Below are 72,089 nucleotides of genomic sequence, written 5' to 3' on the forward strand. Positions count from 1 at the left end.
CAAACAAGACAAGTGGTATGCCACTTGGTTTTCACTACCTTTGCGGTCTTGAATCTCTAGATCAAACTCTTGCAAAATAAGCACCCACCGCATTAGTCTTGCTTTAGAATCTTTCTTGCTTATCAAATATCGAAGCACCACATGGTCGGTGTGAACAATCACCTTTGTACCCATCAAGTACGGGCGAAACTTTTCCATAGCAAATACAATAGCAATGAGCTCTTTGTCGGTCATTGTGTAGTTGACTTGGGCATCATTTATTGTCTTACTAGCATAATAGACTGGATGTAAGATTTTGTTGATACGCTGCCCCAAAACTGCTCCGACCGCCATATCACTAGCGTCACACATGAGCTCAAAAGGTAAGCTCCAATCCAGTGTGGTGATAATAGGAATAGTAGTCAACTTGAACTTGAGCAATTCGAATGCCTTCATACAATCCTCGTTGAAATGGAACTTGGCATCCTTCTACAAAAGTTTACACAAGGGGTTCACCACCTTAGAAAAGTCCTTGATGAATCGGCGATAGAACCCCGCATGACCCAAGAAGCTCCTCACTCCCTTTATAGATGTAGGGGGAGGGAGTTTGGAGATCACCTCAATTTTGGCCTTGTCGATCTCAATACCATGCTTTGAAGTTTTGTGGCCGAGGACTATGTCTTCTTCGACCATGAAGTGACATTTCTCCCAATTCAAAACCAAGTTTATCTCCTCACATCTTGCCAAGACCTTATCCAAGTTGTTCAAGCAATCATTGATGGAATTCCCAACCACGGAGAAATCATCCATAAAGACCTCAAGAAAATCCTCCACCATGTCAGTGAAGATAGCCATCATACATCGTTGAAAAGTCATCAGTGCATTGCATAACCCAAATGGCATCTGCGAGAATGTGAAAGTACCATAGGGACAAGTTAAAGTAGTCTTTTCTTGGTCCTCAGGAGAAATGAGAATTTGATTGTAGCCGGAATATCCATCAAAGAAACAATAAAAAGCTAGTCCGGCCAACCTGTCAAGAATTTGATCAAGAAATGGAAGCGAAAAATGATCTTTCCGAGTGACTTTGTTGAGCTTCCGATAGCCCATGCACACTCTCCACCCGGTCACCGTTCTTGTAGGAATCAATTCGTTCTTGTCATTGGTGACCACAGTCTTGCCCCTTTCTTTGGGATACATTGCACCGGAGAGGTCCATAAGTTGTCGGAAATGGGATAAACTACCCCGGCATCCAACCACTTTATGATATCCTTCTTTACCACCTCTTGCATTGCTTAATTTAACCTTCTTTGAGGTTCAATGGAGGGTTTGTCATCCTCCTCCAAAATAATCTTGTGCATGCAAAAGGCAGGGCTTATACCCCAAATATCCGCCAGTGTCCAACCTATAGCTTTCTTCCTCTTTTGAAGCACCGCCAAAGTAGAATCTACCTGCACGTTAGCCAAGCAAGAGGAAAAAATAACAGGTAAAGTAGAACATGGGCTAAGAAACTCATACTTGAGATGTGAAGGCAATGGCTTTAATTCCAAAGTGAGAGGCTCCTCAATTGAGGGCTTTGTTGGAGGAGTCTTCCGGTTCTCAAGGTCTAAGGACAATTTTCGGGGTTCATAAGTATACGACCCCATTTCTTGTAATGCATTTACACATTCCACATAGCCATCCTTCTCACCATCATCATGATTAAGCAATACGGCCTCCAAAGTATCATCAACATTCATCATGGCACTAGCATCATCAACAATCACCTCAGTCACTAAGTCCACAAATGGACAAACTTCATTGCTATTCGGTTGCCTCATAGATTTGCACACATGGAAAACCACCTTTTCATCGCCCACCCGAAAGGTGAGCTCACCGGATTCCACATCAAAAAGATCCTTCCCCGTAGCAAGGAAAGGTCTACCCAAGATAATAGGCACCTCATAGTCAACTTCGCAGTCAAGGATCACAAAGTCCGCCGGGAGGATGAACTTATCAACACAAACCAACACATCATCAATAATACCCAATGGTCTCTTCATAGTACGATCCTCCATTTGTAACCTCACAGATGTGGGTCTTAGTTTACCAATTCCCAAAGTTTTGAACACCGAGTAGGGCATCAAGTTGATACTCACCCCTAGATCATATAGAGCTTTGGCAAAGTCGGCACTTCTAATAGTGCAAGGGATTGTGAAAGCATCGGGATCTTCCAATTTCGAAGCCATTGAGTGCACAATAGCACTCACTTGATGTGTCATCTTGATAGTCTTACAATTCATTGATCTTTTCTTTGTCACCAATTCTTTCATGAACTTTTCATACCCGGGCATTTGTTCCAACGCCTCAACCAATGGCATATTAATGGATAAGCTCTTCATCATGTCAATAAACTTCTTGAATTGGTTCTCACTATTTTTCTTGGTGAGCCTTTGAGGGTATGGAGGAGGAGGCCTTGGCATTGGTGCCTTGGCCTTTGGCACTACTTGTTCCGGTATGTCAATCACGTGTTCCCTAGACGGGTTCACTTCTTCTTGGGTCTCCTCCGCACTCTCATCAATATCAATTTTCACTTAAATAGCTTGAACCACATTGCTTGGAATCTCATCTTCTTGAACCACTACATCATCATCCACAATTCTTCTTTGATTTGAGGTGGTTGCATCTCCACCTCTTCCACTCCTTGTTGTTACGGCCATGGCATGTCCCGTGTTGTTCCCACCTTTCGGGTTCACTACCGTATCACTAGATAGTGCCCCCTTAGGACGAGTGTTTAAAGCTTGCGAGATTTGCCCCAATTGAACTTCCAAATTGTGGATTGAAGTGTTATGAGAGGCTAATTGAGCATCAGAGTCGGCATTTTTCTCCATCATTTGTTTGAACATATTTTCAATCTGTCCCATCTCATTGTTGGAAGAACTAGAACCTTGAGACGGATAAGGAGGTGGGTTCCCTTGGTTACCGTTCCAACCCCCTTGGTTGTTGCCTCCCCAATATCCTTGATTATTGCCACCTCAATTACCGTGGTTGCCTTGATTGTTCCAATTGCCTTGATTATTGTTATTGTTCTAATTACCTTGATTGTTGATACCACCACTCCAATTGCCATGGTGGTTTTGATTGTTCCAATTTTCTTGATTTCCTTGAGATCGCCATTATTGATTCGGTCCTTGAGAGTTGTTCCTTTGCCTTTGGTAATTATTCACATATTGCACTTCTTCCTCTTGCTCATTATATGATTCGTCTTGGTCGAACCCACTATCATCTTGCACAAATTGTTCTACACGGTTTTGCACTTGTTGACCCTTTTGCCTTCACTTGTTCACCATCATATTGACACCTTCCATTGCATTTACTTGCTTAGGACCTTGAATCTGTTGAAGTTGAGCTTTGGCCAATTGATTCATTGTAGTTGTCAACTCGGCAATTGCTTGCCCATGATCGTGCAATTCTTTGTGTAGGTGAATCATATTTGGATCACCTTGAGGAACATTTGCTCTACTTTTCCATGCCGATGAGGTATCCGCCATTTCATCTAAGATTTCGCAAGCTTCGGCATATGGTGTTGTCATGAAATTTCCACCGGCAAGTTGATTGACCACGCATTGATTGGTAGTATTGATCCCCTTGTAGAAGGTTTGTTGAATCATGGCCTCAGCCATGTCATTATTCGGGCACTCTTTCACCATAGTGCGGTACCTCTCCCATATCTCGTGCAACAGCTCATTGGATTCTTGTTTGAATGCTAGAATCTCGTCTCTAAGAGTAGCCATATGCTCGGGAGAAAAGAACTTGGCAATGAATATTTCCGCCAATTCATCCCATGTATGGATAGAATGGTTTGGCAATCTTTCTAACCAATCTAAGGCTTTACCCCGTAGAGAAAAGGGAAATAGTCTAAACCTTAAAGCATCCTCAGAAACGTTGGTCTGTTTACTACCCCAGCAGGTGTCCACAAATCCTTTCAAGTGCTTGTACGCATTTTGATTCGGAGCCCCGGTGAAAAATCTCCGTTGCTCAAGCAATGTAAGCATAACATTTGTGATTTGAAAGTTGCCCGCCCTAATGCTGGGCGGGACTATGGCACTTGCGTACCCTTTATTCGGCAGCACCTGGTGTGGAGCCGCTCTTGGTGGATTCGGGGGAGGAATGGGAATGTTGTCTTGAGGATGTCGGCCTCGTCTATTTGCTTGAGGTTCAAGAGGAACCTATTTAATTGGGTCATCTTCCACGTCCACATCCCCCAAAGGCATGTTTCCGAGAGGATCATTGTTGAGAGCCATTTTTTTGTATCTATATCGATTCACAAAAGGGTTAGTAACCCGGAAAGAAAAGAAGACAAGTCACATATAAAACCTAATATATAGCTAAATCCGTTTTTAGCTCCCCGGCAACGGCTCGCCCAAACTCACACCACTAATTTAGGTAGCGAGTCAGGGTCGATTCCACAGGGATCTTGATGTGGGATTAGGCATATATCTAGTGTGAATGTATGACGTGCCTAAGATTACACTTCCACATTTTCAATTGTTGTTTCTACTTCTACTTTTACGCTAATGCTTGCAATTGTAAATCTAAGAGACAATGTTTTTGGTTTTGGTTATTTTTTCAAGTTATAAAAGATCTAGGGTTGCGACTTCCGCCTAGTCGGTTACCTAACGAATTTATAGCTTTAGGGCATGTTTGGTTGATCGGGATACAATATAGCAATCACACGTAATTACTCACTCCATACCTCTCGGTAGTTTGAGAGATTTTGCCCAATTCGGCTTTCTCAAGTCCAAATGGGTATCTCACGAAACAAGTGATAAATACTCAAGTCGGGTCTTACTATCTCTAGATTATACCCTTTAATTGGGGCTGTCAATTTCTTGAGTATACCCCAATTTCTTATTAGCCAAGTTTTCCTAGACTTCGTCTCACTTCCTCAAGTAGAGACTAAGTCAATTAGGCATGAATTAATATTTGCAACCATCAATTCTCAAAATCAAGCAAGAACTAGGCTAAAATTCATATACCCAATCACAAATAAGCCTTAAATCAATCACCCATTAAGTACCCATACTAGGGTTGGGTCAAAACCCTAGCTAAGGGTTTAGTTACTCATGAAAAATGAAGAAATTAAAGAAGAAACTAAGATAAAATGCATAATAATTGATTAAGGAAAGAAAATCTAATGTTTAAATGCTAAACTAGTACAAAGTTGCCCAATACATTAAATAAAAACCTCTCTCAATGTTCAGGTGCACCAAACTTAACCTAAAAATGATAAAAAGATCTATTTATACCCAACTAAAAATATCTGACAAAGTTGCGCTTGCGAAGGTTGTGCGGCCGCACAATTCCGTGTGCGGTCCGCACTTTGAGACTGATTGGTGGGTATGGCTTTCTGCGGTCGCACACAAGTGAGATGCGGCCGCACTTCCTCTCATTGTGCGGACCGCACATTTCTGAGTACGGCTGCACTCTTGCTCTTGGACTGGATCAGGGTTCCATTCTTCGGACCGTACTGAGAAACAGTCATACTGCCCTGCTGTAGAAGCTCAAATTGCCTGCGGTAATCCTCTCTCATTGTGATAGGGAGGAACTTCTCCAGAAATAACCGTGAGAACTGTTCCCAGGTCAATGCAGGCGATCCAACTGGTCTACCCCATTGGTCTCAACTATACAGCAAAATCTACCCCATTGGTCTCAACTATACCCATATTCCGAAGCACCTCGTGGCAACGATCAAGATAATCCCGTGGGTCCTCAGAAGGTGTACTACTGAAGTGAACTGGAAAGATCTTAGTAAACTTATCTAGTCTCAATAAGGCCTCAAAAGACATGGCGGGCCTATCACCGGCCTGTGCTACAACAACTGGCTGAACTACCCCAACTGGCGGGGCTGCTGGAGCCTGATACTAGGGAGCCATCTGCTCCGGAGCGGGAGTAGTGGGAGTCTGTGCTCCTCCCCCAGCCTGTGAGACGGCTGGTGCCACTAGAATTGTACCATTCTGGGCCACGCCCTCCATAAGATTCACCAAACGGACTAGTGCTTCCTGAAGCACTGGAGTAGCTATGAATCCTTACGGGACCTGAACTAGTCCAACCGGTACAGTCTGGACTGGAACCTCCTCCTGAAGATTCACCTGAGGTTCTACAACAGGTGTTGCTGCTCGAGCTCTAGAGTGAGCTCTAGCTCTGCCTTTGCCTCGGCCTATAGCACGACCTCGGCCTCGACCTCTACACCTGGCCATAGTTGCCATTGGGGGCTCTGTCCCCTGTCCGTCGGTAGATGTATTGCGTGTTCTCGCCATCTGCGAGAGAATAAGAATAGAATGGTTCAATTATCGATGATAGAATAAGATCACATGACAGAATAAGAAAGAAGTGATATTGTTCCTAAACTTTATAGCCTCTGAAAGATAAGTATAGACGTCTCCGTACCGATCCTTCAGACTCTACTAAGTTTGCTCGTGACTCGTGAGACCTATGTAACCTAGTGCTCTGATACCAACTTATCACGACCCGAAATTCCAACCTTCGGGGCTGTGATGGCGCATAATATTTCACTTGTTAGGCAAGCCAACGTAGAATAATATTAGCCATTTTAACAAAATTTTAAATTAAGTAATAACAAAGAAACAAATGCGAAAATAAAGTCTAAAATAAAGTGAATAATCCATAATAAATGTGATATCTAAATACCATCCCAGAACTGGAGTCACAAGTGCATGAACTTCTAGAATAATACAAATAAGGGTCTGAATAAAATAAAGCTGTCTGAAAGAAAACACACAGCTAATAAGGTAGACGGGGACTTCAGAATTGCGGACGCTGTGCAGTTATACCTCAAGTTTCCTCTGGATATTTGAAATCCGAGCAAATCTACAGTACGCCGCTAGGACCAACTCCGGTATCTGCACAACAAGTGCAGAGTATAGTATTTGTACAACCGACCCCATGTACTCTGTAAGTGCCGAGCCTAACCTCGACGAAGTAGTGACGAGGCTAAGGCAGGTCGCTTACATTAACCTGTAACAATAATAATAATAATAACAATAATAATAATAATAATAATAATAATAATAATAATAATAATAATAATAATAATAATAATAATAATAACAACAACAACAACAACAACAACAACAACAGTAAATAATATCAATAATTGAAGTAAATTCAGCAGTCTTAATCCCTCAACTTGTTTCCATTGCGGCGTACAACCCGCTCCAACAATATAAACTTAAAATAAATCTGTTGCGGCATGCAACCCGATCCCCCCAATATAAACTTTAAATAAACGTGTTGCGGCGTGCAACCCGATCCCCCAATATAAACTTTAAATAAATCTGTTGCGGCGTGCAACCCGATCCCCCCCATATATTTTAACAACTCTTAAATGTAACAAAAATACTCCAATAAATACCACATTCAATGAGAAGCTATTAAGCATCAAGGCATACAGTAATTATAATTTATTTATGAAACAAACAATGACAAGTAGCAATTAATTGTGAAAATCGGGGAGAAAATAGGCAGTTTAATATTTAATAGGCTAAATGTCAAGTAGCAATTAAGACACATAAATCAAATGAGCATGTAATAATTATTACAAGAATTCAAGCATTAATATTTGACAAGGAATAGGAGAGAAACGATTATTATAACAATTAATTAGTGTCTTAAAATAATTTAAGATGTTTAAATAATTAAGTAAATAATTAATTTGACAAAGTATAGGCACTCGTCACCTTGCCTATAAATCGTTACACATGAAATTCAAGTAGCAAATAATTCAAGGGTTCTATTCCCTCAAGTCAGGGTTAACCCCGACACTTACCTCGCTTTGCAACCAAGTTCAAGAATCCAATAAACCTTTGCCTCATAAATTCGTGTCCAAAATCCTCAAATCTAGTCATAAACAATTCAATATACTCAATACAAATCGTAGAAATTAATTTCATATGAATTTACTAATTTTTCGGATTAAAATCTAAAATTCATCTCAAAAATTGACAATGGGACCCACATCTGGAATCCCAAAAAACTCATGAAATTCGAACACCCGTTCCGATACGAGTTCAACCATACAAAAATTATCGAATTCCGACATCGGATTGGCTTCCAAAACTTCATTTTATATTTTTGAAAGATTTTATAAAAATCTTATTTTTCTTCCATAAATTCACGGATTCATGATGTAAATGAGTATGGAATCATGAAATATAATCAATATAGGATAAGGAACACTTAAGCCAATGTTTTCCCGTAAAAATCGCCCCAAAATCGCCTTACCCGAGCTCAAAATCTTGACAAAATGAAAAATGGGACAAAATTCCATTTCTAGAACTTAAGTTCTGCTGTCCAGGAATTTCTTCTTCGCGAACACGATAGCACCCTCGCGTTCGCAAAGCACATTTTTGTGCTACCCCATATTTTTTCTTCACGAACGCGAGGGCAGTCTCGCGAACGTGATGCCTTGCCAAACTTGGCCTTCGCGAACGCGAAGCCTTATCGCCTGGTGCCCTGCCAGGCCTCGCCCTTCTACGCGAACGCGAACGCTCCCACGCATTCGCGATGTACACTGCCCTTTACCCCTTCACGAATGCGGTCCCCTCTTCGCGAACGCGAAGAGTAAATTTTGCCTGCCTCCAGTTCCTCTTCGCAAATGCGAGACCCCTATCGCGAACGCGAAGAAGGAAACTAGACAATGCTTCAGAAAAATTCCAGCGAAGTTCCAAGTCCAAAATTCAACCAGTTAACCATCTAAAACTCACCAGAGGCCCCTGAGACCTCAACCAAATACACCACAAAGTCCTAAAATATCATACAAACTTAGTTAAAACCTCAAATCATATCAAACAACGCTAAAATCACAAATCATACCACAATTCAAGCTTAAAGAACTTAAAAAATTTCAACTTGTACATTCGATGCCGAAACCTATCAAATCAAGTCCGATTGACCTCAAATTTTGCACACAAGTCATAAATGACATAACGAACCTATTTTAATTTCTGGAATCAGATTCAGACCCCGATATCAAAAAGTCAATTCCGTGGTCAAACTTGAAAATCTTTAGCCTTTAAATTTTTAGTTTCCGTTAAATGGTCATAACTTGAGTTAGGGACCTCCAAATTAAATTTTGGGCATACGCCCAAGTCCCAAATCACGAGACGGATCTACTGAAACTGTCAAAATACTGATCCAGGTCTGTTTGCTAAAAACGTTGACCAAAGTCAACTTAATTGAGTTTTAAGACTCTATTTTATATTTTAATCTATTTTTTATATAAAAACTTTCCGAAAAATTATACGGACTGCGCACGCAAGTCGAGGAATGATGCATAATACTTTTTGAGGTCTTAGATCACAGAAATTATTATTAAATTTAAAGATGACCTTTTGGGTCATCACAGACTGTGACGAGCGCAAAACACAATACAAAATTATTACTCGCTAGTCAAAGATAGTATAGTTTAATTATCGTTTCCACATGGATTAGATTTAAATAATGTTCGAGTAATTTTTGATTTAATTTCTATTCAGGAGGATCAACACTTGAGTTAAATGATTATGAACTACGTGTAACTACTAAAATAAAGCAATTGACAATTGACGGCAAAGAATTAGAGATTCGTAGAGTTGGTTTCTTATCAATGTGAGGAATAAGGGTCGTGACATGATAGGTGCAAGATAGCTATTTGGTATTTAACTCTAGTTTAATTCACTCTAATGTTCTAATGATTCTCACGAATTCACTCGATAATTAGTTCAAACGTGTAGTCAAGACTCCTCGATTAAATCTTAACTCAACGAGGTGAACTAATATAAGCACTGTGAAAGTATGCAAGCATGCGTTAATGAATTAGTCTTTAGGAAAACGTCTCTCGAATATTCTCCTAACTTGATTTAATCAATAATTCAACAAGCCTATTCGATTACTTAGGAGAATCACTGAATTAAACCAAATAAAATAATGCAAAGATAATCACCAAAATATTTCTCTTTTGATTAAATAAACCGGTGAATAAAGTTGCAACAATTCAAAACTCCATAAACGAATTCAAGCAAGAACTAGAGTTAAAATCCACAAATATTTATCAAAATACCATATCAGTCAAACCTTAAGGTAAACTACTCCATAATCATGGAGGAAGTCATCACAAATATAATTAAAGAATAAGGAAACATCAATCTAACATTACAATCCAAGCTCCCGTATTGAATTGATGGAAAGATGATAAAATCCTGAGTCTTGTAGCCTCCATTGCTCTCCCAAAGCTTCCAAAGTCAAAAGTCCCTTTAAAAATATCTTTTTGGTGTATTTATACCATGTAGGAGTGGACCCGGATGAAACTACCTTTTCTAAGCCGAAACAGTAAAGTACTCTGAGAAAATCAAACGCGTGCCTCCCCTTGCGGGGCATTAGTGGGGAAGTTCAGAGAGCGAGTTTCTGACAGGCAGCAGAATTTTTCACTATCGCACCGCCTCATGCGGCGCGATAGTACAATTTTTACAGAGTATTTTATTTTCTTCGATTTTTGATATCCAGACTCGGTCTTCGAACCACCGAACGCGATCCCGGTTTAATCCCTTAGGCTTTTACTCAGACTTCAAAGCTCCAACTTGTTCGATTTAACTCCTGATTATCTTTTTAACTCGGAATCAGTTCCTGCAAGGTATAAAATACGTAATAAGTGCAATTCATTATCATTTAAGCTCAAACATAAGTAAAAATACAATAATTAGAGTGCAAACTATGACCAAAACATGAGATTCTATCTTACCATCAATATTCCACACTTAAACTATTGCTCGTCCTCGAGCAATCAAACTGCACTTCACATCGAGATGACCTTCTTATCAGACAACTTCCCTAACTTATCATGCCAAGAATATTTAAAATAGACTAAGCATCCTATCATAACGTCCTAGCCTCAAGACTCAACTCAAAAGCACCGCACATGTTTTACAACCTGCTTACTTACTCTAACATAGAGGTCAAAGACTTCACCTCACCTTCGCAAATCATGTGCCCTCACACAAACAATAGAGAATAGTCCCACACACAATAAAATTTAAGAACAAATAGGAACTCGCGATAAAAAGAATTCACTCACTCTCGGAATCAAAATTCATGTGTCACATAAGACGTACCATAGGCTTGTCTGTAGTGTAAAACTCTACTAATTGAGCTCATTCAGTCAAAGATCAAGTAGGACTTTAATTTGGTTGTAATGTAGGTTGCGGGACATGTAGGATAGATTTAGATATAGTGACTACACCTCCCTGAGTACTTTAATACATACAATTTCACAGTTTAAACCCCACACTTGTGTTGAACCAAACTCCGACCTTCACAACATTAAGCCCCCCACATCTTTAAGCACAAACAAGACGAGAACTACCACTAGCAAGGGATCAATTTTTCTCTTCTCTACCACATACACACTTTTTTTTCTTCTTCTTATTTTCAAAGTTTTGATTGATTTTTCTTTCTATTCTTTTTCCAATTCCTTACATGTGGCTCTCATAATTTTTCAAACAATGCACATTTCTCCTTTTTCTAATAGTTCCACTCAAAAACCTGACCATACTTCCACTTAGCTTTTACATGCTCATACAAATTCAAGTGCTTACGAGAGGTAAAAGGTTCAAACAGATAGACAATTCAAACAAAGAGGTCAAGCTTATAGTGTGGTTACCAAAGAAATATGACTGCAGGCTCAACGGGGCTAACTAAGATATACATTAGTTAGGTGGGTAAAAGCATATAACTGGCTCAACAAAGAAAAACCTATATCACTTCCTAGACTGAACAAAACTGCTATTTCGCTTTGCAAACACTCGGGGCAAGTTCTAGACATCAACTGATATGCACAGAATATCAACAAAATCTTACACACACATTGGCACATAACTCACTCTGGAGCGGATTTATCCCGACTCTCTAGTCAAAGGAGTTAAGCAAAGTCACAATCAACCAATTTAAGGCACTTTTCTATGAGTCAAGAACTGAGCCTAGACGTCACAACTAAGGCACTCACTACTCTCAAGGCATAACAAAGTCAAGAAAAGTCATATCCATTTAATACATAGCATAAGACTTCACTATTCATAATAAAAGAAAAACTAACTACACCCGGTTCAAACAAAATCCTTGGAAAAGAACCGCGTCACAAAAAAAAATTAAGAAAAAATTGTTACACTATCTAAGCAAACAAAACAAAATAAATGGCTAAAACAATGTTCTTCGACTTTAATCCCTCAAGAAGACAGTCAAGGAAATCCATCGTCGAGAAAATTCAAAAAAAAAAAATTAATCAAAAGAAACGAAAAACACACATATACATATTTACATCCCCCACCCCACATTTTCCATGTTGAAGATCAGCCTTTCTTCCCCCACTCTGAGCATGAGCTGCCTTTCCTGAATATCCAGGATTGCTCTACTTGTAGCCAAGAAAGGTCTTCCTAAAATCATAGGGACCTCCCTATTCTCCTATATGCTCATCACAATGAAGTCCGCATGAAACACAAACTTGTCCACCCGAACTAGCAAATCTTCCACTATTCCTTCAAGTATGATTGTGGTTTGATCCGCCAGCTGCAATGACAAAGGTATCGACCTGATTTCTCCAATCTCTCCCTCCAATTTCCTAAAATTAGACAAAGGCATAAGATTAATAGAAGCATCTGAACCACACAAAGATTTCTTAAACTTAGTACTTCTTAAAGATCAAGGTATAGTAAAACTCCCTGGATCTTCACATTTTTTAGGAAGCTTATTTTGCAAAATGGCACTATAATGCTATGTGAGTTTGACCACCGATGTCTCTTCCACTTTTCGCTTCTTGGACAATATCTCCTTCAAAAATTTAGCATAAGCTAGCATCTGTGAAAGCACTTCTGTGAAGGGTATATTCACATGCACCTGCTTGAGCACTTCTAGAAAGCCCCCGAATTATTTGTCCAGCTTTTCTCTTCTTTGCTTCTGGGGGAAGGGTAGAGCAGGCATGTATTTACTTTCTTCGATCTCATCATTACTTCTTTGTTTGTCTTTTTTCTTCCTTGTTGAAACTTCAGACTTGTTCTTCTCCTTCAGATCATCCTCTTGCTCTGCCCTCACTTCATTCTGAACTTGATTTCCCGTCAACTCCTTCTTTTCTGCTACCAACAGATCTTGCAATACTTTGCCAGTTCTCAACGACATTGCATTTATTATTTTCTTTGGATTCCTTTCGGTATCCGCAGGGAGGGTTTTGGAGACCTCTCGGACAACAGAGAAGCAATCTTCCCCACTTGCCTCTATAAGTTTCGAATAGCTGTATTATGAGTTTCAAATCTCTCATCTATTTTAATAATGAAGGCTTTCATTAGATCTTTCATGCTAGATTGATTAGAATGTGGAGGCTGGTATTGCTGCCTCTGCTGATTCTGAAATCTTGAAGTTCCTTGTCCATGGGGTCTCAGATTATTCTACTGCCATGAGTTCAAGCTCCTACTCGGTGAACTCCAAGAAAAGCCTGGGTGCCTTTGTCCCATAGAGTTAAAATTATTACCACTATGGTAGTTGCCTCTGTCAAAGCTTCCCATAACATTTACCACTTCATCTGCAGCTGAGGCCTGACACTCATGCATTGGACGACCCATTCCATAGAAATCACATACAAATGATGGTTGTCTCTAGACCTTGGCTAAGGTCAACTTTCTTATCTCTTTGGCCATGACATCTAGATGGGCTTGCACTGATGTGTTGGAATCTACTTGATGAACCCCAGCTTATTTTCTTCTATCATTACTCTCAGCAGGCTACTGGTTAGCATCTTCAGAGAGCTCATCAAGAATTTCCACGATCTCCTCAGGAGTCTTCTTCATTAAAGGACCCCCAACTGCAGTGTTCAGAGTTCGTTGTGAGGGAGGTGTCAGTTCATCCCAAAAGTCCTGGAGTTGCATCCACAATTCAATCCCATTATGCTGACACTTCATCACTATCTCCTTAAATCTTTCCCAAGCCTCGAAAACTATTTCAGTGTCCGTATGATAGAAGATGTGAATTTCCCTTCTGAATTTCATTGTTTTAGCAGCTGAGAAGTATTTTTCAAGAAACTTTTTAGTCATATCTTCCCATGTCCTGATCGACCCCGTTGGTAAGCTACGAAGCCAGTGCTTCGCGTCATCCTTCAGTGAAAAGGGGAATGCCCTTAAGTATACTGCATCTTTTGACACTCCGTTGTACTAGAAGGTGTTCATGATTTCCTCAAAATCCATCATAGGATCTTCATTCATCTTCCCTCTAAAGACACAATTGTTCTGGATAGTTTGAATCAAGCCTTGCTTCAACTCAAAATTATTCGTTGCTACTGGTGGAGGTCTGACAATAGACAGTCCCTGATTGTAGACTGGTTTGGCATAATCACCCAATGCTCGACCAGGTCTGGGTACCGCATTCTCGAACTGGTCTTCAACCAAATATCAATTTAGATTGAATCTTCGACCCCCATCATCTTTGATGGTCTCATCAGCAACTCTACGGGCTGTCTCAACTACTATCCGTGCAGCTTCTTCTCTTTACTGTGTTGCCTCTCTTGTAGCTAAATCTACTTCGTCGTCACCGTTATTAGCCATGTGTTCTGGGGTTGAAGGTTGCCCCAAGAACTTTCTGGTGAGTTATTTCTTTTTCCTCAACTGTCGCAGACTCTTTTCCACTTCTAGATTCTATGGAATCAATTCCTTTTAAGAATATCGAGTCATATACCAGAGAAGTCAATATGTTGCCTGCACACGGAAGAGGAAACCCATGTAGAATAAAATAAACTAAGTTACTAAATTAGCACCAAAAACTAATTTGAACACTATTGATTGCCAATCCCCGGCAACGGCATCAAAATTTGACGAGCGCAAAACATAACACAAAATTATTGCTCTCTAGTCAAAGATAGTATAATTATCGTCTCCACGGGGATTGGATTTAAATAATATTCGAGTAATTTCTGGTTTAATTTCTATTCAGGAGGATCAACACTTGAGTTAAATGATTATGAACTACGTGTAACTACTAAAATAAAGCAATTGACAATTGACGAAAAAGAATTAGAGATTCGCAGAGTTGGTTTCTTATCAATGTGAGGAATAAGGGTTGTGACAGGATAGGTGCAAGATAGCTATTTGGGATTTAACTCTAGTTTAATTCACTCTAATGTTCTAATGATTCTCATGAATTCACTCGATGATTAGTTCAAACGTGTAGTCAAGACTCCTCTCTCGATTAAATCTTAACTCTACGAGGTGAACTAATATAAGCATTGTGAAAGTATGCAAGCATGCGTTAATGAATTAGTCTTTAGGAAAACGTCTCTTGAATATTCTCCTAACCTGATTTAATCAACAATTCAACAAGCTCTTTTGATTACTTAGGAGAATCACTGAATTAAACCAAATAAAATAATGCAAAGATAATCACCAAAATATTCCTCTTTCGATTAAATATACCGGTGAATAAAGTTGCAATAATTCAAAACTCCATAAACGAATTCAAGCAAGAACTAGAGTTAGAATCCACAAATATTTATCAAACACGAATCCACAAATATTTATCAAAATACCATATCCGTCAAACCCTAAGGTAAACTACTCCATACTTATGGAGGAAGTCATCACAAATATAATTAAAGAATAAGGAAGCATCAATCTAACGTTACAATCCAAACTCCCGTATTGAATTGATGGAAAGATGATGAAATCCTAAGTCTTGTAGCCTCTAATGCTCTCCCAAAGCTTCCAAGGTCAAAAGTCCCTTCAAAAACATCTTTTTGGTGTATTTATACCATGTAGGAGTGGGCCCGGATAAAATTACCTTTTTCAAGCCGAAACAGGAAAGTACTCTAAGAAAATCACACAGGCGCGCCGCCCCATGCGGGGCATTAGTGTGGAAGTTCAGAGAGCGAGTTTCTGATAGGCAGCATACTTTTTCACTGCCGCGCCGCCCCATACAGCGCGGCAGTACAATTTTTATAGAGTATTTTTTTTTTCTTCGATTTTTGATATCCAAACTCGGTCCTCGACCCCCCGAACGCGATCCCGGTTTAATCCCTTGGGCTTTTACTCAGATTTCAAAGCTCCAACTTGTTCGATTTAGCTCCCGATTATCTTTTTAACTCAGAATCACTTTCTGCAAGGCATAAAACACATAATAAGTGCAATTCACTATCATTTAAGCTCAAACACAAGTAAAATACAGTAATTAAAATGCAAACTATGACCAAAATAGGGGATTCTAGCCTACCATCAGAATGAAACCTCGCATCACGGTGATATATAGTGAAATTAGATTGTAACCATATAAATTACTAAAAATATTGAAGTTAGCGACGAAATTCGTCGCTAATCTGACGTTAAATTGCTCGTAGCTAACAGAATTTTTTTATAATCTATCACTGAGCAGGATTACGCGATGGAGTATCGACAAATTTTATTGTTTAGATATAAAATTTGTCCATCACTAATTTCTGTTTTTTTAGTAGTGATATAAGTCTAAGGAACATGGGACTTGCTTCACTATTTTAAATTTTTAACAAATATTATAATCAGTTCACCGGTTCTTTCTCCTATGATCAATAATTGATTTACTTTTAGAAGTGCAAATAATGTTATTATAAAAGATTGATTCCACAACACATGCATCACATAATGGTGGAATTGAAGAACAATAAAGTAGAATAAATAAAAAATATTTATAAAAAAGGAATGGAGGGGAAGGAATATAATGAAGTTGGTTGCGGTAGGTTAGATAGCTTTTTATAACATTGAAACGTGAAAAGAAGAAGAAAAGTTGTATTATTAAGAGAAAAAGAAGTGAAAATAGAAAGAGAAATCCAGGTTAAATATGATAGAGTCCTGATCAAACTTTTCTTACTCTATTTTAAGTCGTTAATTTCTACTTGTATCGACAAAAATAATGTCATCTTATCCAATTCAAGGCTGATTCTCAAATGGTAATGCGTATAAGATTTGACTATAGGTTACGGGTAATACTTGATTTTTTTATTTCGCTTCTGCTGTCTCAATTTTTGTGATAATTTTTTTTGGTATAATCATTTGGTACCCAAAATTTGTTAACATGACTAATCTAGATTCGTGCCTCGTAGGGCGCACCGCGCATTTAAGTAAGGAACACTTCATATTAGGAGTTTCTTCCTTCCGAAGGCTTAAAGTCGAGATCTATAGTTAAGAGTAGAGGAATCTCGATCATCCATCCAACCACATGGAGGTTCAGTTATTTATTGTTTTCTTTATCTCTATTAATATAATATGTAATTAAGTTAAATTAATATTTTATAATTTGTGAGTCAAATACTGCTATATCAAACAAGACGTATACACATGGAACTACTTGCTCTATTGAAAGGACTCCAGATGGCTCTAAGCCACAACCTACTCTTTTTGGAAGTCGAAACAGATTCCACAGAGGTAATATAATTTCTTAAAAACGATAACCTTGCTTACTCACATCTGTTAAATGATTGCAGATCCGTCATCCACCAACTACGTAATCCCATGATCAAGCATACATATCGGGAGCAAAATATGGTTGCAGATTGCTTAGCAAAGCAATTTTTTGATACATCACCAGATATCACCGCCAACACATACTATGAGGCGCCCTCTTTTGTCGTAGATCTACTGCATGCAGATACTCATGGCCCGCATTATGTTCGACGTGTACGTCCAGCTTCAATCGAAGACCCTACTGCAGCTCAAACTATTTTGCACTCATCTCGTCAATAGCTGCTCCAACATCCTTTAGTAACATAGCTTCTTTTTTGTCATTGGTTCCCACTTTAGAACCACCCAGGGATGGACATCTTCTCATGTATAATCTTACTGTTGAACCACCATGAATAGCTCCCCTTATGTAATACTATGTTTTTGTTGAATGGAATCTAGTCGTTTATTACCAAAAAAAAATTAAATTTTGCTCTTCTGTTTTCAATCCTATTAATTGTTGGTTGATTCCGCAACACGACTAATGATGGATTTGGACAATAAAGAAAAAAGATGAAAAAGAAAATCGAAATTAAATTCATGAGACACAAATTAATTTTCTTCATAAACAAAACTCTATAACTCTGAAAGTCTACATAGTGGATGTTGTCAATTCAAAAAGAAATCTTAATCTATTTGGATGTATATCTATTGATCGAAATACATTTAAGTTTTTATGTTTCCTATTATATATTCTTCTTCTGTTGTTAAACTTATTGTCATAATTTAGAATTTGCTTTTTTAAATTCCTTATAATATCTAGTTATTTAGATCCTAACCAATTTAACATTTTAAACTATATGTATATTTAACACCGCTATATAATTCTTTAGAGAAGAGAGTTAGCAATCTGTGTTAAGTTTGCTATGGTATGTAATTACTTCACTTGGTAATTAATAAGAAGTTAATTAATTACCATAAAAGCCGCTATATAAACGCAAAGGAATCATTCTTTAGTGAATAGTTTAAATTAGCTCGTTTTCTTCTAATCCTACCAATAATTGGGTTCCTTTGGAAAGTGCAAATAATAAGGTATTAAACATATGGTTGATTCAACAACACATCAAATGATGATGGAATTAGTGGAGATCGAATAATGAAAGTAGAAGAAGAAAATAATATTCCCTCCGTTTCAAAGATAATGAACTGCATTTGATTTGACATAATTTAAGAATGCATAGAAGACTTTTAAAACTTGTAGTTTAAAATAATTTATAGATAATTAAGGGTGATGTTTAAAGTTACATTATTTTACAACAACAAAGACAGTGTAATCCCACATGTAGGGTTTGGGGAGGGTAGTGTGTACACAAACCTTACCTCTACCTTGTGAAGATAGAGAGCATGTTTCCGATAGACCCTCGACTCAAAGAACTGTGAAAATAAAATAAAATTATTTTTAAATTTAAAAAAGAATTATTCTTTTTGCAACAAACTAAATTTTTTTTTTTTTTTTGAAATGGGAGTAATATAGAAGGAATGGAATGAGAGTTAGGTTATTTCTGTTGCTTAAAACTGCCAACCTATATTTAGCAAAACAGAATCATAATCTGACATGTTGTAATACCTAAGCAAATCTGTAAAAAAGGCGCTATATATATGCCCAACAGGCAACAACTCCTACAACTACGTTAGCATATTACTTGTACGGAATGATACAACTTTGCAGTGTTGAGTTTATTTGAATCGAATACTTTCGGTTCAAAACATAAATTTATGCGTAAACTTTATTAAAATTATAAAAATAATAGATACAAATTTATAATTTTAAAAATATAACGACTTCGACAATTAAAATATTAAAAGTTAAATCATAAAGTTTAAATTCTGAATCCGCTCATATATTTTATTACTACGATATTAGGTGAGCTGTGGCGGACTGTCGGGAGAATGGCCAACTCATTGATGGAGACAACGGAACCTTCAATTTTAGGACTCTATTTAATGACATTTGCTGTGACGCCATTTACCACCAATACCTACCCTAACCTTCTTGCATTCATTTTTTTCTTTTTTCTCTTTTCTTATTCCTCTTCAAGGCTAAGAGAAATTTAAAAAAAAACTTAATTAAGTGTTACTCTATGTGTGGAGGATATTATTAAAAAAAAAAGAGAAAAGGCATAAATTGCCCATTAAACTTGTACCGAAAAATTATTTACACACCTAAACTTTACGGATGATCTAACACCCCCATCATTCTACTTTAAAATAAATTTATTTCCTCCCACAAGCTGACTTGGCAAAGAATGTGTTATCAAATTCTTACATGCGCGTGAAAAGAAAGAAAAAAGTTAAAAAATGACTTAAACTATACACGTGTCATCTTTGTGACCGGATATTGTAAACTAATTAGACTTAATTATTTATTCTTAATATCTTTATCATTTTTCATTTCTTATTCTTTACTCTTTTCTTTCTTTTTCTCTTCTCCTTAATCGTCTTCCCATGTTCGTGGTCTTCACTGGCAAACCAAATCATTATTGTCCGATCAAGATTTGGTCGGTGTTGGCCGGAAAATCGTCGTCACCTCTAAAATTCCCATTGTCCCTCACCAGAAAACCCACCTGGAATGACCTTCTTCGTGATCGCTGAATCAAGGACCATGTTACTAAAAATCGATTGGATAAACAAAATTCCTGTTTTGATTCAATTTATTGAACAGCGTAATATCATCATTGGGCTTATAGCAGGGATATCTCTATGCCCGTTGAAATAAACTTAATGAAGCTTCACTATCTTCCATAACTTTCAAGGCTTGCATAATATAAGTCATATTTAGTAGGAATTGGAGCTTATCCAATTGGGTCTTCTTCCGAAAATTTTAATACCTACAAAGAAAGTATCTTTTGCATTTAAATTAATTAACCCAAAACTATTCTGATTTGCACCGTAAAATCAATGAAAATTCGATAAATATGGACTAAGTTCTTGGACCACCCATCTCCAAAAACAAAACCCATACGACTTATAAAATCAATTGCCATAAGAGTTTCTCCCGTATTGTTCCTACTTGCGCTTGTTATCCAAGGGAGAGGATTTCGCAGGAGAGAGGTCGTAGGTCTGTGATGTTTAGTGTAGAAAGGGAGAAAGAGATGACAGAAGGAAGAAGTGAACGAAAAGGATAGAGTGAAATTTTTTTGGTGGGGGAGGGGGGGAGAGGGGGGGTGGAGGTTCTATTGAAATTGAAAAAAGAAGAAAAATGAAAAACAAATGTAAAAAGGCAATCCGCTAGCGTGTGTAAAATACATTTTGGACTGAATCTAGTTGTAATATTTTAGGGGTAAATAAATTCACTTCAAAGTAGAATGATGGGGTTTAATGGGCAAGCTGCCTATAATGCCAACAAACCCAATGTCCCCAGGGCGAATTTACTGCACTTGAGGTTTTAATTGACACGAGCACAACAATAACAAAATAGTTATCTACTAGTCATGTTTTCTTTCTGTGATAATGTCGTAGCGTAAGACTCCATTGCTCGATTTTGCTGCATGCTCTGCTCCCAAAATGCAGAGAGAATAAAAGTGAAGGAGAATAAAAGTGGTCTTAGAATAAGGTTTGATTTTTTTTTTGATGAAAATAGTCATCTAAAAAACTATAAATAAATCTATTAAGATGGTACGATAAGTTTGTAAAGATTTGGTACAGTTTGTAAAAAAGTAGATGAGCAATTATGTTGAGTCATATAATGCATTATAAATCTATGATACATACTTTTGGATTATGGGTTAGTTCTTATAGTTATATAATGGGTAAATTTTGGATGCAAAAGAAAGTATAAGATAGAGAGATTCAAAGCAATGAGGATTGATTATATGTACAGTTTGATTTAAATACATAGTTAACCATAAAAATGGCCTGAGGTTTCTGCTTTAGTCAAGAAATCACGAAAAATCATGTTTTATCTTGAGTCTGATATCAAGCAACACAATCAATAGCAATATTTTAAAAAATTCACATTTTTACATGTAACTCAGTGAAACCTTTCACTTTGGACTTTATTTTGTGCACTCTTTATTTTGTTTAGCCCTTGTATTGAGCTTTCAGGAATTTTTTGCGACATGACTAACTAGCTGCATTTTTCAGAGAATAATGCAATTCAGTTTCCGGTGAGTTTTAGGGTTATTCAAATTTCTTTTATAATGTTAGGCTTGTACATGCTTCGCCCCGTGCAAATGATAAATTCTGAAGTAAAAATATAATATTTGTTTAGGTTGTATGTAATGAGATATACACGATATTGGACTATAGGAAGCTTTTTTTTACAACAAACAAAAGAAAAACCAGTAATGTCGTGTTATATTAATTTAAAAAGGTGAGTTCGTCTATGTTTTATATTTTAACGTGCTAATACATGAGCGCTCTTTGTTGGTTTTTAAGGTGAGATGTTGAAGTTTCTATATTTATGATTATGTTTTATAGTATTTTAGCCAGTTAATACATGAGCATGCATTAAATTCCTCTTCTGATAAGAAAATTTTGTGCTCTGTGACCCGATAAGTATTGTTGTTGCTCAAGGGTAGATAATTGTTGTATTACTTTTTGCGCCTTTACTGAGTTACATGAAAGAAAACTTCATTCAAAGTGCAGATGTATCAAAGATCAAGTTTCTGTAAAACTTCTTTTCTAAATTCCAGTCATTGCATTTATCTTTATTATTTGTTACATTTAAGGTATTTTTCAGACTGAAATTTATGTCAAGAAGTCGATATTGAAAGGCATGTGAATCGATAGAGAAAGAATTCATCATACAGAGTGTGGAGTTTTGTGAACTAGACCGTGACATTTGACAATTTTCATAATGATATTCTTAGAATCGCAATTGAAGAGTATACAACTATATGCCTTTGTCATCCCCTTTTTTATGTTTGTGAGAATTATGTTCAATTTGATTTATTTTTTAATTATTATTTGAAAAATTCAAGCATGCACTGCTTCCTCATCTTTGGTATTATAATAATAATCTAGAGCTATCTTTTGGGTACACTATTTAAGTATTTTTTTCCCCTTATGTTTGAATTTCTCTTCAACGTGTGAAATAGGGGGATCAATCTCTCATTCTTGCTACTTATCCCATTCAGAAGTGAGGAAGATACTAATGGAATTCAAGGCAACAACTCAAAACAAATTAAACATGTTTATTTGCAATTACTTCGTGATTATCCGAAGGTTAATTGGAGATGCTTAATATTTCAAAATATTGTTAAACCTAAAGTCATTTCCACAATGTGTTTACAATATCATAGGAAGATTGTTGACTATTGATAGGCTTTAGAAATGAGGTCTTAATGTGAATTTACTTGTGTGCTCTATCAAGCGCAACTGAATTAAGAGATATCTTTTTGGAGAATGTACATTTGTTAAGGACTCGTGGGTCATGCTACTGAATTGGTTGTAGATACAACTAGTACTTTTACTGGGTCATACAACATGTTAAGGGGAAAGACAAATATAGCAAGACTAATCAAATTAGAGTGTGTATATGCAATTTCAAGGCTGTGGGGATCTGAAATGGCTACTGCAGAAGCTTTATTTCTAATTTGTTTACCTTTTTTTTTGTTCTAAGTTTTAATTTAGGAGCTTAGATAACAGATTTTGTATAAGTAATTTAGCAGTTCGTGACTAATTGCTTTAAGGATTATTTAAATAAGCGGTGATTAAATTATTTTTTTTATTTTTTTTTTTCATCCTTGAAAATTGTATGCCTAAGTAAATTTATAAAGACTATCTCCCAAGTAATTGATATGTTTTCGCGCGATGGTAAATTTACTAGCTAAAGTTTAAACCGTGCGCATGGCTTTCTTGAGTCGTACGGAATTGACAATGCCATACAATTGTCCCGGGGCGTTTAGTGTCTGTCTCAAATTGGGTCCTTATTTTGATATTTTAAAAGCATCGACTACAATTGGAAAATATGCATCATAAATATTATACCATTTATGTTTGCAATAATACTTTATATTAGTGTAACCAGAATTGTTCTAATATACTCAAATTTCGTAAGTCCAACTTTACTCTTTCATCTTATTTGAATACTTATGTAATTCTCCACACAACTTAAATTTAGAGTCTTACATAAAATTCTTATAACAAAGTTGTGATTGGAATTGTTTCCTATGCATCTGAAATTGTCTATGGTGTTGTTTCCTATTGCTGTATCTGAAATTTCTTAGCACGAGAACCAAACAAGATTTAGTCATGGCGAGAAGTTTTGGTTCCGTTTTCCGCCTTAACGACAGAAAACAGGATTTATCAAATTCTATTGAGTCAATCAGTTTCAACAAGTTTGTAAGGAGTCCAAAAGGATCTGTTCATTCAGAAACCGACCTGCAAGAGAAAGGAAACTTTAAAAAAGGAACCAGCTGTAAATCAACTTCATATTTTGAAATGTCTTTACCTATGAATACTATTTTATTCATCTGAATCTCTTCATTTCTCCATCTGCGACTTGGAACAATTTCATATATTTCTCTCACACCCTGCCAGATACAGTAGTCAATATGCTTTTTGTTATCAGGTTACGGTAGTCAGTATGTTAGGAGAAAGAGAACACAACACCATAGACACAATCGATGTCGTACAGCTATTATAGGATGAGATTGTACTGAAATACTATTGCAATATTTTCTTTTAAGTTCCAGAAAACACAAAAATATCCTGCTTTGCTTTTTCTCGTAAAAGAACAAAAGTAACAAAAATGGTTGATAGACATTCTTGGCAACAGAAATTCTTTATATATCAACTTGTGATAGCATGCTGATAATTAGAGGATCAATGAGATATGGTACAATTTGGTCGCAGGTCCACTATAGGCTAATCGAAGAATTGTCTGCTACTCCAAAAAAACACAATGAAGGTGGAGGAGAACCCATAGTTGGCGAGAAAGAAAAAGTGGACTGAAATATAGATTAGTGCCACATCACTCGGAGAAGGTATTATATAAGTGCCAAAAAGGTGACCTAGCTAATAGCTCTGCTGCTTGATAGGAGCCAAAGCTGTAAACTAAAATAAGAAATGTAGCACCTTACTCAAGCTCTAGGGATACAAGTGGAAACAACCCTTTCACTTCTTTTTCTTTTTCGTTTTCAAGAGATTTACATCAAAAGCGACTAAAACAGTTAAATGATCTTTTCTATCTATGACGCTCGCAGATATTTTTGAAAAAGAAAACAGGAAGGGTACAGACGTTTTGGTTCACCTGATAGCTTTAGGAGCTACATGTATTACCACTACAACAGTATATTACAGCATGCAGCTAACTCCATGTAACATATAAAGTTGCAACTTTAAATGTAAATGACACACATCTGCATGGAGATGTCTTTGGAAATAATATTCCACCAAACGTAAGGAAAATTCGAACTTCCAAGTTCCACCGAAAAGAGAACCACCTACGTTCATCAGTGTTGAAGAGTCATTGCTTTTTGCATGAAGTATAGTAGGGAACTAAATTTATAACTGATGAAATATGCCAAGAATTGTATATCAGAATCTATTGCAATCAATGCACAACAGAAAGGTTGAGTTCTTAATTAAATATAAGTACTTTTTACAAGAAAAATAGTAGCCTAGCATGGAACCACAAAGAGGTGCGGTGGGATGGTTAGGATCCCTCAACTCTTAACCAGACGTCTCAAGTTCGAGCCTAGGGAATAGAGAACTTCTTGGTAGGGAGCGCTTTACCCCCCTTAATACCCCTACTCAGTGCAGATCCGTACTAGTCGGGCCAATAGGCTTCGGATACAGGATGGTTAAAGGAAAAGAAGAATAGCAGGGACGTCTGTTTGAGATTTATTTATTAGCTGAAAGTTCCATCACTAGTCAATCTCTAATTATGTGTTTCCCAAAGCATTTCTTTTTCATAAATTGGTAAATCAAAGCATTTGATCATTGTTCTTCTAGTTGTCATTTTATCTTGGCTCACTAGTTCTGGCTTTTAATCTTTTGAAATGATGCAAAATAACCAAAAAAGTGGCCCTAAACAATTTTAGAAGTAAAAGTAGAAGTGCTTCAGATCTTGATATTAGTTTTCTTTATTGTAGGACATGTTACCTGTAAAGTGTGGAGGTGATCCGAGTTTTTGACTCTTAAAATTCCCTTGCAACGATAAACATCCATGCCATACTTTTTATCCCAAAGGAGTTCCTCAAGCCATGTGCGAACCTATTGCCACAAGGTAAGTAAGGACCTTAGTGATCCAAGTGCCAACCTTTGTGCATGACATTATGCTAAAACCACAACAGGAGCATAAAAGCATAGTAATCTGGCTACAAGTACTGGTTCTGAGATTTACAGGTGTACTGATCTTCATAGATTTTTATAGCATGTATGAGACCCCTTAAAGGAAAAAAGGCTTTTAAAGAAAGGACAAGATATCAGCCACAATTAGCAAGCCCTTTTTGCTTTCCAAGGACAGAGAATCAGAGGACTCTGCAGCAGATGGCTTAAGTCACAGCCAAGCAAGCACATAGACCAGCAACCTTTTTAAAAAAAATTACCTTATCCAGGTCAATCTGCTGCGTATCACAGATGCACAATGTTCTGACTTCACTGTCATGAAGGCCTTTAGTAGTTAGAGATTTGTTCTCTTGCAACAATGCTTCCAGATGAGCAGCATGCTAAGAAAATTAAAATAAAGAAGATTAAATAGCTCTCCATCTGCTGTCTAACAATATCTGAATTTAGTGCATTAAGGATCATTGCTTACAGTAGGATCATATGCCTGGCAGTTTAATATCTTTGACAAATCAATTTGGCAACGAACAGAATGAATAATATTGGCAAGGGAATTAATATCACGGATTTCCTTCTCCAGTTCCTGTAGCATTGCTCCTGAGTCGTCTTGAGAAACTAGATCAACCTTGTTAAGAATGATAACATCCTACATCGTTAATAAATAAAAGTCAGACATGATTTCATTTCATGATCCAGACCTAAGTTGTATGGAGCGCAATCCTGGTTAGCACCTATAAGAATGGGATAACTGCTAGAAAGGTAACTTAGATTGAAAGCCTAATTAGAAACCTCAGATGATTGAATGTTGAGACTAACATATCAATTACCGCAAATGCTATTTGTAAGTAAGCTTCAGGAAATGAAGAGGAGTTAGGATTTGGTTTTAGCTGATACCGAAGGTTTTTTGCATCTACAACCTGTTACAGAAGCAAAATCAATTAAAACCTCTGGGAAAATAAAGTGACAAGTTTTTAAGAACCAGAATGCTATTGAGAACAATCAATAGCATATGAAGTTAATCAAATAAGAAGGTACAATAAAAGGATGGACATGAAGTCAATAAGTAATTCCTTAATGCACATCTAACCAGCATGATAAATTTTAGTTGAATATTGCTGATCTAAGAATGAACACATAAAACTACAAAATCTAAACCGCTGCACTTTTCAGAAAATATTCTTTTCTCCATCCACAGAGAAGTGTAGAGAAAAAAAGGAAAATTCTGAAAACTTTATAAATTAAGTTTTAAATCATTGTAACACAGAACTCACAGTAATAATCGAGTCAAGCCTAACATCTGATTCCAGCTGATCATCCAACCAAAGCACGGATGCAAGAGGGGCAGGGTTTGCCAAACCAGTAGTCTCTAGCAATATATGGTCAAGTCTACAAACAAACACAATAGCTCCTTATCATTAGATGAAATATTTTAGCAAAGAACTACAGAACTCTGTCACCTGGCTCCAAACTTAACAAGGAAGGATTATTCAGAGAAAGCACTTGGTGAAAACAGATCCTTCTCATTTCTGTTCTTATTTAAAGATTCTTTTATTCTTATGCATTTCCTTGCCTGTTTTCAGCGCATGGTGTTCAGAGGTTCAAACAACAATACCCCTTAGAGAAGCTAATATTTAAATGCCAATGAGAAAGTAAAGAGAGAGACTGAAAAAGTATGAAATATTTGTTACACATAGGAAATTCCATCAGATTCAAGTAGCAGTCTCTTTAATCCCATTTCCTCAAGTATAGAACCAAGGCTTCATAGCAGAACAAAGTTATGCATAACCCATAATTCCACCAAAGAAACTCAATTCAAACTAACAGTAGCTTGAAGTGCATGTGTACAACCATCAGTGCATCACCTTCCTTGAGCAGCCCACAGCATAAAAAAGATTTCATTTTTAAGTATATATGCATATAAACAGTGAGAAAATAATGGCAAAGGACAGTGTGAAGGCGAAAGCACGATCATATTACCTCTCTTTTCTCTGAACAAGCTGCTCCAATGCTTGAACCAAACTATGCTTCACAGTACAACAAATACATCCATTTGCAAGCTCTACCCATTCTTCCACAAGACCGCCTTCTTCCCCTTCATTTATCATAGCTCTCTCGACTCCTATCTCCTCCCCAAATTCATTCAGTATCACTGCTATTCTCTTCCCATGTTGCTCTTTCAGTATATAATTTATCAACTAACAATAAAAGCAACAACTATAAGTCAACCCCAAACTAGTTAATACTCCCTTCTCTCCGGTTTATGTCACGTTATTTCCTCATTAATTTGTTCCAAAAAGAATGACACATTTCTGTATTTAAAAACACTTAAACTTTAAACCTCCAATATTACCTCATTTCAACCAAATGATTTATAGTCCCACAAATATGTATTGACTTGTTTTAGACCAAAAGTTTCAGAAGTCAATTTTTTCTTCTTAAATTCCTGTCTAGTCGAACTACATCACAAATGGCACGGAGGGAGTATAATTTAATAACTGAATATAAGCAAAAAATTTGTAGCAGTAGAAATTACGGTGGATTTTCCAGAACCAAGATAACCGGTGATGACGGTGACGCCGACCGGAGGAAGCTCGGGGTTTTCCGCCAGTTGACTGGAGTTGACGGCGTCGTTGATTTCGACGGCGAGTGGCGGTTCTTCGTCGGAATCCTCCATGCTCAGCTCCTTCAGTCGATTTTCCATTTTTTTTTCTTTGGAGAAGAGGATAGTGTAAATGGACTCTTTATTATTGGGCCAAATGCAGAGGGCCGTGATGGGCTGTTAATTTGTGGGCAAGTTACATATTTAGCTGGTCGACTCAAAAAAATAGAATTTTCATAAACAACTATTGTTTAGTGACTATTAACTTTCTATAGCTACCATATACATAATTACTTGCTATATCTACTATTCAGTTATTACGGTAATGTATTCACATGTATTCGCGCTGCTGTATTCATGAATACATCAGCAAAAAGCGCCTAAAATCAGGGCAGTCTAGTTGTACGCGCATGTATTCACATGTATACGCGCCATGTATTCATGAATACAATAGTAAAAACCGCCTAAAATCAAGGCAGTCCAGCTGTACGCGCATGTATTCACATGTATTTGCGTTGTTGTATTCATGAATACAGCAGTAAAAACGCCTAAAATCAGGGCAGTCCAGCTGTACGCGCATGTATTCACATATATTCACGCTGCTGTATTCATGAATACATCAATAAAAAGCACCTTAAATCACGGCAGTCCAGTTGTATGTATATGTATTTATATGTGTTCGCGCTGCTGTATTCATGAATACAGTTATATGCGCATGTATTCGCATGTATTCGCGTCGTGTATTCATGAATATAGTAACAATAATCCCTTAAAAATAGGTATGTCCAGCTGCCTAAGAGAGAGGAAAAACATAAATAGCGTATTTCATGCTTCAATGGTAGTATATACCATAAAATATTTATTTTGCTATAAAATACAAAAGGTAACTATAGAAAATAATATTTTAAAATAATTTTGGTTTATAATAAATAGAGTGTATACCTTTGCTATAGGAGGTAAAATTTCTAAAAAAGTACATTCATTAGTTAATTATAACAACAACAACAAACCCAGTGTATTCCCATAAATGAGGTTTAAGGAGGTTAGTATGTACGCAGACCTTACCCCTACCTTATAAAGATAGAGAGGATGTTTCCGACAAACCCTCGGCTCAAGGAACAATGGAGATAAGACACAAGTAGCAAACAATAGTAACAACAATATATTAAGGTAACGGGCGCGAATAACACAACATGTAATAGTAAAGAATCATGAATAAGATAACACAAAAATATTCCTAGTACTACTGGTAAGCCTAGGAGGAACACACTACTATCTGTCAATCTACAACCCTAATCCTCGACCTCCACGCCTTTTTATCGTGAGTCATATCTTCGGTAAGCTGAAGCAATGACATGCGCTGCCTAACTACCTCTCCCCCAATACTTCTTAGGCCTGCCCCTTCCCTTCCTCAAACCCGCAATGGACAACCTCTCATACCTCCTAACCGGAGCATCTATGTCTCACATCTTCATATCCCCTAACCAACTCAGCCTCGACTCCCGCAACTTGTCCTCCACAGATGCCACTCCTACCTTGTCCCTAATAACTTCATTCTTGATCATGTCCTTGCTGGTATGACCACACATCCATCTCAATATCCTCATTTCAGCTACTTTTATCTTCTGGACATGGAATTTCTTGACGGGCCAGCACTCAACCCTATACAACATAATCGATCTAACCACCACTCTGTAGAACTTGCTCTTAAGATATAAAATATATATAAAAAAATATTTTATTGGCTATTAACTTTTTAGAGCGACTATACAATATAGTTTCACTTATTTTGTTGAGAATGAAGTGGCCCATTTCCAAGTGATAAGTTTCTAATTTTCTTTTCACATTGTAGGGAAAATTACTACTTTTCATTTCAATTTATGTGTCATTACTTGACAGTATACGTAATTTAAAATAAAATAAAAAGACTTTAGGAACGTAGGCAAGGCTTACGTTGTATTATGTATATATCATAATAAAACTTGTATTATGAACTTACAATTTATAGGCAAGGCTTTTAGTGAGCTAAATTTCGTGATTTTAAATCTCGTCATTATTTGATTGGCCAGCCTATACATAGCAAATAAAGAATCCTTTCTATGACAGATAATGTTAAAAACAAAAAATGCAAATACGCATATGGATTGTCTTTTCTTTTTTTTCTTTGGTTAAACTATCTGGTGTTCATAATTCATTGATATGACTAATTTAATTGCAAGGAGTTTTAACGTTTCCTATCAAAGAAGATTTCATTCTCAAGACTTGAACTCGAGATCTGATTAAGGATAGAAGAACGTTAAAGTTTTCCAATTTATATCAGTTGTTTCTAATAAATATATTTCATAAATAAGTTTTGTTTCATATAATTATTTTAGATCCTCTGTAGTGGATTACTTATTTGATCCAATTACATTGTAAAACGTATGTTGTGTATGTATCTATTTGGTCTTTGCTCGTAGTTGCTTTATTTGTTTCTTTAACATAATTTCATTCAAATGTTGGAAAGCATATATAGTCACCGGGGCGGGAGCTACAATAGAGGGTAGGGTTCGGGCGAACCCAGTGACTTTTTTCGAGAACTTATATTTGTATTGAAAAATTTACTATTTCTATATAAATATATCATGCCGAACCCAGTAACAAAAGAGGTTTGGGTTCAATGGTAAGAGTTCTGGGTGCGCGGGGAGAACACGTGGGTTTGAATCCCGCTCGAAGTAGTGTGCTATTTTGTTATTTTTTATAAATAAAATATCAGAAAGCACAATTGCTTTTTACAAAAAAAATATCAGAAAGCACAAACTAAGGACAATGTAATTCTCGAACAACTACAAAAAGAATTTCAGAAAGCACAAACTAACTACAATGTAATTCTCAAACAACTCCAAAGGACATTTTTGACTTACTTTAGACTAACATTTATTCTTTTTAATACATAAAACATAAAGCATTTTTTCTTTCTAATAAATAATTCATTTTAAACAAAAACAGCCAACACACCTTCTGTCTTTCTAATTCCCAAATCAAAAAAGCTAGGATTCTCTGCCTCTGTCAGTCTTTTGATCGCTGCTACAACCCTCTGCCGGAGTCGGGTGCCATCAAACTCTCGTTGTGTATGCTCTTATTCTCTTAGAAGTTAGACCCTTCTTCCTTCTTCAATTCTTCTTTCCTGATTTTTTCTTTTCATGTTTTCCTCTTATATTTTATATTTTACAATTTATACAAAATCTGATTTTTAATCTTTGATTCTAGGGTTGTCCCACATTTTGAACTTCATTCTCTTTGTCAATTTGTGCTTTTGTACTTTTCAAAAGTTTAAACTTGGATTCTCCGACAAATCGACACACAAGGTATGTGGGCCTACTTTCTTGTTTTTAGTTTCTTAGTGAGACCAACTTTCGGGTGTAATTTTGTTTTGTAATTTTTAGGGTCTTCTAGCAAAAGTCGATATGATCACGAGTTTTTATAAAGCTCAAGCTTCTGCAGCTTCTTCTAGCTCTCCTTTGTCAAGTTTTCTATGTCTAGTTATTAGTAACAATATTAATCCTTCCCAAGCATCGGATAAAGTGTTGGATTATGAGCCCGATCCAGCTGAAAGAAAACTAATTTCAGCATATCCACCTAATTTACGTGACAGAGTATAGAGAAATTATATACAAAATGGACCTTGTCAACCTCGTGGTTTTGTCTTTCCAAAAAGAAATTTTGGAGGAATAATGCGTCAGTTTAATCCTGAATGATTTAAAACTTCATATTCTCAATGGTTAGAATATAGCATTAAACAAGATGTAGTATTTTGTTTATGTTGTTACTTGTTTAAAAATGAGATTGGAGGATATGAAAAAAAAGTAGGCGATGCTTTCACAACAGATGGCTTTAGAGGTTGGAATAAAGGTTTAGAAAGGCTTAAATCACATGTGGGTGACGTGAATAGTATTCATAATCGATGTTTCAAGATGATGCTAAATTTAATGAATCAAGCATAATCTATTCTAACATCTTTGAACAAGCAATCTGAGAAAATTAAAAGTGAACATTGAGTTCGCTTGAATGCTTCAATTGATGTGATAAAGTATCTTTTGAAAGAAGGAATGCCTTTTCGCGGCCATGATGAGAGTGTAACTTCGACAAGAAGAGGCCATTTTTTAGATCTCTTAAAATGGTATGCGGATAGAAAGGAAGATGTGAAAAATGTGGCATTAGAAAAAGCTCCAAAAAATAACACCATGACTTCTCCTGATATTCAAAAAGATATTGTGAATTCTTGTGCAGAAGAAATAACGAAATCAATTATTGAAGACTTGAATAGGGATTGTTTTGGGATATTAGTTGATGAGTCTAAAGATGTCTCTCATAAGGAACAAATGGCTATTATTCTGCGCTATGTCAACAAAGAGGATGAACTTATTGAGCGATTCTTTGGTCTTGTTCATGTTAAAGATACAACTGCACATGCATTACAAAAAGCAATAAATTCTTTGCTTTTACAACATTCATTGAGTTCATCTTTAATACGGGGACAAGGGTATGATGGAGCTAGTAACATGCAAGGAGAAATTAATGGTCTTAAAGCTTTGATTCTGAAAGATAATCCTTCGGCATATTGCGTACATTGCTTTGCTCATCAATTGCAATTGACTCTTGTAGCTGTTGCAAAGAAACACCATGATATAAATAATTTTTTTGACATTCTTGCTAATGTTTTGAATGTTGTTGGAGGTTCTTATAAGCGTAGGGAGATGCTTAGAGATGATCAAGCTGAAAAATTAAACGAGTTATTAGTGCTTGGTGAAGTTCATACAGGAAGTGGATTAAATCAAGAACTGGGCTTCAAAGACCAGGTGATACCCGTTGGGGATATCACTTTAAGACATTGCGCAACTTTATATTTTTATTCTCATCAATTGTTCATGTACTTAGAGTTCTTGCAAATGAGGGTTCAAATTATCAGGAGAAAGCACTAGCAAAAAGTCTAGTGGAAGATATAAGATCTTATGAGTTTGTGTATATATTACATTTGATGTTAAAAATAATGGCAATTACATATGATTTGAATATGGCTCTGCAAATAAAAGATCAAGATATTGTTAGTTCTATGAAACTTATTCATTTCACAAAAAGGCAATTGCAAATAATGAGGGAATCTAAATAGAATTCTTTGTTAGAAGATGTCTCTTCGTTTTGTGATAAGAATGGTATTGTGATCCCAAAAATAGATGAGAAGTATGGTCTTGGAAAGTCTAAGCATAAAAGTTCAACTGTTACATATTCTCATCATTTTCATGTAGAAGTGTTTTGTGCCGCTATTGATTTGCAACTTTCGGAGCTTAACAATCGTTTTAGTGAAGTGAATACTGATCTGCTTCTTAGTATGGCTAGTTTGAGTCCTGATGATTCTTTTGCAAATTATGATAAAAACAAGATTATGAAACTTGCTATATATTATCAAAATGAGTTCACTACTTCTAAGCTTGAAGATCTTAGTTTTGAGCTTGACAACTATATTGACTATGTTCGAGAAATGGACAATGCATTCTCTAACTTGAAAGGGCTTGGTGATCTCTCGAATACATTAGTTAAAATAAATATTCACAAGACATGTGGACTTATTTATTTGCTTGTGAAGCTAAGTTTGATATTACCTGTGGCTACTGCAACAGTCAAAAGGGCCTTTTCCTCAATAAAGTTTATTAAAAATGACTTGCGAAGCAGAGTTGGTGATGACTTTTTGAATGATTGTTTAGTTTGTTATATAGAGGATGGAGTATTTGAAAGTGTACCTAATGATGCGATCATTGATCGTTTTCAAAACATGACAAGTCATCGAGTGCAATTGAAATAATAATGTTTATATTCATATATTGTGTTTGTCTGGTTCGTTACCTTTAATATATATTAGATATCGATACTCATTCTTTAGTCAGCTTGTTATTGTATATTAGTTTTAGGTCATAGTATTTTCTTATAATTTAGAACCCATACACTTTAAATTCTAGCTCCGCCTCTGATAGTCACTGATTCTGCTTCGTTTAGTTCAAAGTAAGCTCTTCCTGTATTTACGATTTTAAGGAGGATGCGATTTTTTCTTAAAATTTTGAAATTCTTTCACAAAACAAAGAATGAGACGACTTAATTATAATTCTCAGGTTTGAATTATGATAATGGAAAAATCTTTTAATAGAGAGTGTTTCCAGCCCTACATAGTGTACATATGGATTAATCTGATCAATGGGCACCAAATACCGAAATGATTATGCTAAAATAATAAACAGTAAAATATAGACTTAGAGAATTAATGTCACCTATATATGCACATGTGAGATTGTACATGCAAATTAATGTAATTAATATTCCTCAACCCCCCTCCCTCCCCCCAACAAAAACCTCCAACAAAAATGGACCAATAAAGACCCCGTGATTGCCATTTCTACTTCAGAGTTCCTCTTTTTCCTCCTTCAGTACTAGTTCACACCATATTTGAGTTTATCAACAACCAAACCACAAGACTTCAACTGCAATCATATTATGAAGCTCTATTTCAAATCATAATTTTTGTCTAACTGATGCTTGCAATATCAAGGTAAGCTGCCTATATTATACCCCTTTGGGGCGCGATTCTTCTTCAAACCCTGCGTGAATACGGGACGTAGTGGGTTCAACTGAACCTGATTCATCAAAAAATAATACTGTGTATATATTTTTTTTAATATAAATTTTCCCAGTGATCTGGGTGTAGTTGTATTCATGAGAAAGAGAACAAGAGGGGGACTTGACTTTACCTCAAAATTACAACACACGGACAAGCAATTGTCCTTCAAAAAAGGATGGCCTTAAAGCAAAAATTAATTATTCAGCCATCCCACCAACTAAAAAGGACTAACTAACAAAGAGATTAGCCTTGTCGTATCTTAGCCTAATGGTAGGCATCTGAAATTTGTCCAACATAAAGGGGCCCTTCGCACCTCTAGGAAGGTCCTCAAAGGTGTAATAGAAGGAGCCTTGTTGACTATTCTTGGCACTTTTTGCTAGATAATTCGAAACATTATTAGCCTCCCTAAAATAATGACTTACTATGACATTAGCTTGACTCAATATTTGAGAGATGTCCATGATAATATGAAGCAACTTGTAATTGTTGGCTTGTTTGTCAATAATCATCTGAATGACTTCCAAGGAATCAAGTTCCAGTGTGAAATCGTTATATCCATTCTGCACGCACCATTCTATACCCAATTTAGTTGCCTGTGCTTCTGCTATGATATTGTTGCTGCAGTTGGCTGGCTGGGAAAAGGCCATTATCATGTTACCCTTACAATCTCTTAGAATACCTTCCAACCCTGCATTATTTATTGATGAGGTATAACTTCTATCAGTGTTCAGTTTGAGTGTGCTAGGCTTTGGCATCTCCCAACACACTATTGTGATTTTGAGAACAGGTTGTAGCTTGAACATTTTATCGCAAAAATTGACCCAAGGTAATGTCATATTAACTTTAGGGAAGGCTTTCTTAATAGCTGCCTGGATCATCCAACTATCATTTTCATTTTTGTCGTCTTGAACCATCTATTTTTGTCTATAATCTTCTTCTACTTTACTCTCTCCCGTTCAGTTTATGTGATCTTTTTTCCTTTTTAGTTCATCCGAAAAGAGATATTTTTTACAATTTGAGAATGTCACGACCCAAACTAACCTCTGTCGTGATGGCGCCTATCGTGGAACTAGGCAAGCTGACTCATTTCCAAAACAAACCGATATTTTCATTTCAAAGAAAATTTCAAGATTATTTAACATAAAACCTCCATTTAAAGAGTTCAAATCAAAGAAAAATAGAAGTGCGGAAAAGAAAAGCCCGACATCGGGGTGTCACTAGTCATGAGCATCTACTACAATCTGTCTAACAATATCAAGGCTAACTCAGCCTGTAAAATATCTAAATACAACTAGAGGAAGATAAGAGGGAGAAGAGCTGGGGCTGCGATTGCCAAACAACTACCTTACTATCTCCAAGAAAACCTGCAACCAGAACACTCAATAACCGCTACCGTGTCCAGCTACACCTGAATCTGCACACAAGGTATAGGGAGTAATGTGAGTACGCCAACTCAGTAAGTAACAACAATAAATAAAGACTGAGCAGTAGTGACGAGCAATAAAGCATATAACGTTCATATCATGAAATCTCAGTAAAGTGCAACATGCTTTAAAAATCAGTGTTTGAATCGAATCATCTCGTTTAAACCCGGTTCCAGTAAAAATTATTTAAAGATATTTTTCCAACAGTTTTTCAAACAAAGGCTCAATGCAAAGGTGAGCAAAAGAAATGATGAAATCATAAACAACCCCTCGGGAAAAACATCACTTATAAACAGCCCCTCGGGCAAACCTCACAGTCACTCGTGCCACTCGGTCATACCTCACAATCACTCTTGCCACTCGGGCATACCTCACAATCACTCATGCCCCCAGTCACTTAGCACTCGGCACTCGACACTCGCACTCAGTAGGTACCTGCGCTAACTGGGGGTGTGTACAGACTCCGGAGGAGCTCCTTCAGCCCAAGCGCTATAATCTGCACGGACAACTCACGTGCTATAATAATAAAATATGCTGCAGGCGGGCAGCCCCGATCCACACTTATCCTCACAAATCAGGCCCTCAGCCTCACTCAGTCATAAATATGTTGCAGGCGGGCAGCCCCGATCCACACTCATCCTCACAAATCAGGCCCTCGTCCTCTCTCAGTCATAAACCTCTCAAGCCACTCGGGCATTTCAGTAAAATAGGGCATTCGGCCCAAAACAACATTTATATACATCAAAATAAAGTCAAAAACTGAGTTATGCGGTAAACAAGTATAAACATGACTGAGTATAGATTTTCAATCGAAAACAGTGAGAGGATGGTAAGAAACAACCCTTAAGGGTCCAAATAGCATTGGCGCAAGGCCCAAACATGGCATTCAACCCAATTTATAGAAATTCTTTCTAAAACATATAAGTATCAAATGGTTTCAACAAAGTATGCAACTTTACAGTTGCTACAGGACGGACCAAGTCACAATTCCCCAATAGTGCACGCCCACACGCCCGTCACCTAGCATGTGCGTCACTTCAAAATAGTAGAATAATACGAAATCCGGAGTTTCATACCCTCAGGACTAGATTTACAATCGTTACTTACCTCAAACCGCGAAATTCTTATTCTGGAATGTCCTTTCCTCGTTAATTGGTCTCCAAACGCCTCGAATCTGGTCATAAATAATTCGTTTCAGTCAATAAAATTTATTGGAATTAATTCCACAAGATTATAATGATTTTCCATAAAAACCCAAAAATTAGCTCAAACATTGTCCGTGGGGCCCACGTCTCAGAACTCGATAAAAGTTACAAAATCCGGAAACCCATTCAACCACGAATCTAACCATACCAATTTTACAAAAATCCGACCCCAACTCAACCCTCAAATCTTCGATTTAAACCAAGAGGGTTTTCAAATTTTTCCAACTCAATTCACCAATTAAATGATAAAAACAACCATGTATTCGGGTAATTTAACCAATATTGAGTTAAGAATACTTACCCCGTTGTTTTCTCTGAAAATTACCCAAAATCGCCTCACTTCCTAGCTCCAAATCGCCAAAAACTGAAAATGGGACAAAGTCCCATTTTCAGAACTTAAACTCACTGCCCAGACTTTTCTTCTTCGCGAACGCGGTCAGTGCCTCACGTTCGCGAAGCAAAAAATAACTCCCGTCCAAATTCCTCTTTCGCGAACGCGACATCACCCTCGCGTTCGCGAAGCACAAAATGCCTCTGCTTCAATGCCTTCTACGCGAACGCGTTCAACCCATTGCGAACGCGATGCTTCGTTCCCTCTCACTACGCGAACGCGACGCGAATGAGTAGACCAATTGCCTGGGGGCTTCAGCTGCTTCCTCTCTTCTTCGCGAACGCGTAACACATCTCGTGTTCGCGATGCATCCCCGGTCCACCCTTCGCGAACGCGTGCTTCTCTTCGCGAACGCGAAGAGAAAATATTGCCAGACTCTCAGTTCCTCTTCGCGAACGTGAGGCTCCACTCGTGAACGCGATGAAGGAAACCAGATGGTGTATCAGAAATATTCCAGCAGAGTTTCAAGTCCAAAATCCAATCCGTTAACCATCCGAAACTCACCCGAGCCCCTCGGGACCTCAACCAAATATACCAACAAGTCCTAAAACATCATACGGACTTAGTCTAACCCTCAAATCACCTCAAACAACACTAAAACCATGAATTACACCCTATTCAAGCCTAATGAACTTTGAAATTTCTAATTTCTACAAATAACTCCGGAACCTATCAAATCACGTCCGATTGACCTCAAATTTTGCACACAAGTCATAAATAACATAACAGAGGTATTTCAATTTTCATAATTGGATTCCGACCCCGATATCAAAAAGTCAACCCCCGGTCAAACTTCTCAAAAATTAAACTTTCGGCATTTCAAGCTTAATTCCTCTACGGACTTCCAAATAATATTTCGGACATGCTCCTAAACCCAAAATCACCATACAGAGCTATTGGAATCATCAAATTTCAAATCCAAGATCGTTTACACATAGGTCAACATCGGGTTGACTTTTCCAACTTAAGTTCTACTTAAGAGACTAAGTGTCTCAATTCACTCTAAAACCACTCCGGTCCCGAACCAACTAACTCGATATAACATAATGCAGCTGAATAATACAAAAGAAGTAGAAATAGGAAAAATGAGGCTATAACTCCCGAAACGACCGGTCGGGTCGTTACAGAGAAGAATAACATAAACTTCTTTTTTTACCCTCAAAAGAAGTTTTAATGGAGACACAAATACTATGACATATTTAAGATCATAAGTTTCAAAGTTTTATCATCACACAAATGATATAACAGTTTAAGATCACACCTTTCGGAAAAGAAAAAAGAAATAGACTTCGTACTGAATCAAATAGGTTCATATAAATTAAAACGGAAAAAGTAGCTAGTATTTTTTTGGCTGGTACGTAGGAACTATCTATCAAGATTGGAGTTCAGTAGGTTGAGTTAGTAAGCCCCTATTCTATACTTAGTTTGTATATTTCTAATAATGAGATTTATAATTATTAAAAAATTGACAGTGTAGCGATTTTCTTTCTATTATTGATTTCGAGATATCATTAAGTTGCGAAGGGAAATGGTGAGGCAACTGAGAAAGTAAATTCTTAAAAATTTCTATTGCCAGTTTAATTTCTGGAGAAAAAGACTTATTTCTCGATAAACATGTCAGCTTGAATATCATTTAAGGATATAGCCTCGAGGTCAATAAAATGAGTGAAAATTCTAGTAACAGATCTTTGAATTACAGTAGAGACACTAGACAATTTTTGCCTATCAGCCTAAGTAGTAGAATTATCTGATACCTATATTGGTGAGAGGTAACAGAACCACCCGACACTAGTAAAAATAATGTCCCTCAAATAGTTTAGTATAAGTTACACATGTTAAAAACTTATCAAATGATTCTTATATCTGCAATTGCAATGTAAGGCTCTTCAGCGCAATGAAGGAAGAGAAACTGCATGTGGAGATATAAGGTTTCTTGTTGCAGTCATTTAGAAAATCCAGTTACAAATTGTATGGCCTAAATTTGTCCATGGCTAATCTTAGAGCCAAAGTACTCAAACTTGGAGCCAAAATTTTTTAGCTTGGAGCCAAAGAATAAAAATATATTTTTTTCTTTACTTGGGGACCAAGAACTTTGCCCTAAGGCGAGAATTTGTATTAAGAAGACAAAGGAAAAAAAAATAGCTTTCTCTCTCTAGAATGAGAGCTCCTCTCAGCTAAGGCTGGATGACAAGGAAATCAAAGACTGGCGGGAGAGGGCAAGGAGTAAAGAGTAACCTACCAGTGCTTAACATGGGAAAAATGGGGATTCCCCAATCAGAGGATGCAAAGAAGACGGAGGGTATGAATGTAATTGAGGGAGTAGTTCCATTGGAATTGAAGCAGATATCGCAGTTGATCGTGACTCCAATGGCATCTAGCAGGGCAAATGGTACACCAATTGCAGCTACTGGTACACCAGATGCAACCACTGGAGAACAGAACACAAGCAGGGCATCCTGGGCAGATCTAGTTGATGTAGAGGAGAAATCTGTAATTGATAAAGATACAACCCAAAAACTTGACCCTAGTCTAAAATCATGGAGTAATATAGTTGGGAAATCAATATTGAGGGAGGGTTTTGACTTAGTAACAACAGAAAACCCGGCTACTAATATAAAAATCACCATGGATGATATTAAGGAGGAGGTAGAATACTGGCAATCATTTGTAGTTTGCTATGTGTTGGGATCGAATCCTACCCTAACAGTCATAGAAGGGTACTTTAAGCGTATATGGGGAGCTCTGGGGATAGACAAAATTGCACAAACTAGTAAAGGTGTCTTCCTTGTTAGATTTCATTGGAGAGTCGTATTAAAGTAGTTGAAGATGGGATCCGGGCTTTGATAGAAAACCTATGATTGTAAAACCATGGAGACCAGATGTGAAAATGAACAAGATTACAGTTGAAAAGGTACCTATCTGGATTAAGCCGATAGAGCTGAATTTGAAGTATTGGGGGAAAATAACACTAACAAAAATAGCAGGATTGGTTGGGAAACCAGTGAAAGCTGATACAGCAACAACTATGAAAGAGAGGCTGATGTATGCTAGGGTACTGATTGAGGTCCAGCTGAACCAAACACACCCGGACATAATCATATTTGAAAGTGAAACTGGGCAGGTCATCAAACAGAAAGTATAGTATGGAAACTTATACTATGTGATCATTGTAAGATATATGAGCATAACAAGCAGCAATATAGAAAGATGAATAAGCAGACAAAAGGTACTCAAGCAGCCCAGGTGAGTAACATTCAGAAAGGCAAGGCACCAACTGAGAAAAGTATGCCAGAAGGGGACAAAGTGAAGGAGATATAGCACATCCCTAGAAGATCTAGACAACAGCTGCAATACAAAGAGGTTGTTGTTACTACTAGCAATACTTTTGCATCTCTAGGGGAGGTAAACAACTCAGCAATAGTAAACAATAAAGATGGAAAACCTGGAGAAGGAGGTGTAGGAGGGAAAATGAAGCAAGCTGAGAATGCCACCGACACATGCCTGGTACCAAGGGTGAATCAGACTAAGGCTTCAACTAGTAGTGTAGTTAATGTCACAGTGATGAATCCAGGTACGTGGAGGGGTGGGGAAGACCCCCGTCATACTGGATAAAATTGGATTTTGGAACACCATGGATCTGAATAGACAAGCAAAACAGAAAGAAATGAATTTGTTTATGCACAACTGTAAAGTTGGTCTATTTGGACTCCTGTAAATAAAGGTTAAAAGGCACAAAGCTTAGGTAACAGCCTTTAACCTAAGCAATAGATGGTCTTTCACTACAAATCTCAACCATCACCCTGGTGGTAGGATTTGTTTACTCTGGAAGCCACAAAATTTTGAAGTTTAATATAAAAGTAATGGCCTCACAAATTATTCATTGTGAGGTGATACATAGAGAGACTAAGTTGATGTTTCAGGTGACACTAGTGTATGGATTCAATGATCATGCTTTAAGAAGAGAACTATGGCAACAACTTGAGGGGTTCATGGTACAATACAAGGGGCATAAGTAGTAATGGGAGACTTCAACTATGTTCTCAACAAGGATGAGAGAATTGGTAGTCCTGTTTCTCTTTCTGAAATAAGAGATTTTAAGCATTGTGTCGAAGTATGTTCTTTAAAGGATTTGAGATCATCAGGGGCATTTTACACATGGAATAACAAGCATGGTGAGAGCAGCAGGGTCTACAGCAAAATTGATAGAGTCCTAGTCAATAGTGACTGGATTACCACCCTACCAAGCTCTGAAGCACACTTTGGAAATAAATGGTTATGAATTATTGTCCAGTAATAATAAATTGGGAAAATGGGCAGCAACCTAACCAGTGCGGATTTAAGGAGTCAGGCACCAAACTTTCAGCAGGCAGTTAAACTTAGCTGGGAGAGAGGTATAACTGGTTCAAAACTGTTTGGTTTGATAGGAAAATTGAACATGCTCGAATCCACCCTCCGGGAAATAAACAAAGTAAATTTCAGTGATGTGGAGGTCAATACAGAAAAGATCAAGAAGGATCTAGATGAATGTCAAAGTAAATTGCATAAGGATCCCAAAAATCTACAACTAATAGAGCATGAAATGAGATTAACTGAAGATTATAAGAAAATGAAGCTAGACAGAGACCAATACTTCAGACAGAAGTGTAAGATTCAATGGTTGAACTATGGAGACCTGAACACTAAGTTTTTTCATAGTATTCTCAAAGCCAAAAGGAATACCAACAGGATATTTACAATTAGAAACAATAATGGAGATATCATTAATGATTTACTAGGGATAGCACAAAGCTTTGTTGAATTCTACACATCTCTACTGGGATCCTCAAGCACTAACAGAATCAGAGTTTGCAGCTCAACTATGGAGGAATGTCTAGTAGTATCAGGGGAGCATAAAAAGATGCTTGTAGAAGAATTCACTAAACAAGAGATGAAAATATCCCTATAGGAGATATAAGGGGATAAAGCACCAGGACCAGATGGATAAAATAGTCAGTTCTTCAAAGACAATTGGGAGATCATTAAAGACGACCTTTTAGCCGGTGTGATGGAATTCTTCAGCTCTGGTTAAATTTTAAAGGTATGGAATGCAACTATACTCACTCTAGTACCTAAGAAGGATCATTCTGAAATAGTTGGTGATTATAGACCTATAGCATGTTGCAATACCATATACAAGATAGTCTCAAAGATTCTATCTAATAGACTGAAGAAGGTACTGCCAGAAATCATTTCAGTTAATCAAAGTGCATTTGTAGCAGGGAGGTCTATTGCTCAAAAGGTACTTATCTTTCAGGATTTGGTTAGGTTGTATAACAGAAAGCACACTACCAAAAACTGCCTGATAAAGATTGACTTAAAAAAAAACATATGATACTATTAAATGGGAGTTTGTGGAAGAGATATTGCATGCACTGGATTTCCCACACCATTTCATCCAATGGATAGATTCGGAGATTGAGGACTAAAGACGTAGCTTCGGTTAAAGTACTTTGGAGAAACAATATGTCACGACCCAAAATCCCACCACAGGCGTCGTGATGGCACCTAGTCTCTAAGACTAGGTAAGCCGATTTCAATTATATTTTGAAGCCATTTTTTTAAGTAATCAAAACTAACAGCAGAAATAATTACGATATACAACCTCCCAAGACTGGTAGTACCGAGTCACGAACTCTAACTGAATACATGGAATGATCACGAGGACCGAATATACAATACTGTTAGATTACAAATTAACAGTACAATGAAATGAAAAGACTCCAAGGGACTGCGACGACCAAGCAACTCTACCTTGAATCCTTACGATCCTGCTTTAACTCTACTCAAGTCTGATATCTCCAATACCTGGATCTGCACAAAAATGTGCAGAAGTGTAGTATGAGTACACCACGGTCGGTACCCAATAAGTATCAAGACTAACCTCAATGGATTAGAGATAAAGTACAGTCAAGACACTCACTGGTCTAATAACCTGTGCAATATAATATAAAAAATAATAGGAAACAAATAATAATAATAATAATAAGGGCAGGATAAAATAACCAGTTATATGCACCACAGACAACAAGTACCATTAATATCACTCAATAATTAATAAACACAATTACACCCAATTAAATCAAGTCCTTCAAATAAATGTCTTTCACATATAATTCTTCCAGATAACTCTCTTTTAAATATAATTTTCTCAAATAATTATTTTTCAAATATAATTCTTTCAATAAATCTTTTCAAATATAATTTCCTCAAATAAATATCTTTCAAATACAATTCTTTCATATAATACTTTCTAAGTAAAAATCCTTCCAAATAAATATTTTGAATATAATTCTTTCAATTAAAAAGTCACCATGTGACACCTCATTTCATAATCATAAAAATACGGGTCTCAGCCCATTTTCATATTTTTCTTTATCACGGGTCTCAGTCCATTTTCATATTTCCATGGCACCTCGTGCCCATAATTAAATCATCATATTTATCCGGCACCTCGTGCCCTCATTTCATATCACAGCTGCACAGACAATTCACGTGCCAATTATCATTATCATTTCATCACAGCGCCTCGTGCCCATATTTCATATCACAACTGCACGGACAATTCACGTGCCAAATATCCTCATTATTTACTCACGGCACCTCGTGCCCACATTTCATTTTATAATCCGCCTGACAATAGCCACAGGCTCTCGATTTCAAGATAAAACAGATTGTTATCAATTTACTATCAACAAGACCAATTTCACAAAGCATAAAAATAAACACGAGAAAAATCACAACATCACATAAAAATCATCAACACCAAAACCCCACATCATCACATATCGTCCCTGACAATAGTCACCCTTATCGCTCCTATTGCCACCCTTATCACTTCTATAGCCACCCTTATCGCTCCGCCCAGACAATATCAATAGCCACCCTTATAGCTCATATTGCCACCCTTATCACTCCTATAGCCACCTTTATCGTTCCGCCCAGATAATATTCCAACAAACACAATAACAGTGAAACGCCACCCTTATACCCACATAATATCAACGGTGAAATGCTACCCTTATCTCCACAAAATAATAACTCACACAACACACCAATTTACACGGGAAATTAACATGGCAACATAATAAAATCAATTCATATCACAATTTGCCCAATGGCCACAACCAAATTCCAAAGATATAACAAAATTAATTAATTTCATAACAAATAGCACAAGATTCCACACAATATATATAACACCCAAAACAATCAATAGAGATAGAAATTACTCAGCATAAAGCAAAGCCTTCATTAATGTAAATTTAGATAATTATATTAACACTTATTCTTAAGCTCGCTTAAATTAATTATTTGCATAAGAAAATTCATATTGGAATTAATTTTCAAGAAATATTACACAAACAATACTCACGAAAGTTTATAAATATTTCAATTAACAATCACATCAAATTATCATATAAAAACAAATTCAACAATAAGGATTTAGGCATGACAAACAGATGATTTAATAATTTTCCACAATTTTCCAATTTACTACACAATAATGCCTAAAACTTTAATTCAATGAATTTTTGCATGTATAAGCCCGAGTACGTACTCGTCACTTCGCGTACACGGCTTTTCACATTTCACAAATGGCACATAAGACTCAATGCCTAAGGGGTAATTCCCCCACTCGAGGTTAAGCAAGACACTTACCTTTTTGAAGTTAGGCCGATATTCCAAAATAGCCTTCTTGCTTGAATTGACCTCCTGACAACTCAAATCTATCAAAATTAATTGTATAAATCCATTAAAATTCGTCGGAAATAATTCCGGATAATAATACGTCGACTTAAAAATTTATTCCAAAAAGTCAACAAAAGTCAACGCGGGACCCGCCCCTCGGAACCCGACAAAATTTTCATGAAATCTGAACACCCATTCCGATACGAGTTTAACCATACCAATTTTATTGAATTCCAATAACAACTCGACCTCCAAATCTTAAATGTTTATTTTTGGAAGATTTTACAAAAATCTTGATTTCTTCCATTAAAATCTGAATTAAACAATAAATATAATCATATATTCATGAAATATAAACACTTTAGGATATATAACACTTACCCTAATCCATATGGTGAAAATCGCCTCAAACATCGCTTCAATCCGAGCTCCATAACTCCAAATATATCAAAAATGGCTGAAACCTTGAAATATAGCTATTGCCCAGGTATTTACTCTTCGCGATTGCGAAGCACAAAAATTTTCAGCCCCAAAATTGCTCTTCGCGATCGCGGAAAACCAATCGCGATCGCGAAGATCAAACTCTACCAACTCTTCCAGACAGCCTCTAGTATAATGGTCATAACTTTTTGTATAAAATTTCAAATTATAAATGGTTTAACTTTATGAAAACTAGACACCAAGAGATATAACTTTCATTTGTTTTCCATCTCTCAATTCCTTATAGATTTCTAGATATAAGCTTCCAAACTCAGCCCTGTGCAACAGAGATTTCCAAACCCTTCCCAAATAGCCTATAGTTTATCCACCATAACGTTTTGTACACAACTTCAAATGACAAATGGTTTACTTTTCCGAATACTAGATATCAAGGGCTACAACTTTTATTTTTGGATCATCTCTAAATTCCTTATAGATTGTGAGATATAAGCTTCCAAAGTTGGGTCAATGCAACAGAGATTTGTTCTACGCGATCGCGATTCACAAGGCCACAAACTGCTGTTTGCTCTTCGCGAACGCGACCAAAAGTTCGCGATCGCGATGCACACCTCTGTAGGCAGAAACCAGCAATTAAAAATGGCCTAAAAATGGTCCGAAACCATCCCAAAACTCAACCGAGCCCCTCAGGACCTCAACCAAATATACCAACAAGTCCTAATACATCATACGAACTTAGTCGAAGCCTCGAATCACATCAAACAACGCTAAAATCACGAATCACACCTCAATTCAAGCCTAATGAACTTTGAACTTTCAAATTCTTTATCTTGTGCCGAAATATATCAAATCAATCCGGAATGACTTCAAATTTTGCACACAAGTCATAAATGACATAACAAAGCTATTCCAATTTCCATAATCGAATTCCGACCTCGATATCAAAAAGTCAACCCCTCGGTCAAACTTTCCAAAAATTCAACTCTCGGCATTTCAAGTCAAATTCCACTATGGACCTCCAAATAATTTTTTCGGACACGCTCCTAAGTCCAAAATCACCATACGGAGCTATTGACATCATCAAAATTCCATTCCGGAGTTGTCTTCACACAGTTCCAACTACGGTAAAAATTCTAAGACTTAAGCTTCCGTTTTGGGGATCAAGTATCCCAAATCACTCCAAATCATCCGGTAACTGAATTCAACCACACACGCAAGTCAATACACATTATAAGAAGATGCTCAGAGCCTTATGCCGCCAGATGGGGCTTAAATTCTTAAAATGACAAGTCGGGTCATTACAAATAGGTAGAAGAGGGCTAAGGCAAGGGGACCCTATCTCTCCTCTTCTATTTGTTATATGCATGGAATATTTTACAAGAATAATGAATCAGGTGGCAAAACATCAGGAGTTTGGGTTTCATGCAAAGTGCAAAAGTCTTAGGCTAAATCATCTATGCTTTGCAGATGATGTGTTATTATTTAGCAGAGGGGACTTCCAGTCTGTACTCCTTATGCTAAGGGGACTAAAGACATTCTCTAATACCTCTGGATTATGCACAAATGCATCAAAATCAAATATCTTCAGTGTGAGCATGCAACCCCAATGTGAGGCAGACTTACTAGAGCGACTGGCTATGCAAAAGGCACCCTGCCTTTCAGATATCTTGGAGTACCAATTTCAGCTAGAAAACTATCAAAAATGGATTGTGAAATTCTGATTACAAGATTAACAGTAAGAGTAAGGAGCTAGGGTACTAGACATCTCTCATATGCTGGGAGAGTGATGCTAATTAACTGGGTCCTACTCCATGTTCACAGCTACTGGGCTTCCATCTTCATTCTACCAAAGTCAGTACTCAAAGGTATCTCTAAAATTTGTTGAAACTTCCTATGGGATGGCAAAGTGATCACAAATAGACCCCCACTTGTGCCTTGGGACCTGGTATACAGGTCAAAGAGAGAAGTAGGACCGGGAATAACAGAGTGCTAAAGATGAAATGAAGTTGCAATAGCAAAATACATTGGGAACATTGCCCAAAAAGCCGACAATTTGTGGGTCAAATGGATTAATAATATTTACTTAAAAGATACTGTTTGGTGGCAATACGTCCCACCACTTGAATGTTGTTGGTACTGGAAAAAGGTATGGACTACAAGAGATGCATTTGCACTTGATTTTGTGATAAATGATTGGCTAAAAGCTCAAGGAAAATATACAGTGAGCAGTGGCTACAATTGGAGAATAGGGGAGAAGGAGAATTGGCCTTGGTGGAGATGGATATGGAACAGAGGAAATTTAACAAAACATAGTTTTATCTGCTGGTTGGTGATGCATAAATGGCTACTAACAAAAGATAGACTATATAGGCTGGGAATTAGTCAAGATGACACACTACTAGAAATCCGCTAAACACCGACAAAAAAATCGACCAAAGTTGGTCGGTTATGGCCAATTATCGACCAAAACGCGACCATTTATGCGTGGACGGTATTTTGACGGTCGGAAAGGCATACCGACCAAAGTTGGTCGAAAATTACCGACCAACATTGGTCGAAAATTACCGACCAACATTGGTCGGTCAATTAAATTCAAAAAAAAAAAATATTGCAAAACAAATCGACCAAAGTTGGTCGGTTTTTTAATTATGTAATCAAAAGATTCACCATCTGGGAATCGAACCGGGATCTGCACTGTGGCAGAATACTATTCTACCACTAGACCATTAGTGCATTTTATTTTTAAGACTGTCTTTTATTTGATTTATACTTTTTTATTGTATTTTCGCACGAAAATAACCGATCAAAGTTGGTCGATTTTTTAAAATATCCGGCCGAATTAACCGACCATTTTTTGTCGTTTTTTTAATATTAATTTTTATTTATTTTAATTGAAAACCCGACCAAAATTGGTCGGTTTCTTGAAAAATAAATTTCGCGTGACTCAAAAATAGTTTTTCGCATTTTTGCACTCAAAGAAACCGACCAAAGTTGGTCGGTTTTGTAAAAAAAATTAAAAAATAAAATATTTTAAAAAATCGACCAACTTTGGTCGATTTTTTGGCCGATTGTTTGATCGACCAAAGTTGGTCGGTCGACCTTGGTCGGGTTTTGCCAAATTTCTAGTAGTGACAAGTGTGTAATGTGTGGTACCAACAAAGAGACCATAGAACATCTGTTTTTTGAATGTACATTCTCCCAGATTTGCCTACAAGGTATACTCAGCTGGAGAGGGAGTGGAGTGAAACAAAGGGACATAAATGGGATATGGAGGAGGTTAGCAATGAGCACTAAAGGTAGAAGCTGTAGGGTTTTTGTCACTGCAACTATGACAACATTGGTATATCGTATTTGGGAATCAAGAAACCTGGCTTACTGGGAATCCAAATTACCACGACCTGAATTTGTGATTGAACAGATAAAGCAAGAGTGTAAAATGCGGAGAAGAGTATTCCTCAACATGAAGCAGGGCAGCAAAGAAAGGGAATGGCTGAACAACACACTTAGTTTGAATTAGAGAGTTCATAGTTTACATGTTATAGATATTAGAAGAAGATGTAAAGTTATATATGAAGCATAAAATAGGAAAGTTAGAAGGGAACTAATAGGAAAGGTAGATTGTAAGAAGCTGAGAATACTGTACCTGTTTGTGGAGATTAATAAAAAAAAATTCTTCAAAAAAGAACTTTGCCCTATAAATATGAGCCATCTTACTTCATTTGAATCATCCCACATTTTGATTAGAAACTCATTTTAAGTATTCTTGTGATAGAGAGTTTTATTATATTCCATAGAGTTAGTGTTGGGAAACACTTTGAGTGAACCTCTTCTTTGTGAGTGATTGTAGCGAAGTTATTCTCTTGAGATATATTTTGAGATAATTAGAGTTTCATCTCTACTTTTGTACTCTCTTTTGTGTACCGGTTATTATAGTGAAATTGCTCCTCTCCGTTTATGGACGTAGGTCACATCGACCGAACCACGTTAAATTGTGCCTTCTTTATCTTCTTTGATTACCGTTATTATCAACTTACATTGTCTTTGTTATTGTCATTGTAACATTGTTTGACAAAATTCCGCCCTACCTGTGTTCCCGATCCTAACACAAATTACAATCTAGATTTAAGGGATCATGACTTAGATGAAAAGTATATGGACAAATGTTTTCGATACTTGTATTAGCTAGTGAGAGATAGTAATATCTTATGGAATTAGTCGTCCATGCAAGTTAACTTGAATATTACGGTTATAGAAATAAATAAATAAATAAATAAATAAATAAATAAATAAAGTACATTGTGTAGGAGATTAGTAACACGCAGCAATTTTTTTCTTTCTTAAAGAAAATACTATGTATTAAAACAAACAGCCAGTCACGACTTTGATTTATTAACGTGTAAGCTATGTATTACTTACTTATTTTAAGTTATAACTTTAATTATATTACTCCACGATTTTAATCAGCATTTGGCTATTGTAGTAAGTACTAACTAAAAAAAAGGATTTATCTTCACGGACAGTATAATGAATTGTACTCAATCATGCAATTTAACATGCTGTATAAGGTCACTTGCCTTAATTTTTAGAATAATAATAATTATATTAATTATGAGTAGTTAATCTAATTACGTACCTTTAAAGTGATTACTTAAGTCGAAAGATAAGGGCGGAGGCTTCTATGAACCGATAGGTTAACGAAGACTATATATAACCCAAATCCAATAGGGTTAGGGATTTTGGACCTTTTCAATTAAACTTAATATATTAAAGTAGTAAGCTATAACAATGCAATCATATTCCTTGATATGCATCAACAAGCAAAGCTAAAAACTGCAATAATTTTACACTAAGATTTGAAGATAATCATATTAAAGCGCAGATATATTTTAATGAACCATACATGTTTCAATATCAATTAAAATTGTATGTGTTGAGCTTAGAGTAATTCCATTCCGTAACCAAGTTATCCAGCGTTTGCAACAAACAAGCATATACAAAACATGTCTTTCATACACATTTTCTCTCCACTTGCCTTAGTTTGTAACTCCAAATGCCAATTTACTCCGTTTATTGTGAATACAGGATGCATATAAGTAAATTCCTTCTCCTTATTAACTCATCGACATATTAATATCAAATATCCACCTTTCTAACAATAATAATAGAAGAGGACTATGTGTGACGCATCTTGGCCTTGCACATATTTTTGTCACATAAATTGATTATATATGTGATGAAGCTTGGCCTTACACATTACAGAGGCATTCAACAAGTAATTACCACTGAATAAATACTTCAAAGGGAGCTAGAATTCAGTGAAAGTAGAAACGACCCAGTCTAACAAATGGGGAGATAATTTGTTCTTAGGAGTTCATACAATTTTCTGCTTTTCAGACATTCTGTTAGCCTCCATGGACAATTCTTGGGTTGAACCTTCCGACATCATAAATCATTATTGCCATCTGATCAAAATACACAGTATTAGAATAGCCCAAAATATGATTAAGTTAGAATAGCTACTGATGAGAAAGGCCAAATTATAAGCTAAGCAAGAATCGGACAATCTGATTCAGTTGTTTCATAGCATATTTAACTATTCAACAATTACCGACAGCTACATATTTCAAAAACCTGTAAGACAAATGGAAAAATAGTAGCTGCTGATCACCATATATAAATGCATCATGAAAAACATCCACACACCGTTAGCAGATATAGAGATTTTTGGTCAAGAACAAGTCCTTCATGTTAGTGAAACCCTGGAAGTCATTAATGACGTTCTTCTTCTTATTTAAGCTAGCTGAGAACTCACCTGATGCAGGCCAACTCCATTTACCAGCAAAAGTTGAAAGCCTAAAACAATCTTGTGCTATTTCGACGGTCATTGGAACCGACAAACCAAGACATGTAATTAGTACAAAAACTTCTCATCGCATCTTCGGCTGGTCAAAGATCCAATAATAGAAAAAGAACATATCAAAATGAATATTACTAATTGTCCATAGGCTGCCGCAAACTAACTTCGGGAGCATACCCCGTTTTATGTAGTTCCGCATCACCACATTAAGAGTTTCCATTATGAACTAATACACAAGAAAATCACTATAAAGTTTAGTTTGTAGAGTGAAAGGGCCAAGCAGAATGAGAGTCAGACAAGCCAACAAGAGTACAACCTTGAAAATCCAACTCTAAAGCATCAGGCTAGACCCCTAAATGCTCGGTACTCAAGGTGGGAAACAATCTTCCTTGCTCATTCTTAGGTCTTTATTTATCGCCTTAATTCATTCACTGATTTTTGTAATTCATTTACCTGAAGAGTTGGTTGGGGTGGGGCAATCAGTTAAAACCAAATATCCATCGCTTTCGAGAGAACTGAACTCTTGGATCCGCTAAAAGGGAAAGGAGAAACTGTTCAAGACATTTTCACTCGAAAATCCAACTCTAAAGCATCTCCGTAGAAAATCGGCACTAAAAAAACAAAGGTTACACACCGAAGAGAGAAGAATGGATCATCCGCCTGGATTATTCATGACGCGGATAGTAGCTAGGTTAAAAAGTAACCGCAACCTGTCACTGGAAAAAGAGAGAAAGTGTAAACCGAGATGATCCTATCGCCATATGGTAGAATTTTTCCTTTTCCAAAATCACTTGGAAACTTCTCAAAGTTCAAATTTTAGATTGTTAAATAACTGAGGGAAGGTTTGACAGGAAACCCAAGAAAGAAAATCATGAATCCTTAGAAATTCACAAATTACTTAAATCTGCAAAAAGTGAGACATCCGTACAACTTGAAACAGGAATTCCGTTCATGAATCCTTATCTAGTCCTCTCTTGCCCTACAATATTCAAAGAATATGCATCTTTCACTTTCAGAGGAGAACGATGAACTGCAGAGAGTAGAAAACAACTTATGGTTGGAGAACCAAAGTTGAATAAGCTAGAAGCTAACATTTCATCTTGGAACAATGTTAAGAGTTTCCATTAGGAACTAATACACAAGAAAATCACTATAAACTTTAGTTTGTAGAGTGAAAGGGCCAAGCAGAATGAGAGTCGACAAGCCAACAAGACTATAGCCTTGAAAATCCAACTCTAAAGCATCAGGCTAGACCCCTAAATGCTCGGTACTTAAGGTGGGAAACCAATCCTCCTAGCTCATTCTTAGGTCTTTTTTTATCGCCTTATTTCATTCACTGATTTTTGTAATTCATTTTTCTGAAGAGTTGTTTGGGGTGGGGCAATCAGTTAAAACCAAATATCCACCGCTATCGAGAGAACTGAACTCTTGGACCCGCTAAAAGGGAAAGGAAAAACTGTTCAAGGCATTTTTCACTCAAAATCCAACTCTAAAGCATCTCCGTAGAAAATTGGCACTAAAATAACAAGGGTTGCACACCGGAAGAGAGAAGAATGGATCATCCGCCTGGATTATTTATGACGCGGATAGTAGGTTAAAAAGTAACCGCAACCTGTCACTGCCACAGGAAACGGAAAAAGAGAGAAAGTGTAAACCGAGATGATCCTATTAGCATATGGTAGAATTTTTCCTTTTCCAAAATCACTTGGAAACTTCTCAAAGTTCAAATTTTAGATTGTTAAATAACAGAGGGAAGGTTTGACAGGAAACCCAAGAAAGAAAATCATGAATCCTTAGAAATTCACAAGTCCTCTCTTGCCCTACAATATTCAAAGAATATGCATCTTTCACTTTCAGAGGAGAACGATGAACTGCAGAGAGTAGAAAACAACTTATGGTTGGAGAATCAAAGTTGAATAAGCTAGAAACTAACATTTCATCTTGGAACAATGTCCTTTTAGACTATTAGAATGGAAAAAATAGACTCCTAAAGAAATCACAGTTCATTAATTGTAAAGACATCATGGTTCTAAAAGTACATGAACCTAAGAGGAGGCTTACCAAACAGATAGATTTTTGCTGCCAATTAGACAGTTCAATTATCTTTGACTTCACCTGTGGCCAGAAAGTTAACAAACAAATGAGCAGTCGGGAACGCTAATGATGACAATGACCACAACAACAAAGATAAATACAGGTATATTTCAGACATTTAGAAGCATTACAGATGCTACCTTAGATAATTTAACTTCCAACATCCTAACAATGATAAACAAGGAGGTCATACCTTCATCGAGGGAAAAGAAGATCAAGAAGATTAGGAGTCATGCTTAAACCATTAGAGCAAAAAAATCCAATATTAACTGAAAACTTGGTAAGCACTAGGGCCACTGATAATTGAGTAAGAACTAACAATGGAGTAGTTCACAGAGAACAAATACCCTCCTCTCGTTGATAAGAATGATCTAGAGGTCACAAGTGTGTTGTTCAGGAAAGGAATGTAAAAATCTGCTTATTTATGTAATTCTAGTCACAACATAATTAGATGGACTTGTTTTAAGTATTGAAAACACTATTATATATAACAAACAAACTTTAAATTTCGTCGGGCCACCAAGCAATTACAAGTGGAAGGGGGAGAAACTTACATAACTCCTTGCAAGAAAACAGGCCTGTATCAACATTTATATTGTGGGACTTGCAGGAAATGGGTTTGGCAATGAATGATACAGTTGAACTCTCTCCAACTGCAGCTACTTTATCGCGTTTCACTTCCAAGTCAAACGTGCATGTACACACATGATTAGTAATTTTAGGACGAAACCTACAAGCGTACAAGATAACCAAAGAAAACCTTGGGCATGAATTCCTCTTGCCTATATAAACTAGCTTGCCACAAGAATAGAGATCATGAAGCACATCTTCCTGAACAATGTGAGAGATATCAACATCCCAGCAACCTCCGATGGGTGGATCATCAGGAAAATGCATAGCATCCACATAATCAAGCTCGACTGCATTATTGTACACCTCTATTTCATGCTCCAAATCACGAATGATCAGAATAGCACGTAGTTCCTCTTTAGGGTACCGAAACATCTGAAATCTGTACAAGTGATTGTCTACAATTACACAGCCATCCGACCAACTGGCTTTCAATAGATTACCCGTGCGAGCTGTCAAAGGACTCGGTTCGTCATGATATGTCAAAGGACTGTGCTCGTCATCATGTTCTGATTGGTTTGAGGATTCAGACGTGAGACTCGGATAGTCATCATATGTCAAAGGACTCGGCTGGTCATCAGGCATAGGGCTAGAAGAGGTTATGTTTTCTTCGGACATGCAAATTCAGAAAGCATGTCACTTGTGATCATGCACGCTTTAACCATAAAGATCTGACGAGCAATCGCAATAAGACCATTCAACCAATCTTACGTATAGCATCTTCTTGGACTTGGAGTAGTCAATAATGGTAGTGTGGTTTGAGGGTATTACATGGTTGCTAATAAAAGAGGGATTAGATAGCGAAACCCATCCTCGAGAAAGATTATTGATATCCAGCATCTCCAAGTGTGGTTGGTCATATGACATACCAGCAGAAAGCACATAAAAGCAGCCCATTAAGGAAAAACACAAACGGCTTGGGCTTGGGAGCTTTCAACTTTGGCAAGTCTTCCCGCCGTACCCTATTGCAAATATCATAAACTTTGACTTCCTGTGAGTGAGCTATAGGATTAAATTGCTCATCATATTTGGGCTCACCAACAATGTACACATTAAAGCCACCAGCAGTATATCCCAGACTCAACAAAAGACACCGTGGGCGTTTGTAGGACACAACATAGTACAGATTGCACTCGTCATAGTCAAAAGCATGCACACTGATGTCTTCAAAATTTCCATAAAAAAAATTACTATGGATGACCAATTTTTGTAATCAACGGGCAATACCTCAAACGTCCCATTAGGTGTCTCCATTCTCTTTTCTCTGATTTCCGCTTGCCGGTTGCAGACAAATACGGATCCAGAATTTGAAGTTTATGGGTTTCTGGGTTCCTACAACGATCTCGAGTTATATATATAATAATAACTGGGCTCCCAATCAGATTTTTATAGATATTTAATGAATTTCTTAATACAAATACACGGTTTGAGCAAAAGCTAGTGAATTCACGGAAACCCACAACCCTAAAGCTGGATCCGCCCGTGGTTGCAGACGTGACCTGGGACTTGGGTCCGCGGATTTCTGTGGCAGCGAAAGTTTGAGTACAATAGTGGTTTGGGGAAAAGCCTCAAGAGTCAAGACTTGGCCCTCTATTTGCAAATCAACTAAAACTTGGTATTAAAATTTCCTTATTTGAATTTTGTAGAACCGATTATAATTTTACCTTAAATAAAACGTTAAAATACACTTCTATTTGTTTAAGGTGTAAAATGTGTGAATGATGAGTAAATTCTTTTTAGTTTTGATTTTGATAATCTATCCGAAACACGGAATTTTCCTTTCTTTTTTAAATCTTAAATTCTTATGTTTCAAATTAAATTTTAAACTTTTTTTTTAATTTTTTTAATTTTGTATTGTGAAAGAAGCATGCATGTTTCAAACTTACAACACAAGCATAAATAACTGTCCTCTACTTCAAATTGCATGTTTTTTTAAGAATTCTGTATGATATATATAAACTTCACCATGAGTGATATAAATTTTAAAAAAATTAAATACTTGATAAATTTAAAAGCTCTCCTAACTAATTATGAATTTCTTGCGTGACAATTGTTGGATAAATTGGTTATGGAGAATAGGAGTTAGCTTGAGGCGTGTCAAGGACATTGTCCTTAAGGATATTTCGCCCACACTGTGATAAATAAAATTAGGCATATCCCCCAGGAGTCAACAAGCTCTTCTAGTATAACTAGGAACAGAAACAACAAAGATTAATTACAAGAAAACCCACACAAAAGAAAAGAAGAAGAAAATGTTCACTCTTGTTTCTCTGTTATTTTTCCCCCTTTTTTTCCTTCGACGTGAAAGTAGAGTGTGTGTATATATATGATAAGTTGATAGAAGTTAAAACTGTCAACTTTAGTAGCTTATAAAAGCTATTTTGAACCCATTAAAATGTCTGACCCAATTGTCAAAAGCCAACGTTAGAAACTATGAATAATTAGCCATTACGGCTATTCAAGAGTAATATCAAATTTCAGTTACAAAATCATTATTATGTTTGAAAATATATCCAAATTGTATTCAAATTAATTACATAATGAAAACTTATTAGCATAATATTTTAAAAAATGAACCTAGACATCAATTTGAATATTTCTTTTTGAGTTATCAAAATTATTTTTCTAACAACAATCCTATAAAATACCCATCTATAGCATTCAAATTTGAGATTTAAACATAAATAATTTTTAATCCAAAAAAAATAATTATCTTTAGTAGAAAAATCTCTTGTGAAGTATAAGAGTCACCAATTATGAAAATATGGTACCTCTAAATGTAACGACTCGGCCGATCGTTTTGAGTATTACAAACCCCGTTCCCCCATTTACTGCTCAATTTATGCTTTACAGTTGTTATGTGACTCGCCGGGTAGTTGATTCGGGTCCGGTGAGGTTTTGGAATGAATTGGAACACTTAGTTCCAAGGATTAAAGCTTAAGCTAAAATAGTGACCGGATATCGACTTATGTGTAAACGACCCCGAAATAAAGTTTGATGATTCCAATAGCTTCGTATGATGATTTTGAACTTAGTAGCGTATCCGAAAAGTTATTTGGAAGCCCGTAGCTAAATTAGGCTTGAAATGGCAAAAATAGAAATTTAAGTTTGGAGGTTTGACCGGAGAGTTGACTTTTTGATATCGGAGTCGGAATCCAGTTCTGAAAATTTTCATAGCCCCGTTATATTATTTATGACTTGTGTGCAAAATTTGAGGTCAATCGGAATTGAATTGATAGGTTTCGACATCGAATGTAGAAGTTAGAATTCGTTAGTTTTCGTTAAGCTTGAATTGGGGTGTGATTAGTGATTTTAGTTAGCATTGTTTGATGTGATTTGAGGTTTCAATTAAGTTCGTATGATATTTTAGGATTTGTTTGTGTATTTGGTTGAGGTCCCGGGGGCCTCGGGTGAGTTTCGGATGGTTGACGGATCGAAATTGGGACTCAAACAGCTACTGAAATTTTTTTGATGCACTGTCTGGTTTACTTCTTCGCGTTCGCGAGAGGGGTCTCGCGTTCGCGAAGTGGAAATGGAGGCAGGCAAGATTTGAACTTCACGTTCGCGAAGAGCTGTGCAGGTTGTGCATCGCGAACACGTGAGGTCGGTCGTATTCGCGAAGAAGAAGAGGGTGTTGGCCTACGCGTTCGCGAAGGAGGTTCCTCATTCGCGAAGGCTGGGATTTTTGGTCATCGCTTTTGCGAGAAGACCTTAGCGTTCGCGAAGAAGGAACTGTGGGTAACACAAAATTGTGCTTCGCGAACGCGAGGAAGAAAAGTTTTGACAGAAAGTTTAAGTTCTGAAAATGGGACTTCGTCCCATTTTCTATTTTTGACGGATTGGAGCTCGGGAAGAGTCGATTTTTGGGAGAGTTTCAAGAAAAATACCGAGGTAAGTGTTCTTAACTCAATATTGGTTAAATTACCCGAATCCATAATTTTTTTTAAAATTTAATCGGTGAATTAAGTTGGAAATGTAGAAAATCCTCTTGGTTTAATTTGAAGATTTGAATGCCGAGTTGATGTCGGAATTTGGTAAAATTGATATAGTTAGACTCGTGATTGAATGGGCTTTTGGATTTTATAACTTTTGTTGGGTTCTGAGATGCGGGCCCTACAAGCGATTTTTGGGTGAAATTTCGGATTTTTATGAAAAATTTGTATTTTCTTATGGAATTAATTCCTATAATTTTTATTGATTGAATCAGATTACTTGTGGCTAGATTCGAGGCGTTTGGAAGCCGATTCACGAGGCAAAGGCATTGCAGAATAAAGAATTACACGGTTTGAGGTAAGTAACAGTTCTAAATTTGGTCCTGAGGGTATGAAACCCCAAATTATGTGTAATGTGATTGGTTTTGAGGTGACACACATGCTAGGTGACGGGCGTGTGGGCGTGCACCATAGGAATTGTGACATGGTCAATTCCATGGAACTGTGTGGTTGAATAATCTGTTGATATCCGTACATTTTTCCACGTATTAGAGAAATTGAACTATAAATCATGATTAATCCATGTGTTGGCACTGAAGGGACCCACGAAGATTGTGTACATGATGAATTATCTGCTAAATTATTATTCTGTACTCAGTCACAATTTACTTATTTATTTTATCTCAGTCTCTATTGTTCATTATTGATGCATCATATCCTTGTTGTTTGGTCTGATTTTCATAATTATTGAGAGCCCGAGAGACTTGAGAGATTTATGACTAAGTGAGGCTGAGGGCCTAATTGTGAGATATTATACTATAGCATGTGAGTTGTCCATGCAGCATGCGAGTTGTCCTTGCGGATCCATATATTATACTATAGCACGTGAGTTGTCCGTGCGGATCCAGATATTATACTATAGCACGCGAGTTGTCCGTGTAGATTATAGCGCTAGGGCTGTAGGAGCCCCTCCGGAGTCTGTACACACCCCCAGTGAGTGCAAGTACCTACTGAGTGCGAGTGATGAGTGCTGAGTGAATGAAATGGCCGAGTGAATGGAATAGCTGAGTGACTGTAGTCTTGAGAGGATGCATTTGATTTCATTATTGTTGCACTTTAGTTATCTTATACCACTGTTTTGAAAATTTTTGAGAGATATTATCTTATGTTTCAGTTGAACCAGACATGAAATTACTGTTTTGTCATTAAATGTTGAACTTGAAAGTATGCTTACCTTGTTATGTTGGAAATTACTGTAATTGGACTCAGTTGTGAAGCTCGTCACTACTTTCAGTTCTTTATTTAGTATTGTTACTTCTTGAGATGGTTGTACTCATACTACACCCTGCACTTCATGTGCAGATCCAGGTGTTTTCGGACACAATGGGTGTTGATTTTCATCGCATAGTTGATATCCGGAGATTCTGAGGTAGCTGCCGCTGATTCGCAGACCTTGTCTCTCTTTCCTTATCTTCTTGATTACTGTATTTGGTCTCAAACTATTATAGACCATACTTTCCAGACTTGTGATGTATAGATACTCATGTACTCTGTGACACCCCGATAGTTGGGAGTTCCGCATTATGTTTTAGGTTTTCTATCCGGGTTATGAGAACGTTTACTATTAAAATTATTTTAAATTCATTTTTGTTAAAAGTGTTGGAAATATTTGTAAGATAGCGGCTTGCCTAGTACCATGTTAAGCACCATTACGACAGGTTAGGATTTTGGGTCATGACAAGTTGGTATCAGAACCTAGATTACATAGGTCTCATGAGTCATGAGCAGGTTTAGTAGAGTCTTGCGGATCGGTACAGAGACATCTGTACTTATCTTCGAGAGGCTGCCAAAACCTTAGGAAAATTTCACTTTCTTGTATTCTGTCGTACGAATATGTTGATTCCGGAAACTAAAATTTTGTTACTCTATTCTCTCACACATGGTGAGGACATGTACTACCGTATCAAATGGTCAACCACCAGTTCCACCAGTTAGGGCCGCGAGAGGCCGAGGCCGTGATAGAGGCCCGGGTTAAGGTAGAGGTCGGGGTGTAGCTCATACAACAGTTGGAGCAGCACCTGTAGCACCACCATTTGCTCCAGCTCACGAGTAGATTCCAGATATAGTTGAGCCGGCGGGACCAACTCAGGCACCAGCTATGCCCATTGTGATTCTAGGCCTTCAGGAGGCTCTAGCACAAATATTGAGAGTTTGTACCGGCCTTGCTCAGGTGGTTTCAGCTCAGGACGCACCATCCATTTCTCAGGCCGGGGGAGGTACTCATACCCCTGTTGCCCGTACTCCAAAGCAGGTAGTGCAGGGACTTCAGATACCGGGGGCACTACCAACCCAGCCGGTTACAGCTTCTCAAGCCCCGGTAGTCCCCATTATGAAAGATGATGAGCAGAGGAGACTTGAGAGATTTGGGAGTCTTCGACCTCCATCATTTAGCGGTGCTGAGTCAGAGGATGCTCAGGGATTTCTAGATAATTGCCAGTGGATGCTTCAGACAACGGGAATTCTGGAGACCAGTGGGGTCTCGTTCACTACTTTTCAATTTTCTGGGGATACCTTTAGATGGTGGGAGGCTTATAAGAGGCGCAGGCCGGTCGGTGCAGTACCACTTACATGGCAGGAATTCTCTATTCTCTTTTTTGAGAAGTTCGTGCCGCAGTCTCGTAGGGAGGAGCTGCGCAGACAGTTTGAGCAGCTTCGACGGGATGGCATGTCTGTGACCCAGTACGAGATGAGGTTTTCTGAGTTGGCTCGTCACGCAGTTTGGTTGGTCCCCACTGATAGGGAGAGGATTAGGAGGTTCATTGATGGCCTCACATATCAGCTGCGGTTACTTATGACTAGGGAGAGGGTATCTGGTGCCACTTTTGATGAGGTGGTTGACATTGCTCGACAGATAGAGGTGGTCTGTAGCCAGGAGCGTGGTAATAGGGAGGCCAAGAGGCCTCGAGGTTCGGGCGATTTCGGTGGGGTACCTTCTGGGGGACAGTCCTACCACAGTAGGGGTCATCCTTATAGGCCCGCTCAGACAACTCATCCAGCTCATCGTGGTACATTTGCTAGCCACGGTTCTTACAGTGCTCACTCAGGCCAGTCTTTATTCAGTGCATTACCAGCGCAGAGTTCTCACCATGCCTAGTCCGTTCAAGCTTCTACAGGTAATTCCTCGAGTTATCAGGAACAACAGTTCTATCAGAGGAGGGGTTGTTTCGAGTGCAGAGAATTTGGTCATTTGAAGAGAGATTGTCCTAGGCTGTTGAGTGGGGCTCCACAGCATAGTTCTTGGCCGACGGAACCAACACTAGCAGTTCCACCACTCGCCCAACTAGCTCGGGGTGGGGCTCAACTAGTTAGGTGTCGCCCAAGAGGAGGAGGCCGATCAGGTGGCGGTTAGGCCCGATTCTATGCTTTTCTGCCAGGTCAGATGCTGTTGCTTCAGATACAGTGATCACAAGTATTGTCTCAGTGTGCCACATGGAAGCTTCTATATTATTTGACTCTGGTTCCACATATTCGTATGTTTCATCATATTTTGTTCATTATATGGATATGCCCCATGAGTCCTTAGTTTCCCCTGCTTGTGTATCTACGCCAATGGGCGATACTATTATTGTGGACCATGTATATTGGTCGTGTGTGGTAACTATTGGGGGACTGGAGAACAAAGTTGATCTCTTATTGCTCAGTATGGTTGATTCGATGTAATCCTGGGTATGGATTGGTTGTCTCCATGTCATGCTATTCTAGACTGCCACGCAAAAACAGTGATGCTAGCGATACCGAGATTGCCGAAGGTCAAGTGGAAAGGTTCTCTAAATTATGTTCCCAGTAGGGTAATTTCTAATTTAAAGGCCCAACGTATGGTTGGGAAGGGGTGTTTATCATATTTGGCCTTTGTGAGAGATGTTGATGCAGATACTCCTACTATTGATTCAGTACCGGTAGTGCAAGACTTTCTAGATGTATTTCCTACAGACTTGCCGGGTATGCCACCCGACAGGGATATTGATTTCAGTATTGACTTGGTGCCGGGAACTCAGCCCATTTCTATTCCTCTGTATCGTATGGCACCAGCTGAATTGAAAGAATTGAAAGAGCAACTTCAGGAACTCCTTAATAAAGGGTTTATTAGGCCTAGTGTGTCACATTGGGGTGCACCAGTTCTGTTTGTGAAAAATAAAGATGGTACCATGCGGATGTGCATCGATTACAGGCAGTTGAACAAAGTTACAATCAAAAATAAATATCCTTTTTCGTGTATTGATGATTTATTTGACCAGTTTCAGGGAGTGAGGGTATTCTATAAAACTGATTTGAGATCTGGGTATCACCAGTTAAAAATTCGGAACTCGGATATTCTAAAAACGGTATTCAAGACTCGTTATGGTCACTATAAATTTCTCGTGATGTCTTTTGGACTGACCAACGCCCCAACAACATTTATGCATTTGATGAATAGTGTATTCCAGCCATATCTTGATTCATTTGTCGTAGTATTTATTGATGATATCCTGGTGTACTCACGTAGCCAGGAGGAGAATGCACAACACTTAGGTATTGTATTACAGAGGCTGAGAGAGGAGAGATTGTATACCAAATTCTCTAAGTGTGAGTTCTGGCTTAGTTCGGTGGCATTCTTGGGACATATAGTGTCCAGTGAAGAAATTAAGGTAGATCCGAAGAAGATAGAGGCAGTTCAGAGTTGGCCCAGGCCATCTTCAGCTACTGAGATTTGAGGTTTTCTCAGCTTGGCCGGTTATTATCGTCACTTTGTGGAGGGTTTCTCGTCTATTGCATCGCCTATGACTAAATTGACCTAGAAAGGTGCTCCGTTCAGATGGTCGAATGAATGTGAAGAGAGCTTTCAGAAGCTCAAGACAGCTTTGACTACAACCCCAGTATTGGTGTTACCTACAGGTTCAGGGTCTTATACTGTGTATTATGATGCATCGCGTATTGGTCTCGGTGCAGTGCTGATGCAAGACAGTAGGGTGATTGCCTATGCGTCCAGACAATTAAAGTTACATAAGAAGAATTATCCGGTCCTCGACATGGAGTTAGCAACTATTGTTCATGCCTTAAAGATTTGGCGGCATTATTTGTACGGTATCCATTGTGACGTTCATACCGATCACCAGAGTCTACAACATCTGTTTAAACAGAAGGATCTTAATTTGTGGCAGCGGAGGTGGTTGGAGTTGCTTAAGGATTATGACATTACCATTCTCTATCATACCGAAAAGGCCAATGTGGTGGACGATGCCTTGAGTCGTAAGGCGGAGAGTTTGGGCAGCTTAGCATACTTATCGGTTGCAGAGAGGCCTTTAGCCTTGTATATTCAAGCCTTGGCCAACCAGTTTGTCAGATTGGATATTTCCAAGTCGAGCCGAGTGTTGGCTTGTGTGGTTTCTCCGTCTTCTCTTTATGATTGTATCAGAGAACGTCAGTATGATGACCCCCATCTTCTTGTCCTTAAGGACACGATTGAGCACGGTGATGCCAAGGAAGTCACTATTGGGGATGACGATGTATTACGAATGCAGGGCAGGCTATGTGTGCCTAATGTAGATGGTTTACGTGAGTTGATTTTCTAAGAGGCTCATAGTTCGCGGTACTCCATTCATCTAGGTGCCGCGAAGATGTATCAGGATTTGTGGCAGCACTATTGATGGAAGCGAATGAAGAAAGATATAGTTTTTTTTTCCTAATGGCTAATATATAAATAAAATCCAAAAATGGGTCCAATCCTTACAAGATGTCCAAACCAAAATAGAAGTTGCATGAAGCTACTAGCTATTAAAAAAAGATAGAAAAGCTAAAATCTAATGAACTAACTATTACAACATGATAAGTTGAATGCTTCCTTCTCCTATTAGTGTATGTGAATCCAATTGTCATTGGCAAATACCAAGCAACACCTATCAAGCTCTCACCAGGCGCCAGGGTATATTGTCCATAGGCTAAAATGAATTCCAAACATCTCCACCGCAGAGTTGAAGTCCGCATCGTCCTCCAAGTGTCGCTACTATATGATCTCCATATGCAGTGGACTGATTTTGTTCAATATTAATCATATGCTCACTCATCAAGATTAATGTGTAGAAGAGGAGCCTGGCTTTAGGCAGGCTTTGCAAGGCAAAAGCCAGGCTTGAGCTGGCTTTAGGCAGGCTTTACAAGGCAAAGGCCAGGCATGCGCTGGCTTTAGGCAGGCTTTGCAAGGCAAAAGCCAAGCTTGAGCTAGCTTTAGGAAGGCTTTGCAGGCCAAAGGCCAGGCGTGAGCTGACATTAGGCAGGCTTTACAAGGCAAAAGCCAGGCATGAACTGGCTTTAGGCTGGCTTTACAAGGCAAAAGCCAGGAATGATCTAGCTTTAAGCAGACTTTGCAAGGCAAAGGCCAGCCTTTGAGAATGTGCCTTTTTGTGATCTTGTAAGCTCAGATCCTTCCCTACTAAAACCTTTAATATAGACATCATTCAAAACATTGCTAAACCATCCTCAGATTGAGCTTGAAAGCATGCTAATACCACTGAGAAATGATTCAACAATCTCCAAAAATACCATATGATGGGTTCAACATTTTCCTTAGCATTTGGACATATCAGTTTGTGCAGAGTCCAATCTTGTGAAGCCATCAGTCTGGGGTTCTTCTCTTTGCTATCCTAATCCTAAGGTTAGGTGATTGAGATTTGTCTAGATTGATCAACCTCCTCCTTGCACTAGGCAGTTCAGAGAATGAATGAAACTCAGATGTACCTGCAAAAGAGAACACAATGTTAGCTATAAAATCCGCCACTGAGTTGCCTTCTCTGAACACATGTTGAAAGATCACATTGAAGTTGTCCTTCATCTCTATAATTTTCTTCACATACTATGCAATTAACCAAGGAGGATCCCATTCCCCTTCTATCGCCTTCTTCATCACCAATGAATCAGTCTCCAGTATGAGAGGGTGAAAATTATGCTCCACACAATATTCCAAACCTTGAAGAATAGCCTTAGCTTCAGCCACCACATTAGTTGTCACTCCCAGGTCTATTGTCCTAGCATACACCACATCACCTTCATCATCCCTCACACAAAAGCCTAGGGATCTAGGTCCAGGATTGCCCTTTGAAGCTCCATCAGTATTACATTTGTACCAACCATGACAAGGAAGCTGCCATGTTACTCTTGTAGTGATCAATATAGGCTTATATCCTTCAAAGTATTGAATCATGTCTGGCCATAACAATGGAATATTAGGAATCCAAGCATACCTCACCCTTGCCAGTTGATGCAATGTCCTATTTATCTCATGAATCATCCTATTTATGGACATTGAACCACCATGTTTACCTGCATTTCTTCTCTTCCACAGCTCCCAAGTGATGATAGCTGGTACTGCTTGAAATAATGGCTTTAATTTCGGACAACACTGAGCATACCACCAATGCCTTATAATCTGCTTCAATTGAATCAATTGCACAGAAATTCCAGCAGCCCCCATGAACAAGTTCCATACCTTAGAGGCAGTAGGACTTGTGACAAATATATGCTCAATGGATTCCTCTTGGGGCTGCTGACAACACCAACACCTAAACATCACCATTTGCCCTTGCCTCCTCCACATGTCATCGATGGCTATTTTCTGCCTCCACAATCTCCACAAGAAGAAGGATATCTTGAATGGCAAACCTTTAATCCACATTAACTTGAATTCCTGATTAGGATCTGCCCTATGCCTTAATAGTTGGCTTTGTAGCTCGGTGTTTAAATTGTCAACGAGTGAAGTACGAGAATCAGAGACCGACCAAATTGCTTCAGAGACTTGAAATTCTGGAGTGGAAGTGGGAGCGTATTACCATGGACTTCATAGTTAGTCTCCCACGGACTTTGAGGAAGTTTGATGCTGTTTGGGTGATTATAGATCGGTTGACCAAGTCCGCGCATTTTATTCCAGTCGGTACTAATTATTCTTCGGAGCAGTTGGCTGAGATTTATATCCACGAGATTTTTTGCCTTCACGGTGTGCCAGTGTCCATCATCACGCAATTTACATCACAGTTTTGGAGAGCAGTGCAGCGAGAGTTAGGCACACATGTTCAGTTGAGTACAACATTTCACCCTCAGATGGACGGGCAATCCGATCACACTATTTAGATATTGGAAGATATGCTACGTGCCTGTGTTATAAATTGTGGGGGTTTTGTGGGATCGGTTTCTGCCACTCACGGAGTTTGCTTACAATAACAACTACCAATCGAGCATTCAGGTGGTTCCGTATGAGGCTTTATATGGGAGATGGTGTCGGTCTCCGGTGGGTTGGTTTGAGTAGGGTGAGGCTAGGCTATTGGGGTACTAATTTGGTTCAGGATGCTTTGGAGAAGGTTAAATTGATTCAGGAGCGGCTTCTCACGGCGCAGTCTAGACAGAAGAGATATGCCGACAAGAAGGTCCGTGATGTTGTATACATGGTTGGGGAGAAGGTTCTGCTCAAGATTTTACCCATGAAAGGTGTGTTGAGATTCGGTAAGAAGGCAAGTTGAGTCCTAGGTATATTGGGCCTTTTGAAATACTTAAGAAGATTGGAGATGTGGCTTATGAACTTGCGTTGCCACCTAGTCTATCGGGTGTTCATCCAGTGTTTCATGTATCGATGCTCCGGAAGTATGTTGAGGATCCGACACATGTTTTGGATTTCAGCACAGTGCAGTTGGATGGTATTTTGACTTATGATGTGGAGCTGATGGCCATTTTAGACCAGCAGGTTAGAAAGTTGAGATCAAAGAACATAGCTTCAGTGAAAGTGCAGTGGAGAGGCCAGCCAGTCGGAGAAGCTACTTGGGAGACTGAGCGGGAGATGCAGAGCAAATATACACACTTATTTGAGGCTCCAGGTATAATTCTAAACACGTTCAAGGATGAACGATTGTTTAAGAGGGGAAGAATGTAACGACTCGGCCGGTCGTTTTGAGTATTATATCCTCGTTCCCCCATTTACTGCTCAATTTATGCTTTATATTTGTTATGTGACTTGCCGTGGTAGTTGATTCGGGTCCGGTGAGGTTTTGGAATGAATTGGAATATTTAGTTCCAAGGTTTAAAGCTTAAGCTAAAATAGTGACCGGATGTCGACTTATGTGTAAATGACCCTGGAATAAACTTTTGATGATTTCAATAGCTCCGTATGATGATTTTGGACTTAGGAGCATGTTCGAAAAATTATTTGGAAGCCCGCAACTAAATTAGGCTTGAAATGTCAAAAATAAAATTTATGTTTGGAATTTTGACCGGGGAGTTAACTTTTTGATATCGGAGTCGGAATCTAATTTTGAAACTTTTCATAGCTCTATTATGTCATTTGTGACTTGTGTGAAAAATTTGAGGTCAATCAGAATTGAATTGATAAGTTTCGGCATAGAATGTAGAAGTTAGAATTCGTTAGTTTTTGTTACGCTTTAATTGGGGTATGATTGGCGATTTTAGCGTTGTTTGATGTGATTTGAGATTTTGACTAAGTTTTTATAATGTTTTAGGACTTGTTGGTGTATTTGATTGAGGTCCCGGGGGCCTCAGGTGAGTTTTGGATAGTTAACTGTTCGAAATTGGGACTCAAACAACTGCTGGAATTTTTCTGATGCACTGTCTGGTTTCCTTCTTCGCGTTCGCAAGAGGGGTCTCGCGTTTGCGAAGGGGAAATGGAGGCAGGCAAGATTTTCTCTTCGCGTTCGCGAAGGGGAAGCCGCATTCGCAAAGATCTGGGTAGTTTGTACATCGCGAATGCGTGAGGTCGATCGCGTTCGCGAAGAAGAAGAGGGAATTGACCTACACGTTCGCGAAGGAGGTTTCGCGTTCGCGAAGGATGGGATTTTTGGTCACGCGTTCACGAGAAGACCTTCGCGTTCGCGAAGAAGAAGAGGGAATTGAACTACACGTTCGCGAAGGAGGTTCCGCGTTCGCGAAGGATGGGATTTTTGGTCACGCGTTCACGAGAAGACCTTCGCGTTCGCGAATAAGGAACTGTGGGCAACACAAAATTGTGCTTCACGAACGCGAGGCACTGGCCGCGTTTGCGAAGAAGAAAAGGCTGGACAAAAAGTTTAAGTTCTGAAATCCCATTTTCCATTTTTGACGAATTGGAGCTCGGGAAGAAGCGATTTTTGGGAGATTTTCAAGGAAAACAACGGGGTAAGTGTTCTTAACTCAGTATTGGTTAAATTACCTGAATCCATGATTATTTTTAACATTTATTGGTGAATTAAGTTGGAAAATTTAGAAAACCCTCTTGGTTTAATTTGAAGATTTGAGGGTCGAGTTGATGTCGGAATTTGGTAAAATTGGTATGGTTAGACTCGTGGTTGAATAGGATTTTGGATTTTCTAACTTTTATCGGGTTCCAAGATGTGGGCCCCATAGCGAATTTTGGGTGAAATTTTGGATTTTAATGGAAAATTTGTATTTTCTTATGGAATTAATTCCTATAATTTTTATTGACTGAATTGGATTATTTGTGGCTAGATTCGAGGCATTTGGAGGCCGATTCATGAGGCAAAGGTATTGTAGAATAAAGAATTACACGGTTTGAGGTATGTAACAGTTCTAAATTTGGTCCTGAGGGTATGAAACCCCAGATTATGTGCTATGTGATTGGTTTTGAGGTGACGCACATGCTAGGTGACAGGCGTGTGGGCGTGCACCATAGGAATTTGTGACATGGTCAATTCCATGAAAATGTGTGGTTGAATAATCTGTTGATATCCGTACATTCTTTCACGTATTAGAGAAATTGAACTATAAATCATGATTAATCCATGTGTTGGCACTGATGGGACCCACGGAGGTGGTGTACATATTGAATTATCTGCTAAATTATTGGTCTGTACTCAGTCACATTTTACTTGTTTATTTTATCTCAGTCTTTATTGTTCATTATTGATGCATCATATCCTTGTTGTTTGGGCTGATTTTCATGATTATTGAGAGCCCGAGAGACTGGAGAGATTTATGACTGAGTGAGGCCGAGGGCCTAATTGTGAGATATTATACTATAGCACGTGAGTTGTCCGTACAATACGTGAGTTATCCGTGCAGATCCATATATTATACTATAGCACGTGAGTTGTCCGTGCAGAACGTGAGTTGTCCGTGCAGAACGTGAGTTGTCCGTGCAACACGTGAGTTGTCGGTGCAGATCCAGATATTATACTATAGTACGTGAGTTATCCGTGTAGCACGTGAGTTGTCCATGCAGATTATAGAGTTTGGGCTGTAGGATCCCCCCCGGAGTTTATACACACCCCAGTGAGCGCAGGTACCTAATGAGTGCGAATGCTGAGTGCTGAATGAATGGAATAGCTGAGTGACTGTGGTCTTGAGAGGATGAATTTGATTTCATTATTGTTGCACTTCAGCTGTCTTATACCACTGTTTTGAAAATATCTGACAGATATTATCTTATGTTTCAGTTGAACCTGATATGAAATTACTGTTTTGGCATTAAATGTTGAACTTGAAAGCATGCCTACCTTGTTATGTTGGAAATTACTGTAATTGGACTCAACTACGAAGCTCGTCACTACTTTCAGTTCTTTATTTAGTATTGTTACTTGCTGAGTTGGTTGTACTCATACTACACCCTGCACTTCATGTGCAGATCCAGGTGTTCCCGATCACAATGGGTGTTGATATTTTTCGCACGGTTGATTATCCTAAGATTCCGAGGTAGCTGCCGGTGATTTGCAGACCTTCTCTCTCTTTCCTTATCTTCTTGATTACTGTATTTGGTCTTAGACCATTATAGACAGTGTTTTCTAGACTTGTGATGTATAGATGCTCATGTACTCTGTGATACCCCGATAGTTGGGAGTTTCGCATTATGTTTTGGATTTTCTATCCCGGTTATGAAAACTTTTAATATTAAAACTATTTTAAATTCATTTTTGGTAAAAGTGTTGGAAATATTTGTGAGAAATCGGCTTGCCTAGTACCATGTTAGGCGCCATCACGACAGGTTAGGATATGGTACCTCTAAATTTCAGTTTTTTGAGTTAAAGAAAAAATACAGATTCCTTCATCTGTTACTTTACCTAAATAAAGTTTTTTAATATTTTCCATAAGCTACAATGCTTACCTAGCTAGGAGAACAAACACAATTTCCTTTGTTTGCATCTTCTTATCTTGACAAATCATCTTCATATTTGTGTCTTTTGTTTGGCAGAAAATCTACACATTAAATTGCCTCATCTCAGATGTGTATAATAGTGATTTGTCTACTCCCAGTAAATATCTACACTCTTAAAGGACGCTAAATTTTGTATGAAGCTATAATGAAATGAGTGTGGACCTGGCATCCGCTCAAACTTCTTCTAAAAACCTAGCCTTGTTAACAAGCCTCACTTGGAGGCTCCTGCAAAATCCCTCCACCCCTTGGGCACAACTTATAACTCTAAAATATGCCCTAAAAAATGTCACGATCCGAAATTCCCACCTTCGGAACCATGATGGTGCCTAATATTTCATTTGCTAGGCAAGTCAATGTAAGAATAATATTAGCAATTTTATAATAATTTTTTTTTAAAATTAATTAATAACAAAGGAACAAATGCCGAAATAAAGTCTGAAATAAAGTGAATAATCCATAATACTAGTGATGTCCGAATACCATCCTAGAATTGGTGTCACAAGTGCACGAGCTTCTAGAATAATACAAACAAGAGTCTGAATATAATAGAGTTGTCTCGAAAAAAGCGCACAGCTAAAATAAAGTAGAAGGGGACTTCAGAACTGCGAACGCCGTGCAGCTATACCTCAAGTCTCCACTGGTAGCTGAATTCGAGCACAATCTACAGTACGCCGCTGGGACCAACTCCTGAATCTGCACAAGAAGTGCAGAGTGTAGTATGAGTACAACCGACCCCATGTACTTTGTAAGTGTTGAGCCTAACCTCGACGAAGTAGTGACGAGGCTAAGGCAGGTCACTTAGATTAACCTGTACGCAATAATAGTAATAACAACAATAATAGAAATAAAACAAGTAACTCATTTCAACAGTTGAAGCCAACTCACTAGTCATAACCAACTATTATTTCAATCAATTTCCGTTGCGGTGTGCAACCCGCTCCAACAATATAATTCTTCAATAAATTTTCATTGCGGCATGCAACCCGCTCCAACAATATAAACTTAAAATATAATTCGTTACGGCGTGCAACCCAATCCCCCCAATAAATTGCTTTTCATTTCCGTTGCGGCGTGCAACTCGCTCCAACCATATAATTTTTCAATTCTTAAATATAATAAAAATACTCCAATAAATACAACATTCAGTAAGAAATTATTAGGCAACAATGCACACAATATTTATAAATTGGTTAGGAACAAGTAATGACAAGTAGCAATTAATTGTGAA

The 72,089-nt window shown here is 37.7% G+C and overlaps 3 protein-coding genes and 1 long non-coding RNA gene across 5 annotated transcripts; 2 read left to right on the top strand and 2 right to left on the bottom strand.

The window, feature by feature from the left end:
- Positions 1-16,827: 16,827 nt before the first annotated feature.
- Positions 16,828-17,922, top strand: LOC142178488 (uncharacterized). The gene is made up of 2 exons (XR_012706652.1): positions 16,828-17,235; positions 17,495-17,922. It is a non-coding gene; the product is annotated as an uncharacterized LOC142178488 (long non-coding RNA).
- A 5,583-nt stretch (positions 17,923-23,505) lies between these two features.
- Positions 23,506-28,474, bottom strand: LOC107814317 (uncharacterized). 2 transcript variants are annotated; one of them, XM_016639718.2, is made up of 9 exons: positions 28,276-28,471; positions 27,720-27,937; positions 27,014-27,128; positions 26,570-26,659; positions 26,215-26,388; positions 26,006-26,125; positions 25,560-25,670; positions 23,905-23,986; positions 23,506-23,834 (listed from the first exon to the last, which is right to left on the bottom strand). In XM_016639718.2, exons 1-9 carry the CDS (start codon positions 28,441-28,443, stop codon positions 23,785-23,787), a joined length of 1,128 nt encoding a protein of 375 aa, XP_016495204.1. In that variant the 5' UTR covers positions 28,444-28,471; the 3' UTR covers positions 23,506-23,784. The 2 variants fall into 2 exon arrangements, with proteins under 2 accessions (XP_016495204.1, XP_016495212.1); XM_016639726.2 differs by lacking the exons at positions 23,506-23,834; positions 23,905-23,986 and adding an exon at positions 24,544-24,898 and having other exon boundaries at positions 28,276-28,474.
- Positions 28,475-32,054: 3,580 nt separating this feature from the next.
- On the top strand, positions 32,055-34,180 carry LOC107814271 (uncharacterized). The gene is given in 4 exon segments (XM_075247360.1): positions 32,055-33,112; positions 33,146-33,159; positions 33,396-33,459; positions 33,592-34,180. Coding segments are annotated over 4 exon segments (1,725 nt in total).
- A 1,034-nt stretch (positions 34,181-35,214) lies between these two features.
- On the bottom strand, positions 35,215-35,901 carry LOC142178041 (uncharacterized). The gene has a single exon (XM_075247361.1). It carries the CDS (start codon positions 35,899-35,901, stop codon positions 35,215-35,217), a length of 687 nt encoding a protein of 228 aa, XP_075103462.1.
- Between the last annotated feature and the right edge of the window lie 36,188 nt (positions 35,902-72,089).

The sequence above is a fragment of the Nicotiana tabacum genome, chromosome 24, assembly GCF_000715075.1.
Source record: "Nicotiana tabacum cultivar K326 chromosome 24, ASM71507v2, whole genome shotgun sequence".
NCBI classification, from domain to species: Eukaryota; Viridiplantae; Streptophyta; class Magnoliopsida; order Solanales; family Solanaceae; genus Nicotiana; species Nicotiana tabacum.

Excerpts from the sequence above, each read along its gene's own strand:
- LOC142178041 (XM_075247361.1), bottom strand. The coding sequence starts at position 35,901 with ATGGTTCAAGACGACAAAAATGAAAATGATAGTTGGATGATCCAGGCA.
- LOC107814317 (XM_016639718.2), bottom strand. The coding sequence starts at position 28,443 with ATGGAAAATCGACTGAAGGAGCTGAGCATGGAGGATTCCGACGAAGAA. Across the intron at positions 27,129-27,719 it reads CTTGTTCAGAGAAAAGAGAG|ACTTGACCATATATTGCTAG; the intron begins GTAATATGATCG and ends GTTTGTTTGTAG. Across the intron at positions 26,660-27,013 it reads GGCTTGACTCGATTATTACT|GTTGTAGATGCAAAAAACCT; the intron begins GTGAGTTCTGTG and ends CTTCTGTAACAG.